The sequence below is a fragment of the Panicum virgatum genome, chromosome 9N (assembly GCF_016808335.1).
Source record: "Panicum virgatum strain AP13 chromosome 9N, P.virgatum_v5, whole genome shotgun sequence".
Lineage (NCBI taxonomy): Eukaryota > Viridiplantae > Streptophyta > Magnoliopsida > Poales > Poaceae > Panicum > Panicum virgatum.
The window spans coordinates 54,147,932-54,210,948 of NC_053153.1; the positions used below are offsets into that span (position 1 = coordinate 54,147,932).

The 63,017-nt window shown below is 47.1% G+C and overlaps 3 protein-coding genes and 1 long non-coding RNA gene across 5 annotated transcripts; 3 read left to right on the plus strand and 1 right to left on the minus strand.

Annotated features, from left to right (window-relative positions):
- Positions 1-36,841: 36,841 nt before the first annotated feature.
- On the plus strand, positions 36,842-39,666 carry LOC120691706 (AP2-like ethylene-responsive transcription factor AIL5). 2 transcript variants are annotated; one of them, XM_039974865.1, is made up of 3 exons: positions 36,842-37,509; positions 37,866-38,206; positions 38,427-38,628. In XM_039974865.1, the coding sequence occupies exons 2-3, from the start codon at positions 37,998-38,000 to the stop codon at positions 38,506-38,508; spliced, it is 291 nt and encodes a 96-aa protein (XP_039830799.1). In that variant the 5' UTR covers positions 36,842-37,509; positions 37,866-37,997; the 3' UTR covers positions 38,509-38,628. The 2 variants fall into 2 exon arrangements, 1 of the variants encoding a protein (XP_039830799.1); XR_005682359.1 differs by lacking the exon at positions 38,427-38,628 and adding an exon at positions 39,469-39,666 and having other exon boundaries at positions 36,842-38,206.
- A 1,777-nt stretch (positions 39,667-41,443) lies between these two features.
- Positions 41,444-44,132, plus strand: LOC120687330. The gene is made up of 2 exons (XR_005680697.1): positions 41,444-41,840; positions 43,590-44,132. It is a non-coding gene; the product is annotated as an uncharacterized LOC120687330 (long non-coding RNA).
- Positions 44,133-45,047: 915 nt separating this feature from the next.
- Positions 45,048-55,607, plus strand: LOC120689119 (pEARLI1-like lipid transfer protein 1). The gene is made up of 2 exons (XM_039971454.1): positions 45,048-45,198; positions 54,921-55,607. Exons 1-2 carry the CDS (start codon positions 45,048-45,050, stop codon positions 55,352-55,354), a joined length of 585 nt encoding a protein of 194 aa, XP_039827388.1. The 3' UTR covers positions 55,355-55,607.
- Positions 55,608-56,508: 901 nt separating this feature from the next.
- On the minus strand, positions 56,509-59,648 carry LOC120692090 (NADH dehydrogenase [ubiquinone] 1 beta subcomplex subunit 8, mitochondrial-like). Its single transcript, XM_039975304.1, has 4 exons — positions 59,441-59,648; positions 59,247-59,333; positions 59,034-59,129; positions 56,509-56,838 (listed from the first exon to the last, which is right to left on the minus strand). Exons 1-4 carry the CDS (start codon positions 59,570-59,572, stop codon positions 56,782-56,784), a joined length of 372 nt encoding a protein of 123 aa, XP_039831238.1. The 5' UTR covers positions 59,573-59,648; the 3' UTR covers positions 56,509-56,781.
- Between the last annotated feature and the right edge of the window lie 3,369 nt (positions 59,649-63,017).

A 63,017-nucleotide genomic window follows, 5' to 3' on the forward strand; every position in this document is an offset into this window, starting at 1 on the left:
CCTTTTGATTAGTGGGGTTGTCTCCTTCCGACGAGGGAGGTGCCTCTTGGGGTTACCTTGGTGGTTGTGGTTTGGTTCTCAGTAGCAACATAATTAATTCTGATTAATTACTATGTAACTGGGTTAATGATAATTCATCAACTCATAGTAAATAGCTTTAATAAAATTTTGCCAACACTTAAAAGGTAATGCAGTTGAGTCAGCCAACCTTAGAGCCTCACAGTTTGTGTTATACTTGTTGAGTACAAGTTGTGTACTCACCCTTGCCTCTTCCCTACTTTTTCCTCTTGGATACGCTACTACTGCTTAGTTCCTGCCGACGCGAGGGAGTTCGCTCAGCGCTACCAGGACTACGAGGACTTCTAGGCATTCGTCTCCCAGTCAACGTCCCTGTGGCGCCCTTCTCAGCTTCAGAGAGTTTTATCGTATTTGTACTTCGCTTTCGCTGTATCAGACTTTTGTCATTATTGTAATAAATAACATTCGTACTCGCTTTATTATATCTTTTTACATGATATGTGCTGTGATATACTGTTCATTCTATTGTATATATGTGTGACTTGATCCTGGCACGTATATGATTGCTCGGTTTATGTCCTTTTATAAACCGGGTGTTACAGAGTGGTATCAGAGCTGTATCGACTGTAGGACGAAGCCTAGATAGAACTGGTCGAGTTTTAGGACTTCTTCTCTCCAATCCTTGCCTGCTGAAACTATTTTACTATTATACCCCTTGAATCCTATGACTTTTACCTGTCTTGCCTTGATTCCTCTCTCTAAAGAATAGTTTTCGTAGATTTTGGACTGAATCAGTCATCTGACCACCATGAGTATTAGCTAGGTGACCCTTTTATAATAATACGATAGCACGCTCTGCGACGCGTTGTGTTAGTCGAGTCGTGTGTTAAACTCGGCTAAGTCGTGAAATGGCCTGCTTGTTATTATGCTACATGTTTGATTTGGATTTTTGAATGATTGCATAGCTTAGTAGTTTAAATTTGTTTAGAGAAAATCACTCTTATGTTAAAGTTAACTAATTAATAAAATGAGTTAGATCGTTGGGGGTAAAACAGTTCACTCTATCCTGTCTACTTTATCATGGCTGAGTCTTTTTCCGCAAAGAGTTATCATATCCATCTGAATTTATCCCTGCAATCTTTTGTCCAAAATCAGATGGTGAACACCAGGCGTGGTTCTGACCAGCAGGGGCAGAACAACCAGGGTTAGAACACCCAGGGGACCGGGATCCCGATGCCTCCGCCTTTGACTCCGGAGCAGTACTTCCAGCTCCAGATGCAGATGATGGCCACCCTGAACAATACTGTTCAGGCTCTTCAGCAGGCTCACACTCAGCCTCCGCCTCCTCCACCGCCGCAGCCTCGCGACAGGCGTGCTGAGTTCCTGAGGGGTCACCCGCCGACGTTCTCTCACACGTCCGACCCTCTTCAGGCTTACGACTGGCTCCGTGCAGTGGAGCGCCAGCTGGACATCGCCCAGTGCGATGATCGGGAGCGAGTCTTGTACGCAGCAGGATAGCTGCGAGGTGCAGCTTTGGACTGGTGGGAGTCCCACCCAGTTCAGGACCGTGAGGCTCTCACCTGGCTCCAGTTCCGGGAGCGGTTCCGCAGCCACAACGTCCCCGCGTGCGTTATGAAGATGAAGCAGAAGGAGTTTCTTGCGCTGAAGCAGGTAAGCTCAGATATAATCGTTCAGCGTTTCCTTTTGAGCTAATACCCCCTTGTTCTATCTTTCTGAACCATGAATTAATCCTTCGCTATATATATCTGTCTTTTTCACTTCAGGGGACTATGACGGTCACGGAGTATCGTGATCGTTTTCTGCAGCTCGCTCGCTACACACCTGCCGATGTTGCGGATGACCGCAAGAAGCAGGATCACTTCATGGAGGGTCTTGAGGACTACCTCCAGTACGTGCTGCTCAACCTCCACTTCGACGACTTCAACCATCTGGTTGACAGCGCACTAAACACAAAGCGCAAGCACTTGGAGATGGAGGACAAGAAGAGGAAGATTGTCCCCGTTGCTTCCGGCAGCAACACTCGTCCTCGCCTCCAGCAGCCCCAGCAGTACCAGCAGCAGCACCGGCCTCCCCAGCAGTACCAGCAGAGGCCGCAGCAGTACCCGCCTCGACAGCAGCAGGCAGGTCAGGGCCCGAGGTTACCGGCACCTCCGGCTCGTGCTCCACCAGCTCCGCCAGCACCTCAGGCTCCACGGCAGGCAGCTCCTCCTGCCGGACAGCAGGCTCCAGCGACTCCTCGCGTGTGCTATCACTGCGGCCATCCGGGGCACTACGCCAACTCTTGCCCCCGGAAGGCGCAGGCGGGACAGCAGGGGCGCCCAGCTCAGCCCAGGGCGCCAGCACAGGGTCAGGTGAACCACGTGACGGCCGAGTCAGCGGCCGAGGCTCCTAACGTGGTTATTGGTACGTTCATGGTCAACTCTCACCCCGCTACAGTGCTTTTCGATACCGGTGCTACTCATTCTTTCATTTCCAAGTCATTTGCCGAGAAGCATGGTATACCAATTTCTTGTATGAGGACAACTATGGTAGTTACCTCACCTGGGGGCCAGATACATACATGTTCTATATGCTCCAGAATTAATATTGTCATAAAGGGGGCAGAGTTCCGCACTGGTTTGATCGTCATTGATTCCTCGGGGATAGATGTGATTTTGGGCATGGAGACCCTTACCAGATGGGGAGTCCGTATTGATTGTGCTCAGCGGACAGTTCATTTGTCAGCATCTGATGGCCAGGAGGTGACAGTCAGTGCTTCAGAGCCTTCTGGATTTCTTCATCAGATGGAGGCTAGACCCACGGACGGTATTCGTGTGGTGTCTGAATTCCCGGATGTCTTTTCGGATGATTTGCCAGGTATGCCGCCTGAACGCGCCATTGAGTTTTGTATTGATCTCTTGCCTGGCACAGCTCCTATTGCAAAGCGGCCCTACCGTATGGCACCTATAGAGCATGAAGAAGTTAAGAAGACTATTGATGAGTTGCTAGCCAAGGGCTATATCCGTCACAGCTTCTCTCCTTGGGCTTTTCCATTATTGCTGGTAGATAAGAAGGATGGCTCGAAGAGGATGTGTGTGGATTATCGGGAGCTGAATGCAGTTACTATCAAGAACAAGCATCCACTGCCCCGTATTGAGGATCTCTTCGATCTGCTTCGAGGTGCTCGTATATTCTCGAAGATTGATCTTCGTTCGGGTTATTTTCAGCTGAGGATCCGTCCTGGGGATATTCCGAAGACGGCATTCACCTGCAAGTACGGGCTATATGAGTATACGGTCATGTCCTTCGGCTTGACTAATGCCCCGGCCTTCTTCATGCACTTGATGGACATGGTTTTCATGGATTATCTGGATGTCTTCGTGGTGATCTTCATTGATGATATTCTGATCTTCTCCAAGATAGAGGAAGAGCATGAAGAGCATCTGAGGCTCGTGTTGCAGAGATTGAGAGAGCATCAGCTGTATGCTAAGTTCAGCAAGTGTGAGTTCTGAATTGACGAGGTTCCATTCCTTGGTCATGTTATCTCTCAGGGAGGCATTGCTGTTGATCCGAGCAAGGTGAAGGATGTGCTCGAGTGGGAGACACCGCAGACAGTAAAAGAAGTCAGGTCATTCTTGGGCTTAGCTAGATATTATCGGAGGTTCATTGAGAATTTCTCGAAGATCGTGAAGCCTTTGACTTCTTTGCTGGAGAAAAATATAGCTTTCGTTTGGACTGATGAGCGTCAGAGGGCCTTTGATGAGCTGAAGAAAAGGTTGACTACGGTGCCAGTCCTGACTCTGCCAGACCAGACCAAGAGGTTCACGGTATATTGTGATGCTTCGAAGGATGGTCTTGGGTGTGTTCTGATGCAGGAAGGCAGAGTGATAGCTTATGCTTCACGGTAGCTACGCCGGCATGAGCTGAACTATCCTACTCATGATCTTGAGTTAGCCGCAGTTGTGCATGCTCTGAAGATTTGGAGGCATTACTTGTATGGGCAGCAGTGTGATATCTACACTGATCACAAGAGCCTCAAGTACATTTTCACGCAGAATGAGCTGAACATGCGGCAGAGAAGATGGCTAGAGTTAGTCAAGGACTATGACCTGGAGATTCACTATCATCCGGGCAAGGCCAATGTTGTAGCAGATGCTTTGAGCAGGAGAAGCTATGTCAACATGGCCGTGGCTTTCCAGATGCCTCCAGAGTTATGCGAGGAGTTCGAGCAGTTGAGTCTGGGCTTCTTGCATCATACCTCCAGTGCAGCATTTGAGGCAGTACTGACTCTAGAGTCAGAGATCAGGCAGCATCAGAAAGAAGATGAGAAGCTGCAGGAGATCCGTGAGTTGCTCAAGAAGGGCAAGGCTCCCCATTTCAGAGAGGATGATCATGGTACCTTGTGGTACAAGAACCGGATCTGTGTGCCAGATGTGAATGATCTCTGGAAGTTGATTCTGAGTGAGGCCCATGATACAGCTTACTCTATTCATCCGGGCAGCACGAAGATGTACTATGATCTTAAGGAACGTTTCTGGTGGTATGGTATGAAACGTTCAGTGGCAGAGTACGTGGCTATTCGTGACACTTGTCAGCGTGTCAAGGCTGAGCATCAGAGGCCAGCAGGTCTGTTACAGCCTTTGAAGATTCCAGAGTGGAAATGGGAAGAAATTACTATGGACTTCATTGTTGGATTGCCTCGTACTCAGAAAGGGTACAACTCCATATGGGTAGTAGTGGATCGTCTGACGAAGGTTGCTCACTTCATTCCAGTGAACACTACTTACTCCGGTGCTAGACTTGCAGAGTTGTATATCTCTCGGATTGTCTGCTTACATGGTGTGCCCAAGAAGATCATATCTGACAGAGGGTCTCAGTTCACTTCTCGATTCTGGTAGCAGCTCCATGATTCGCTGGATACGAAGCTGCGTTTCAGTACGGCTTATCACCCTCAGACAGATGGGCAGACAGAGAGAACCAACCAAGTGTTGGAGGATATGCTGAGAGCTTGTGCCATTCAGTACGGTACTAGTTGGGATAAGTGCCTGTCTTATGCTGAGTTCTCTTATAACAACAGCTATTAGGCCAGTCTGAAGAAGTCCCCCTTCGAGGCATTGTATGGCAGAAAGTGCAGGACCCCTCTCTATTGGGATCAGATTGGTGAGAAGCAGCTCTTTGGCCCTGAGATCATAAATGATGCAGAGCAGATGGTCCAGGCTGTGCGAGAAAATCTAAGGATTGCACAGAGCAGACAGAAGAGCTATGCTGATGGCAAACGGAGAGACCTGACTTTCAGTGTTGGTGATCATGTATACCTGAAGGTGTCTCCGATGAGAGGAATCCGCAGGTTTAATGTCAAGGGGAAGTTAGCACCTCGGTATGTTGGGCCATTCAAGGTGCTAGAGCGGAAAGGCGAAGTTGCTTATCGCCTGGAGTTACCTCTCAGCCTCTCAGGAGTTCACGATGTCTTCCATATATCTCAGCTGAAGAGGTGTTTGCGAGTACCCGAGGAGCAGGCACCCCTGGATGGAGTAGATGTCCAGGAAGATCTGACTTATACCGAGCATCCGGTGAAGATTTTGGAGACATCAGAGAGGGTTACTCGGAACAAGCGCATCAAGATGTGCAGAGTTCAGTGGAGTCACCACAGTGAAGCTGAGGCTACATGGGAGCGAGAAGACGAGCTGAAGAAGACATATCCAGATCTCTTTGCTAGCCAGCCCCGCTAAATCTCGGGGATGAGATTTCTTTAAGGGGGTAGGGTCTGTAACACCCTAATTTAAATTCCAGCATTTAATAATAAATTTAATTGGCTTTATTTAATTTTCTAAGGTTTATTGTGTTAGACTTGCATTTAATCTCAAATTTTGTTCCTTAAGTAATTAAAATTTTTATCATAGGTTTAAATTTTGGTGTTGCATTCATGCTGGTGCATAGTTTTAATTATTTGAGTGTGGTTTGAATTCAAATTTGTATTTGAATTCAAACTTTGTTTGAAATAGAAATAGAAGAGAGAGAGTAAATAGAAATAGAAAAGGAGAAAATCCAGCAAACCTCAAACCCAACAGCAACCAAACCCAGGCCTGGCCCAACCCGGCTTCCCTCTGCTCGGCCCTCTTACCCGCGCGGCCCAGCCTCCGGCCCAGCACCCCCGTGTGCGCCCCGCTCTTCCCCGCACACCCGCGCGGCCCAGCACTCACTCTCCTGGCAGCCGCGCGTCGCTCCTCGCTGCTCAGGCCCACCTGGCAGCCGCAGTAAGCCGCCCTCCCGCACAGCGCGCTGGCCTGCGCCCCGCTCTCCTCTCGCCGCGCCGCGTCACCGCAATCCCCGCCGGGATCACGACGGGCGCCCCCCCCAAGATCCCCGGTGCCTTCTTAAACGCCCAACCCGCACCCCCAGGAACCCTATCTCCACCTCTGCGGCCGCCCTTAAACCTAGCTGCCGCCGCACCGCCCCACTCCGCTGTGCCGCCGCTCTGCGCCGGAGCAGAACCACCATGCCGCCGAGATTCCATCGCTCCACCGCGTCGCAGCCTCACCGGAACCGCACAGAAGCTCCACCTCGAGCCCAAGAAGTTTCCCGAGCCGCCGTCCCCGACCCCGGACCTCAACCACACCGGGAATTTCTCCGGAGCGCCGCCGTAGGTGAGTCGGCCTCCACTCGATTCCTCGCCGCCGTGGCGTGCCTGATCCCGCTGACCCCTCTGCCTGCTTCACAGTGATGCCACGCATCGACCCGTGCCACCCAGAGCCCTGGAGGAGCCCCGCAGCACCCTCCTCCGCGAGCGCAGCCCGCGACCGCCACACGACCTCGTCGCCGGTTCTCTGCGCTGCGCAATCCGGCCGTCTCGACCCCCGGTGAGCCCCAAACCCACCTCCCCTCTCTGCTACGCGGGTTGTTTTAGCCGTAGTACACCCTAGCCACCCGAGCTCACGCACTCCGGCGAGAGACGCCGCCGCAGCGCCTCCCAGCCGCTTGCACGCCCTGCTACGACCATCGGAGGCCCGCGCGGATGCCCTAGGTGTTCTACCCGTTCCGCGCGCAGTCTCTAGAGCCTAGCCGCGCTCGTTTTCGTGCCCGGACGGCCAAGTTTGGCCGGTCCGGTGATCCCCAGCCGTGCGCCGCCGCGGGGACGCCGTCTCCGGCGAGCATCGCCGCCGCGCCGCGTGCCTTTTTCCCTTGGCCGTTCGATCTGAAATCGATGCACAAGATTAGATTTAGATCTCATCGAATCAGAGCCTTCAGATCTCGATCCAACGGCCCATAATCGCAGATAACGGTTCAGCCTGGGATTTTTGTTAAAGAGACCCTGAGGTTTTCTTTATTCAACCCGCGGTCCAGCTCTTTTCAAAATTAATTTCAGTTAGGTCCCTGGTTTAACACTTTAGCCCCTGAGCTTTGTAGATTTCGAACCCGCCATCCAGGCCGCTGATTTTGCACTCTAGCCCTTAGATTTAATGGTTATTTACGTTTAGACCCTCGGTTTTTGTAGAAAACCCCCTGGAACCCTAGTTTTCTTGCAGTTTATTCCCTGAACCTTGTTTTTAGCCTAGAATATGTGTTTTATCTCCGTTCTAGGCGTTCTTTATGTCCACGCGATTGTTGTAGCGCGTAGAATAGTTTTAGACTAGTTTAGTGTGCTGTTTTTATATATTGATGTACTGTTTCTTAGCTTTTGTTATTGTTTGCTTGTATGCTTATTGTTGTGCCTCGTTTTGGCCATGTGTTCGTGAATAGACGTTGAGCTACCGGAGGAGCCCCAGTACCAGTACCCGGAGCAGCCGTCTTCTGAGCACTTTGAGCAGCAGCAGGAGCAGTACGAGGAAGGCAAGTATAACATGAACAACCTATCACTTTTAAATACAATTTCATACTGCATTTTAATACTGTATGCCTATAAGGATTTCCTAGCCACTTTATATCCTTTATATATATCCTTTGGGTTGCATTTTGGTTAGTTGTGCTAGGTGCCGCGCTATAACACACTTGGTCCTTTTTAATTAATTTGATTAATGGTATATGCAACTTAATTCTGAGAGTGACCCTCTGTGTGGCTTGAGTGGCTCACTTCTCATTAAAATTGGTTTTGTTAGAAACATGGTTTAGGGGGCCAGCACGGTGCTTACTGCCTGGCTGACCACTCTCCATAAGGACCGGTTCATAGAGCGACAACCTGGGACAATAGCGCTACCACAAGACTGGAATGGGACAGTCTTGGCGTAATAATTAGGTCTTTTGGTTCAGAATAACTTACCTGCGGGGCAAGGGTGGTGAGCTTCTATGTCCCTCGTACTGAGTGGCCTCGTCTGTGGTATTCTTGACGCCCACTAGACCTGCTACATGGTCGCCGATCCAACCCTCGCGGTTATTCCTTACCAACGAGATTCTTTGTAAAGGCCTCGTAGTGAGTTTGCTAGTCATCTCACCTAAGGAAGTGTGATGAACAACTGGCGTAGCTCATGACTTGTGGGTAAAGATGTGCAACCTCTGCAGAGTGTAAAACTGGTATACTAGCCGTGCTCACGGTCATGAGCGGCCCAGATCCTCCTTTTGATTAGTGGGGTTGTCTCCTTCCGACGAGGGAGGTGCCTCTCGGGGTTACCTTGGTGGTTGTGGTTTGGTTCTCAGTAGCAACATAATTAATTCTGATTAATTACTATGTAACTGGGTTAATGGTAATTCATCAACTCGTAGTAAATAGCTTTAATAAAATTTTGCCAACACTGAAAAGCTAATGCAGTTGAGTCAGCCAACCTTAGAGCCTCACAGTTTGTGTTATACTTGTTGAGTACAAGTTGTGTACTCACTCTTGCCTCTTCTCTACTTTTTCCTCTTGGATACGCTACTGCTGCTCAGTTCCTGCCGACACGAGGGAGTTCGCTCAGTGCTACCAGGACTACGAGGACTTCTAGGCGTTCGTCTCCCAGTTGACGTCCCTGTGGCGCCCTTCTCAGCTTCAGAGAGTTTTATCGTATTTGTACTTCGCTTTCGCTGTATCAGACTTTTGTCATTATTGTAATAAATAACATTCGTACTCGCTTTATTATATCTTTTTACGTGATATGTGCTGTGATATACTGTTCATTCGGTTGTATATACGTGTGACTTGATCCTGGCACGTATATGATTTCTTGGTTTATGTCCTTTTATAAACCGGGTGTTACAGAACCCAGAACCGCTGGGGGCCCAAGGACCTGACGTGGTGGACAAGGGCGAGCCGGACCCGGTGGCCAGGGTCCGGACCATCCAGAAGCCAGTCTACTATGTCAGTGAAGTCCTCCATGAGGCAAATGCCAAGTATCTTGAGACGCATAAGCTTATCTAAGCCATACTAATTGCGTCCCGGAAACTGCACCACTATTTTCAGGCACACAGAGTTGTCGTAGTGATCTCTTATCTGCTGAGAGCGATTCTGCACAACTCCAACACCACCGGCAACGTCGCCAAGTGGGCAGCAGAGTTGGCTGAGTTCTAGCTGGACTTCCAGCCCCGCCATGCAGTCAAAAGCCAAATTCTGGCTGATTTCATAGAAGAATGGACCCCTTCCTAAGCAATTTTGGGGGTCCGGACCTCAACGCCGGACCCCGGAGCCGGAAGTCAGGACACCAGTCTTCACCAAGCCCCACTGGACACTCTTCTTCGACGGGTCCGTCCGCAAGCAATGGGCTGGAGCTGGTGTGGTCCTCATTGACCCAAACGGAGATCAGCTGAAGTAAATGGTGCACCTTGAGTTCAAGGCCACCAACAACATGGTATAGTACGAAGCTTTGATCTTTGGCCTTACACAAGCCCTGTCTCTGGGGGTTCGGTAGCTCCTGGTGAAGGGAGATTCTTAGCTGATCATCAAGCAGGTCCGGGGGGATTGCAGCTGCAACAATCCCCAGCTCGCGGCATACCTCATTCACGTGAGGAAGCTCGAGAAGGCCTTCGACGCTTTGGAACTACAACATGTTCCCTGCGAATTCAACTCAGTAGCAGATGATCTCTCCGCGAGAGCATATACCTGGGCACCCATGCCCGAGGGCGTCTTCGTAAGACGGTTGCTGAGACCTACCGCCCAGCCTGCCGAACTGGGTGAATGGGATCAAGCTAGCACCTCGAAGCTAGCAGTCCCGGCGGCATTCCATCCATGGTGCCCGCCCAGGGTTGTGTGCGCTGTTGAGGATCCTGGAGACCTCATAGAGCCACTCCCACCTGATCAGGGAGGTCCCGATGCATGGATCTCCGAGATCTAGGATTACCTGAAAGACAATATCCTTCCTGATGATGATGTGTCCGCTGAGCGCATAGTACGATTGGCTAAACGCTACGCGGTGGTAGAAGGGGATCTCTACCGCCGTGGCACCAATGGTATCCTCATGCGGTGCATTTCCCAGGAAGACAGCCGCGAGTTGCTCGCGAAGATCCATGGAGGCGACTGTGGAAGTCATTCCTCATCTCGCACGCTTGTTGGTAAGGCCTTTCAGCATGGCTTCTACTGGCCGACAACACTCCAAGATGCAGCTGAGCTGGTAAGGTCCTGCAAAGCATGCCAGTTCCATGCAAAGCAAATACACACACCGGCTCAAGCTCTGCAAATGATCCCGCCCTCATGGTCATTTGCCGTATGGGGCGTGGATATCCTGGGGCCGTTCCCCCGGGCCGTCGGCGGGTACCGGTTCCTCTACATCGCCATTGACAAATTCACAAAATGGCCGGAGGTTACCCCTGTGGTGAACATCACCAAAAAATCAGCACTCGCATTCCTCAAGTCCATTGTGTGCAGATTTGGCGTCCCAAACCGCATCATCGCGGACAACGGGACCCAATTCAAAAGCAGACTCTTCCAAGAGTACTGCGAGGACATCGGCATCCAGCTATGCTTTGCGTCCGTGGCACATCCCCACAGCAATGGACAGGTCGAGAGAGCGAATGCAGAGGTCCTTAGGGGACTCAAGACCCGCACCTATAACTGCTTGAAGAAGCATGGTGCAAAATGGGTTGTTGAGCTTCCGTGCGTGCTATGGGGCAACCGGACCACACCCAGCCGAGCCACCGGGGAGACCCCATTCTTCCTGGTCTACGGGGCTGAAGCATGCCTTCCCCTGGAAATTCACCTGGGCTCACCATGGGTCCAGGCTTTTAACGAATCCACGCAGGAACAACTGCGGCGTGATGATGTGGACTTCATTGACAAACGAAGGTGGCGAGCAGCAAACCGAAATGCACGCTACAACCAAGCGCTCAGGCGTTATCATCAATGGTTCGTGCACAGTAGGGAGCTCCGGGCTGGGGAGCTCGTCCTAATGCGGATCCTGAACCGAGCAGGGCTCAACAAACTCTCCCCCAGCTGGGAGGGTCCCTTCAAAGTTACAGAAGTATGCGGGCCCAGATGCGTTCGCCTTGCCACAGAAGAAGGGGTGCTGCTACCCAACCCATGGAACATAGAGCATCTGCGTAAGTTTTGCGCTTAGAAAGAACAGGAAATGAATTTTTCCTTTGTACTAAGATAGGATCAGCGTGCGGTCCAGAGCGGTGGGGTCCGTCCTCGTAAACCCGGCCTCTGGCATCCATCACACCATCGGCTAGCATTAACGCGCGGCCCAGAGCGGTAGAGGTCCGCCCTCATAAACCCGGCCTTTGGCATCCATCGCGCAAGCCATGTATATCAAGTTGCAATGGAAAGATTTGCTCCCAGTTCTTTCTTTGTGTCAAATTTTTATTTCGCATTTCGATTCTCGAGCTTTTCCCTTTCTAACCCCCGCACGGACTTCCACTCTTGTCGCTAAAGCTAAGATCTGTATTGAGTTGCCGGACTGCCGTACAGGTCCGAACTCCCTTTCTGCTGGGAGAGGGGTCTGGACCCCTAGGGACCTGCTCTGGAGAGGGGGTGTTTGTTTCCTGGGGTTGTCCGGAGTCCTGTGTAGTCGCTTAGCCGGTTTCGTACCCAAAGCCTACACGCTCCACCACCCTGTAACGAGTGCTCTAGTACCCGGAGCTGGGTAATTAGGGGCCCGGACCTCGTTCTAGCTCAAGGGTTGGCTTCCTAAGTCCTACACGGCAGGTCTAGCTCCATATCTCAAAGGATCGAGTACGACAGAATGGCCTCACCCACTGCTAGGGAGGGGTCCGGAACGGCGGAGCCAGGTCCGGTAAAGTCGTGATTGTTTCCTGGAGTGGTCTGGAGCCCTATGTAGCGGCTTAGCCTACTTCCGTACCCTAAGCCTACACACTCCACCACTCTGTAACAAGCATCATGCTGCCTGGACCTGCGTATCCGGAGCTCCAGGCCTCATACTAGCTTGGGGGGCAGTTCAGAATAGGTCTCGCGGGCCTGCTACTAAGCTTTGACTTTGAGTGGTATGCAGGTTAAGCCTTGACTAGTGGTAGCTAGCCTCAAACTATTGATCCTACCTACCAGGGGGCCCGGCATCCGCTTTAAGGCTTCATGCAGATTGAGGTCCAGTCTTGGTGGTAGACAGACTCAAACAACTGAACCTATCTCCCAGGGGGCCCGGAGCGTTCGCTTTGAGCCAGATACTAAGGATCGATTCTGCATGCGTCAAATAGCTAAATTGTAGTATCGTTACTACCATCCCAGCGAGTTTGATTTTCCTCTATGTAGTTTTTTCTGCTATTCAAGAAATGAGTTGCTCGTTTGACTTACAATCTGTGCTACACCTATGCCCAAGAACACTAGTTCAACCTCATAGGGGGGTCTAGAGCGTCTTCTCGGCTCGGATGGCAGATAGGTTCTAACAACTGAACCTATCTACCAGGGGGCCAGGGCGCCGTGGTGCTGCATACCGCAACCAGAGCAACTGACAAACAGCTAAGTTGAAATTTATTCTATTAGAATTTCAACAAGTACAATGTTTTTACATAACACAAAAAAACAAAAGTTCTACTACTGTGATGGTCCAGCTCAGGAATCTGCAAGCTCCCGCTTGAAATAAGCAGCTACAAAGTCGACGACCTCCCGCACGCTTTCCCGACTGGAGGCTTCCGTCTCCGCCACTGGACCATCGATGACGGGGGCCAGCGAGATGGCAGGGTCGTGGCTCCGGAGGCAGGTCAAAATGTACTCCGCCACCATCCGGCACAGCTCATGGCCCTCGGCTTCAAGGTGGCCAGTGAGGATCGGCTCCAGGCGCCGGAGTCTCTCTGAAGCAGAGTTCAGCACCGGGAGGGCGTCAGCAATTGAAGTTGGCCGCTCTGCCACTAGGATTGGTCTCATTCCAAGTGGCACCAGAGCTGAGCTTGCTTCGCCCGCCCAGTCGATGATTCGCTGGGCCCCCATACGCTGGTCCTCCTGCAGCTTCCGGGCTGCCTCCTGGACCGCCTCTTGCACCTGGGCATCCAGTGCCGCCTGAGCCGCCTCCAGCTGGTGGGTCTTCTCCTGGAGCGAGGCCTCCTTCCGCGCCGCTGACTCCTTCAGGGTGTTAAGACACTCGTGCTGGCGTGCAAGGGACTACTCCATGCTGGTGGTGAGGGTTTCCCGCCGTGCAAGGGACTTCCTCTCCTCCTCGAGCTCCATATCGGCAACAGTTTGCTAGCTGGCGGTCTCCTGCAGCTCCTGGCGCCATTGATGCAGGGACTCAGAGAGTTTATCGAGCTCCGGCTTGCGGACCTCGAGCCCCTGGCTGCGAGACTCGAGCTCGGATCCCTGGGCCGCAAGGCTGGCCTCCTTCTTGGCAATAGCCTCCTCCCGCAGCTCCAGGGCTTTCTCCCGTCCCGCCGCCGAGAGATCCCAGTCGAACACCTTCCGGAGCCCTTTCCTGTAGGACTCAAGGTCGGCCTCAAGCTCGGACGGGGCGGCGGCAGCACGGGAGGCCTCGGCACTGACGCTCGCTCTCTAGAGCTGCCCACTCCCGTCGGAATGCTGCCTCAGCGGTAGAGGTTGCCTCTTCTATCATCTGCCGGACCCGGACCAGCACCCGGGGGAGGGGAACCGCATCCTCCTCTGGGTGACCCTGCAAGAGCTGCCTACCAGAGACCACCTCCAGCTCTTCCTCTGCTGCAGGTTCAGAGCTGGGGGTGGGGACATCTGGCACAGACGTCTGGCCCTCGGGTACCGAGGTGCTCGCCGTTGCTGCGTCCGCTGCCGCTGTGCTCGCCATCGCCAAGCCCGGTGTCGGTGCGTCTGCCGCTGTAGTCGGGGCCTCAGAGGCCACCACGTCAGGCGTTGCTGCGCCTAGCACTGGCGTATCTGCCGCTGCTGCGGTGGGCGCCATTGGGTTAGCGGAGGTCGCCTTACCCGAGCTCCCCACATCCGCCGTCGCTTACGCCGTTGCCGCCGAGGCACCGGTCGCCTGGACCCCCGCTGACGAGCTAGCGGCGGCGGAAGAGCTGCCTGAGTGAGAGGCCCTGGCAAACGAAGAGGAGAAGCTCTTCAGCAAAAAGTGAAGCACCAGGAATAAGGGGAGTGAACGGAAGAACACTTACCCCGAAGCGCCGGGTCTCCAGTGTCCACGGAGGTTGGGCGACCGCTGATGCCGTGGCAGCGGCGGAGGCGCACCTCGTGGCAGCTGCTGCTGCCCTTGTGGTGGCGATGGTGGTGGAGGTTGTTGCTGCTGCTGCCGGGGAGAGGCACCTCCCGGCGGTGGTGGTGGCGGCGCAGCTACACCAGGGGTCCCGCGTGAGCCGGGGGCCCGGGAGCTACCCTGGACCGCATCCTTGGCGGCCCTCTGACGCTTTGCGGTGGGCTCCATAACTGGGGTCCCGTCGCTATGGTGCAACCTGCGCCGGCTCACCTCCTCCGGCGATGCGCTGGAGCTGCTTCGGGCTTGGCTGGGACCGCTCGCGACGGAGCTACCAGCCACGGCCTGCTTGCCCTTGGCAGAAGGGCCAGACCCTGCGGCGCTCGGCACGGCCTATTCCTCGGACGCACCGGGGATCCGGATCCCATAGTCCGGGTCGCCCCCAGTTTGGCGCGCTGCTAGCGCACTATCGTCGAGGGTCAGCAGAGTGGCCAGCACTGCAGCCCTCAGGCTCGAGTCCTCGCAGAGGGGAATGACGCCATGAGGGAGGATCAGGTGCTCCAGGACGAAGATCTCCCCTGTCACCGCCTGCACCATGACCTCCAGGCCTTCATGGGTCAGATCGCTGCCCTCCCCCGCAGTGGGTCCTGCTGCAGTCTTGGAGTCCGGTGAAGCTCCAGGCAGGACGCGGCCGCTGCTTCAGAGGGGCAATCCGACGCTTCAGGAAGTCCCCGAGCACGTGCAGCGAGGTGAGGCTGCTCTCCGCCAGCGTCCTGATCTTGCTCAGCATGGGGTCAAACTCCGACGGCAGGGACGGCTTGGCCTCCAGGACTGGCGGTCGGAGGCGGGTCCCTCGGTCGGCACGACGAGGCGCTTGTTGGCTTCGGTGGTGGCGATCACCCACTCCTTGCGCCAAACCTCCCACTTCCCACCAGTAAGCCCGGGGATGTAGAGCATCTGCAGATCGCTCCTTGTCTGAAAGTAGTATGCCCCCACTTCATCCTTACTCTTCCCGGACTTCACCAGCACGAAGAAGTGGCAGAAGAGAATGACGCAGGGCCGCACCCCCATGAACATCTCGCATAGGTGGACGAAGATCGACGTCAGAAGGATGGAGTGGGGTATGAGATGCTGGAGCTGGAGGCCGAAATCCTCCAGCAGCAGCTGGAAGAACGAAGAAATCAGCAGCCCCACGCCGGTGGAAATGTGCGAAATAAACAGCACAAATTCCCCGGCGCGTAGATCGCCTAGGGGAACCGAACATGCTCGAATTCCCCAGGCAGTCTCCTGTGGACTCCACCCAAGCAGGCGGCGCACCACGTTCAATTCCGCCTCGGTTTGGAAACGACGGGGACGAACGAGGGACACCATCGTGCTATGGAGGTGAGGAACAATCTGCGCAGAAGAGTAAGGGGCGAGGAGGCTCGAAGGCAAAGGGGCGCAAAGGTTTGGAAGGAAGAAGGTGAATGCGGAAAAGTAACCGCGGTATGCGGTTCGGCCTTTTATGAAGCCTGATCCATCCGGCGCGCCCTAGAACCGTCGCTGGAAGCAAAGCGACGCTCACGCCTGGTGTTAGCCGCCCGATCCATGACAAGGGGGCACAGGCCCGCCTGTCAGGAGAGGTCGGTAACAAACGAAGGTGTGAAAAGGCGGGATTCAAACTGTCGCGCACGCGGAGCGAGGCGGAAGCCGAACCGATGCACCTGTACGAGCGCTGACTAGGTCAGACCTTTCGGGAACCACGCTGGCAGAAAAGAATTCCTTTTACCCCGTCGGCAGTAGTACCGAGCGTCGTACGCGTGACTAGGCGCACCACTGTGCGTGGGGACCTTGAGTCAGTGAGCCGTTGCGACGTGATGGGCCAGTAAGGAACCCAGTGGATGGACAAAGCCGGACAAGACTCCTGCAGCACGCACAGTCTAACACTAGAGGCTTCAAGTTATGCAGAGCTAGGTCACAATAGTGGCCCCACCTGCGGGTTCGTCGCCTCTCCCGAGGTGGGTCCGGGGGCCACTGTCGGTACCCTGTAGCAGGGATACCCACTCCTACTGTAGTAAGGCAGGACTCGCGTAGTCTTCCATAACTACGCCCTAAGGGGCGGAGCAGCCGGGCCCCAGGGGTACGGCTCTTACCTCACCAGGCCAACGGCCCAGGACCAGTTCCCCGCTCTGGGAATGGGTCCGGTGACGCCACGTGTCCCTGAGAAAGGGAAGCTCCGCGCCAACAGCCGATGGCTCGGACCCCCCATATGGGTCCGGGACCTCCCCGCGTCCATCCGGACCTCCCACGCGCGTAGAACCAATATACCGCCGGGGCGGGGTCCGGGGGCACCACGTGTCCCGCAGGCGCAGGCGCGGGCGCGAGTCTTTCGCTGGAAGACTCGCCCACCCACCACATTCAATGCAGGTAGTTGAGGCGTGCTCTGCCGCCGCGGCGCGCAAGACAGCTTTTGTCAGGCCTCACTGTAGACCGCATTTTACCGAGTATAGCAAAAATGGCCTCTCATGCTATATTTCAATATAATGTTTTGGTGATTGATATAGACAACACAACACTTGGACTAATATGATTGTTAAGATGATCATTCTCAGGCTTTTAGGTTTAAGTAATGACAAAGAGAAGATAGGCGTAGCTAGGCCCGAAGGGCCGCCCCTACGGTGGTTCCGCTAACCGATTAGCGGACGGGGGTCGAGGGGGAGCCGCCCCTCGCGGGTCAAGCTTACACCCAACCAAGTCATCAATCAAATCATTGCCCATGAATATAGTATGGGGATGACAAAGAAGAAAGAGCAAGAGTCCACCTCTTCTTCAAGCAAAAAGAATCTCGCCGCCAAGCACTCATGCAACCACCAACCAAGGCGACAAGACTCATCAAGCTCAAGTGAACAAGAAGAAGAGGATGAGGAAGATAGTGATGATGAATCAAGTTCAAGTGATGAAGAATATCCAAGGGCCGTGCTATACCATCACCGCAAGATTGCCGAGCATGTACATGAGCTCTATGAGCTTGGGTACAAAACACTCATTAGAGGGAGTGCGGTTGGGATGGAGAAGATGGCGAAGAAAAAGAACAAGTCAAGATCCCAAGCTCTCTCCGCCATCTACAAGCCCAAGAAAAGTGGTGAAAGCTCAAGTACCAAGAAAAATTCCAAGAGCTCCACCACCCATCACCCTCGGAGGACATCACCACCACCCATGTGTCTTATGGCACTAGGTAATAATGATGTAAGTGATGACTCCCCCTCCAATGATGAATCCGATGTTGAAACTGATGAAATTAGTGAGATGGTGACACTCCTCCATAATCAACAAGAATATCTCACTAAACAAAATGAAGAAATCAAAACTCTCAAGGCTAAAGAAAAACTTCATGCTTTATTTGTCTCAAGATATGAGAACTTGCTAAACAAATATAATTTGTTAGACAATGAGCATGAAGAGCTTAAAATGAAATATGAGAGTCTTGAATCTAAAAGTGAATCATCATCGGATAAATCTTTTCCTTGCAATATTCCTTATGCTATTCCCATTGTCAAGGTAGATGCGTCTACCTCTTGTGATCTAACCCCTTGCAATGAGGATGTGATTGTCGAAACATGTGATGATCTCATTGCTAAGAAAAATGATGAGCTCAAACAAGAGGTAGAAAGGCTAATGGCGGACTTGAGGCGGATCAAAGGAAAGTACACTCAAGAGCAAGTCCAACCTTATCAAGATAACACCTCCGCGGGCGTGAAGAAGCTTGAGAAGGGAGAAACCGTGACTTGCTTCAAGTGTTGCAAAGAAGGCCACAAGTCCTACCAATGCAAGGAGAAAGAGGGCAAGGCAAAGGGCAAAGAAAATGGCAAGCCCAAGAACTTGAACAGGAGCAAGAAGGGACACAAGAAGGCAAAGGAGATCAAGAAAAACACATCTCCATACTTGAAGGCTTCGTACATGTACACCAAGCCCACCCACAAGAACAAGCAAAAGAGCAACCACTACATACTTGAAAAGAAGAAGAATGGCAAGGTGGTGGATCATGTCATGGGGTGGAGAACATATGGATGGAACCGGCCTATTTGGGTGCCCAAGGATATTATTCATACCATGGATGGCTCTCAAAAGGTTTGGGTCCCTAAGACTTAGGCACCAAACAAGGGCTTCGGGGAATTTGGAGGCTTGGCAAGGTTTGAGATGCATAAGTAGGGATACATCATGCAAAGTTGAATTAAAGCCAAGTTGTGGATTAAAGATTAGTGACCCAAATTCCCCTCCCCTACATATGAGGTAATGGGCAAGGTAAAAGAATGATCTCAATTCATTTGATATCCTTCATGCATCATTGTAGCTCAATGCCTCTTTAGGATTGCATGATCTTATATTTACTATTGGTCTTTCATTTGATATGCTTTCCTAGAAATTTCATATGGTAGGTTGCCTATGCTTTATCATATCTTGTTGCAACCTAAATGAGCTTAATTGTTTCTCTCACATGGCATATGTCGTCCATAGCATATCTTGCAATTTGATATCTCTCATATTCGTGGTAAAAATGCTTTTGATATCAATTGCTTGCTTATGGTGCCACGATTAGCAAGTTATAAAGTTAAATCCTCATTATGTGAATTACAAGTGCATACATTTGTTTAAAGTGATTCAAACACTAATGCACACTTTTAGGGGGAGCTAACTCTATAACTTATGTTTGTGTGACTAATATGCTTTACAAGTGCTATTTGTAGTAGTCACCTAGAGTTATCTCCATGAGTTCAATTTCCTTTGAACACTACCCCTACAAGTCACAATTGGCATCACAATTGGTGTCAAGATAAGAGGCGCCACAAGCTTTGAAAAAGGGGGAGCTTGTTCAAACAAAGGGAGATATGCCGATTTTAGTTGGTATAACACTCTATCACTAGTGAATTTCTTTTGCTACTAATGCTCCTTGTTGCTAGTGGTTATGAAGCTTTTAGGTGTTTGATGACAAAAGGGGAGAAATGTACCCTAAAAGCAAGCAAATAGTTTGGAGTAAATGATGCCATTAGAAAATGCCATTAGCAAGGGGGAGGAATGGAAAATGCAATGCAAAAGGATGCATGGTGATAGGGGGAGGTACTTAGTCAATGTGGGGGAGAAGTGCAATTTGATGATCCCATGGACTAAGGTACAAAATTTTCATTGCTCATATGGTTCAAATCACACAATTGTCTTACATTGGCCAAAAGCCATTGCTTCACAATTGCTATCAAGCCGGAAGCATCTCGTCCTATAGGCTAATCAAATGCCGGTGGCTTTTAAAATGAGCATTGAAATGTCATCCAGGCAAGCTAAATAGTTTCTAACTTTTCAAATTGGTATCAATTTCATATTCTTGCAATTCATCTTGCTTGCTTTGGTTGTATTGTCATCAATCACCAAAAAGGAGAAGATTGTAGCGAAAATGGCCTCTCATGCTATATTTCAATATAATGTTTTGGTGATTGATATAGACAACACAACACTTGGACTAATATGATTGTTAAGATGATCATTCTCAGGCTTTTAGGTTCAAGTGATGACAAAGAGAAGATAGGCGTAGCTGAGATACTTTAGTATCACCGGTTGAACCGACACTGAGAAAATCACATACGTCGGTGCATTGACTTGTAGCACACCAGGAAGTTTAGTATCACCGGTTGAACCGACGTCAGGAAAGTTGAGAATGTCGGTGCAATGGACCCAGAAGCTGAGGCAAGGTCTATACACCGGATGAACCGACGATTGGGTGTTGATGAACGTCGGTGCAGTTGTCCAGAGAGTTTGTTTTTCAGAGTTCACAGGACAACTACACTCGCCGGTTAAACCGACGCAGCATCGGTTGATTGCCTGTTCACGTAACGGCTAGTTTTTGAGGCGGGCAGTTTAGTATCACCGGTTGAACCGACGAAGGCTATTGAAGGTGCGTCGGATTAACCGGCGTTAAGTATTTTTCTGGCAGCTTTTCTCCAACGGCTATATTTGCTTGTGCTGCCTATATATACCCCCAAGGCTGGGTCATTTGAGGAGGCTGGAGTTGCTAAAGCCTACTACACTTGAAGAACACCTCCAACCACCATAGAGCTTCATTGTAAATCATATAGGCTTAAGCACACTTGTGAGAGTGCTTAGTGCTTGGTTAGGCTTAGCTCTTGAGAGAGTAAGCTTGAGTGAAAGCCTTGCTGCGGCAAGCATCTTGTGTACTCGTCGTGTGACCCTCCGACTTGGTGTGGAGAGGCAACGACACTTTGTGCGGGGAAGGAGACCCCTCTTGGTGAGAAGCTCCGATAGTGAAGACGGTGCCGTTGATGACGCTTCGAGAGAGACGGTGGCGGTGGCCTTGTCTTGGTGACTTGGGGTCACTTAGCCTTTGCTTGCCGGGAGCCTTGGTGGCGAACGCAAGACGGTGATCAAGCGAAGAGACTCGGCATCACACTTGTTCGTGTTGGACAAGTGGCCGTGGACGTAGGGAGGGACTTGGTGTCCTAACCGAACCACATTAAATCGTGTGTCTTGGTGTCTTCACAGGAGTTTGCATATTCTCTCCCTTACCTCTTTACTTACCGTATTACGTTTCCGCATTTACTCTATCTTGTGTGCCTTTACTTTCATAGTTAGTTTGATTAGGATTGGCTATAGGTTGCAAGTCTTTTAGGGGTAAGTAGAGAGTAGCATAGATAAACCTTAGTCATAACTAGCATGTGTAGGACGTGTTAGGTTTATCTTATGCAAATAGATTGAACCCTAGGATAGAAAGCGATTAGCGACCCTATTCACCCCCTCCCCGTCTAGGGTCGGACACCCCGGTGATCCCTACACCGAGGTACACAGTGCAGCCGCATACGGCGCATCCGCGCAGAGCCCGTCTGCCACATTAAATGGATACGACGGCACGGCACCCTTTCATCATACCGCCTACGCCGCAAGCTACACAACCCATTCAGCTACGCGGCAGGCTACGGCAAGCTACGCCCTGGCGCCGTTTCGACAAGACAGGGCATGGCTATGCCGGATGGAAGATTCCCACGGACAAGGCAAGGAAATCCCAGAATAAGATCTTTCCCAGGCGTAGCACCATAATAGCACTAGGCCATTCGTATTAAATACAACATCGTTGGGCCCATCTGTCGGGGACTCAACAGCCATGTATGCGCCTCCCTTGAGATATAAAAGAGAGACACTCGCTGCACACTCCAGACTCTCTCGACACTCTCTAAGGCCAAGTAAAGCCAGACACAACACAAGCTCGGATTCACTCCGAACAATCCCGTTCTCAACCTCTTGAGAGCACAAGCAATACAACACACAGTGGACGTAGAGTATTATGCTCCGGCAGCCCGAACCACTCTAAACATGTTGTGTTCATCGTGTTCTTGCATCTAGATTGGACTAATCCTAGCTACCCCCGAGTACTCACCCTCTGGGTTTAGGCAGGTGCACTACGCTACCCGGCTGTGGGTTTGCACACCACGACAAGTAGTGTCCATCAAAAATGAAACTTCAAAATTCAATCATCTACCCTAGTCCAACTCTTTGCATCAAGCCACAAGAAATTCTCATGATACAACCTTCAAGTGGTATTCATTGATCTTCACATGGCACAAATTTCATATAGTATCGGGCCTTTTATGATAATTAATGACAAAGGGGGAGAAATTTGGACAAAAATATAAAATGTTTGGACAAAAATATAAGGGAGATAAGAGTGCAAGCATGGACATGACATGGATCAAGAGAGAGAAATATTGAGGAGGATCAATATTCTTGGACAATGGACAAGAGGAGCACACAAGTAGGGGGAGCAAGCTCATGAACTTGGTTGTTTGCATTTGATATGTGCATATTCATGTGCTTACTTGCATTTGTATGTGTGCATATTCATGTGCTTGCTTGCATTTGTATGTGTTTTAAAATTTATATATGCAATGCTTGTGTGTGATGTATGTTAGTCAAAGAACTTGATTGATGATTTGATAACTAGCATGCATAGATTATAGCTAGACATTTTTTTTACAAGTTAATCAAGAGCCTTGCTAATAATGTTGATCTCATGAGGTATCTTGAGTTTTTCATGCATGTCTAGTTACTCATTGATGCTAAGGAATAAACTTCAAGGATGCAACTCCGATTGATATCACGCTTCAAAGGTTTATCCTATATACCTTAGCATCACTTAGTAGTGTTAATAATCCCACAAAGTTCACATTTATGCCTGTGTGTGAATTTAAAACCAAATCTCTTGAGCACACATGTAGGGGGAGTTACCACTACCAAGTCGGATTTTTATGGTGCTTACCCAATCTTTCACAAGTGGTCTTAATGGTGGATAAGTAACATAAATCCCAACCAAGTTAGCTATATACACGTGTGTGAAGTGCTAGCTTGGAATATGCTTAATTTCCATATTTTTATAGAGTTGTCATCAATTACCAAAAAGGGAGAGATTGAAATGCCCAAGTTTGGTTTTGGTAATTGAGTGACAACTTAGGTGGACTAATAAGTATTTATGTTGAGATACACAGGTGATTAGTCCACACAAAGACACTAGTATGAGCAACATGTGCCATGGAGGTGAAATGGCTAAGGGTTGATGCTATGCTCATATAGTGTGATGGAGAAACTCATTGCATATGAGACATGACATGTGTCATGTGACCAAAGTGGAGAAGATCAAGACAAAGCTTGGCTTGAGGGACCGGTTGCAATGGTGAAGGGCAAGTCAAGACTTTGAAGCGATGGACCGCGAGGCGGGGAAGCTTGGGTAAGACTTGGCACCGATGGACCGATGCAACGGTGAAGAGCAAGCAAAGTCAAGATCGATGGACCAAAGAGGTCATGTGATGATATGGAGTGGATCTTATCATTCAAGGAAGATCAAGCCAAGTGTTGACTCATGATGATCAAAAGGCTTGATGGAGTTTGGTGCTTGTGTGGCATCAACATTTGGGAAGATGAAATAGAATGTGCAAGGCAGAGGTATGACTTGTAGGGCATTTTATTTCACCGGTCAAAGGTTGTGTAGAGAAGTGCATGACCAGATTTAGGATAGATGGCCGTACTATCAAGAGGGGCAAACTTGTTTGCATATCGGTCATCTAGTGCCACTTGAGCGATCTAACATTGCGATGTTGCTAGGATCAAGTGGCATGGTGAGATTAAGTGAAAATCCTTTGAAAATGATTGTGAAAATGCTAACACACATGCACATGGTGTTGTTCACTTGCTGTTGTTGGCACATTAGCAAAGGAGAAGGTGTTGGAGTTGATGTTGATCAACTTGGGGAAGCAAGAAAGATTTTTCGGTGTTCACGGCAAAATAGGATGGATCTTGGAGTGGAATACTGCTTTTATCCATTATGTTTTGGATCAAATTTTCAGTTGGGTTGTGTAGTCCTCTGAATAAGCTTTCTATAGAGTCCAAGATCACCTAATTTGGACATCAGAGCTAAGAGTTATGACCGTTTTACCGAGATTTGTTTCTGCTGGAAAGACCTGTGGACGGTCCGCTTCTGGGGGCGGACGGTCCGCCATTGTCTCGTTTGAGCTCGAACAGAACTGATTTTGGCTCTAGATGGTGGTCCAAATTGAACTGCGGGCCGTCCGGTCCTTGGGGGCAGACGGTCCGCCTTTAAAACCTGAAACAGACACAAAAATTTGGTCTTTCTGTATGGGGTGTCCAAATGAACTGCGGACTGGCCGCCATTTGTGAGGCAGACCGTCCGCCCAGGCTGTAACGGTCGACTCCGAGAAGCATTTATTTAGAATATAGCCGTTGGATTTGAAATGGCGGACCGTCCGGGCCCTGTGAAGCGGACTGACCACGAAAACTCTGTTTTCACGGGATTTGAGTATAATAGCTAGTTTGGGAATTCCCTCTACTCTTCTCGGTGGTCTGAATTCTCCAAATCACAAGTCTTGTATTTACATTCATATATATCTTGTGCTTATGTAGTTGCTCTAGTGATTAGTTAGCTTGTGTAGCTTGCTAATCATCTTCTTGCTTATGTAGCATAGAAGTAAAGATCATAGTGTAGCTAATTATCTTGTGTAGTATAATTAGTTGTCATACTTAGTTTGTGTAGCTAAGTTAGTTTGAGCCTTTGGATTTGATTTGTGTAGCCTTGTCCATTGTGCATCTAGTGATCTTAGGTTGGCTTTGTGCTTTTGCTCATTAGAATTGTGTAGGAGCTCCTCCGGTGTGTGAAGTACTAGTTGCATAGGCTTGTGTGACCTTGCAAACTAGAATTGTGTAGGTGAGCTCTACCTAGCCTGGCACCTTAGTTGCTCAATTAGGATTCTTTTGGAATGTGCAAGTTTTAGATAGAGGGGTGTAGTCTTGGCTAGATCGATTAGTTTAATTCCGCACTTGTTTCGGTTAACTGGCAACATTTTAAGTTTTAGAAAGGAATATTCACCCCCCTCTAGTCCTCCATCTCGACCCTACAAAGGCACTCGTTACCGCACCCATCATACAACCCCCCGATTGGAGCCTTCCTTTCGAGATAATGTGTGATGCTAGTGACTATGCCGTTGGAGCAGTGCTCGGTCAGTGCAAGGATAAGCAACACAACGCTATATCCTATGCCAGTAAGACACTGACCGGCCCCCAACTCAACTATGCCACAGCAAAGAAGGAATTTTTTGTCGTGATTTTTGCCATGGACAAGTTTAGATCCTACTTGGTTGGTGCTAAAGTGATAGTGTACACGGATCACGTTGCACTAAAGTACCTACTCACCAAGAAGGACGCAAAGCCACGATTCATCCGTTGGATTCTGCTCCTTCAAGAGTTCGATTTTGAAATCAGAGATATGAAAGGAGCAGATAATTGTGTGGCTGATCATCTCTCCCGGATGCAAATCCAAGGATCAGATCTTCCGATCAATGATTATCTGAGAGATGATACTCTCCTGAAGGTCACTGCATCCAGTCCATGGTACGCTAACCTAGTGAACTTTATGGTGACCGGGTACATACCTCCAGGAGAAGACAAGAAGAGGCTAATTCACCTCAGTAGATTCCATCTTTGGGATGACCTCTATCTGTTTAACGTCTGTGCTGATGGTCTACTTCGTCGTTGCGTCCCACTTTGTGAGACCCGGAAAATTCTTGAGCATTGTCACTCCTCGCCTTATGGAGGACACTACGGAGCATTCCGTACCCATGCAAAAGTTTGGCAGAGTGGGTTCTTCTGGCCAAACCTATATGGAGACACCAAAGAATTTGTCCGGCGTTGCCCAAGATGTCAGAAGCATGGGAATATCAATTCCCGAGATGTTATGCCCTTGAAGAGCAATCCTCAAGTGGAAATCTTCGACGTATGGGGAGTTGACTTCATGGGTCCCTTCCCTATGTCAGAGCAGTGCGAATACATCTTGGTGGCTATGGACTACGTGTCCAAATGGGTAGAAGCACTTTCTTGTGTTGCGGCCGACTCAAGGAGCTCCAAAAGAATATTTCAGGAAATAATATTCCCGCGCTTTGGAGTTCCACGAGTCGTGATTAGCGATGGAGGCTCACACTTCATCGACAAAACTTTTAGGAAGTGCCTCAGCGAACTTGGGGTAGACCACCGGGTTGCTACTCCATACCATCCTCAAACAAGTGGTCAGGCAGAAACATATAACAAGCAAATCAAGAACATTCTGCAAAATACTGTAAATGCCATGGGGAAGGGATGGAAGAGCAAACTACCCAAGGCACTTTGGGCATATCGGATAGTTTATAAGACTCCGATAGGGATGACCCCCTACCAACTAGTTTACGGAAAGACCTCCCATCTTCTGGTTGAGCTAGAATTCAATTCCCATTGGGCAATCAAGAGGTGGAATATGGACCTCCAATCAGTTGGAATTGGATGAGTGGAGGGAAAAAGCGTACCATAGCTCCAAGCTATACAAGGAGCGTACAAAACGCTGGCATGATAAGCGAATCAAGATCAAGCAGTTTAAGGCGGGGGATAAGGTACTCCTCTTTATCTCCCGCAATCGGTTGTTTGGTCATGGTAAGCTTAGAAGTAAGTGGGAAGGCCCTTACTTAGTGCTTAACGCCACCGATCATGGCGCGGTTGCCCTCCAAGATGATGACGGGAACATCTTCAAGGTTAATGGCCAAAGACTAAAAGTGTTCCTAGAACAAGAAATGCTGGAACTCGAGGAAGTAGACGTCTTCGAGCTTTCCAAGGTATGAAAAATCTCATCTATAGTCTTCGCCAGACCCGAAACCAGCCTTATCATAGGGTAGAACCCTTCTCTATTCTATTCTTTTCTTCCCTTTCTACCCCTGGGAAAACCACCCCAAGAATTGAGGCCTACGCTTGATGAGAGAGCACCAGCCAGAAGACCGGGGCACATGTTTCAAAGTATGGGGCCGGCCGGCCTTGCCCAGTCCGCCCGGCCCTATCCAGGCCGCACGGCCTCCCCAGGACTCATTCCGGAGAGCCATTGCATGGCAACGCTCCTCATCGGGTGAACGTTCTACTTCTGGAGGAACTGCACCAATCAGAGTTGATATAAGCTGGGAGGCTTCTTCCTCCTTGCCATTCCACTCCCTTCCTGCAGTCCCGGATCTCGCCTACCAATACTTGAGCCTAGATCACGTCCATGGCATCACAATCCTCGCCCAGAACTCCACAATCTGCAGCCACGAACAGCTCCACCCCTTCTGCTCCATTCAAATCCATCAAGAGCCAAAGTTCAGACTACAACCTTTGGATCATCGAGCCAATCCCTATAGCCGACACCCTCGCGTCGCCGCCAGACCAGCGGGCCAATGCCCAGGCCGGCCGGCCTAGGGGAGGCCGCCCGGCCTCCCCCTCGCGCCGGTCGTCTCCAGCTCGTGCGTCGTCACCCTCCAGAAGCCCTGCATCAAGGGGCAATGGGAGGGTTGGTGCGCGCACTCCTGGACGGTCGATCATCGGGGTTCTTTCCCCGTGGAAGGCCATCAGGAAGCGTCTCGTGCCGTCATCTTCCGGCGGCCACGTGATGCAAGTCGCTACCCTCCATGCGGTGATGCCCAAGTCCCTGGGGTATTCTGCGGCCAGCCCAAGTCCGCCACGCACTCGTGTGGTTGGACGGAAGGTCGGCCACGGGAAGGAGCTGCGCCCGCCGTTGGATCGGGAGGAGAGGGAGTCGATTGACTCCAACCCAGGATTGGTGCGACGGTTCAGATCGCCGCCACCGATCCGGGGTCCTCCGGAGGTCCACGCCTACACGGACAGCGACGACGAGAAGGAGAAGGACGATATCGCCGCACTCCGTGAGCAGCTCGCTGCTCTCAAACTCTGGCTCAACAACATGGATGAGCGGGTGGTGGAGTTCGAGATCGACCGGATGGATCTTGACGACAAGGTGGATACGCTGCGCAAGGCCATTTGTTCGAAGATCAAACGCCTTGCAAAGGCTACCGAGAACGAGGAGCTCTACCGAGCCCCCGACCCGAGGGACTAGATCTAGACAGGGAAGATAGAATAAGTAGATTAGGTGTAGGTACTGTTTTGTTTCCATTATTTTGTTTCCCTTCTCCAGCAGCTTAGTTTGTTTTTAGAAATTTTTTTGAATTGAATAAAATAAAGCTTCCCCATGTCATGTTTGTGGTTGGGACACACATGTGTGCCAACCACACCCCTGTTCTCACATTCAGCAAAGTACCCATGAATCTACAGCAAACACAACGAATGGAGAGCACCAGAAAAAGTTGAGGGCATTTTGTTGCAGAAAAGACCGGGAGGCCAAATCTAGGCCGACCAGCGTACCAATTCTGCGATCTACTACAACACTCAACGGAATTGTGACACGCGCAGCACAACGAACACGATGCAACAGGCCGTTCGCAAAACGGTGGAAGGTTAGGCCGCCCGGCCCCACTGTCAGCGAAACGCTGAGATCTTTCTCGTGCTGTAGGTTTGCAACTCCTATAGCTTACATCTCTAAAAGATCAGTTCAAATTGTGCCTGGTTTATTATAAACTAAAATTTGAATAAGAACTTAGAGAAAGGTGAAATCATTTCATGAAAATCAACACGTGCCTGAGTTTTATTTCTAATGCAAGTATTTACATGCCTTTGGAACTTAACTATGTTAGGATCATCAGATCTTTTGCCTATTGACTCTTATGATACTTTGAACCAAAGTCATGCTTGCTATAATTCAAGGATTTGGAGGAATTTATTTTTAAAACAAAAATCATGGCAACTCTCCTATGCTCAATCACCATCAATGCGACATATATACATGAGAGTGTTTTCTATGATTCCACATAGCTATCTTGTACATTTTGAGCTCGTTCAAACTCATTGCCTCTCGAGTGTGCTATGCACATTTCTTACTCTGACCATACACATACACGACATCAATCACTGTCCGTCATGGTCAATCATACAAAATCTCATCATCCCCCTGAAACAAAAAGAAAACAAGTAAAATGAGTCATCCTACTCATGGATCCTAGTTCACTAAAAAAAGAGAGGAAGATGATAAGAGCAAAAGTATAGATGACGGAAAAGTGTTGCTGTTTACACATGCATATGGCCAAAGTATTTGAATAGCATTGCTACTCAGAGACACTTTGTTTGAGCTTGCAAAATAAATGGAAAAGATGAGCATATACCTTTGTTATCACACAAAAGAGAGAAGCCTTGTCTTGAGAGAATCATACACCATGAGCATCGTACAATTTGTCCTATTTCGAAAATATAAAAACCCTCCAAGCTCCGAGAAGAAAGACTTGCATTGATTCTTGGTGACAAGTTCTGAGGGTCAATAGACAGAAGTGAAGATGTTAGCCACCTGGAATCCAAGGTATGCAAAGAAAGTGAAGAAATAACTCTTAGGCATGGTTTGAGTTCATGAAATCAGTCTTCGCTCTTTTCTCGACCTAATTGCTCGGGGCGAGCAAAGTCTGGCTGTAGGGGTGTGTTGGCTGTCGATATCGATGGATTTCGCCGCCAACGCTCCGCCTGATTTCATGAAATATAGGCTCTAACCATGCCACAACTATTTGACTTCAGGAACAACATATCCAAATTTGACCCAAAACGGACGATGTTTGGACCGGAAGGCCCGAATCCGGCCGACCGGCATACTTTCAGTGGAATTTTGGCATGAAATTTTACCAAAGTCACATAGAGGGAGAATTCAAGCCATTTCAATGGGCTAAATCAAGAAATACACAACTTGGACCCTGAAGGCTTGGACCCATATCCAAAAGAGAAGCCAACTTGGGCCATGGTCAAGCATGCAACATCCACCCTATCCAGGATTGACCCATGGTCAGAGAGGAACATGTCGGTGCAATGGAGGTCCGAGAGGCCGCCAGAGGTAGGCCGCCCGGCCCCAAGAAGGCCGCCTGGCCCAAGAAGATGCCGGTTGAGCAAACCGCCAGACGTACTGTAACACCCTAATTTAAATTTCAGTATTTATTAATAAATTTAATTGGCTTTATTTAATTTTCTAAGGTTTATTGTGTTAGTCTTGCATTTAATCTAGTTTTTGTTTCACAAGTAATTAAAATCTATCATAGATCTACTTTTAATGTTGCATTCATGCTGGATGTTTTTATTTTTGCTTGTGTGCTTTAGGTTGTGGAATTCAAAATTTAATTTGAATTCATCTAGTTTGGTTTGAGTTAGAATTAGAAATAGAAAAGTAAGAGAAATAGAAAGGAGAACCCAACCCAACCCAGTCCGGCCCAATCACCCCTTTCCCTTTTTCCTGAGCCCAGCCCAAGGCAACCCAATCCTCTTCCGCGGCCCAAGTCCCCACTCGGCCAGCAGAACCCCGCCCAACCCGAGACGGCCCAGCCCGCTCCCCGGCCCGCCTCACGCTCCTCGCGCCAGCCCAGCTCCCGCGGCTTTCCCCTTCCCCGCACGCACTCCTCCTCCAGTCCCGCTCAGCCCGTCACCGCGCGATCCCGCAGCCCAGTAAGCCGCACGCTTCCCCGGCCTGGCTCACCGCGAGCGCGCCCCCTCCGGCTGACAAGCATGGCCCACCTGTCGGCGCCATCCCCTTCCTCCTTCCTCTCTCCGCGCGCGCGTAACGCCCCGCCGCGATCTCCGGCCGAGATCCCCGGCGAGCCCCGCGCCAGACCCGCACGCCGAGAGACCCGGGGTTCCTTTAATTGGCACCCGCGACCCTCTACGCCCGCCATCCCACCCCGCAGCGCAGCCCAAACCCCAGCCGCCGCCTCCAAGTTGCTCCGCCCGGAGCAGAGCCCCGCGCCACCACGGCCACGCCGCTCCGCCGCACCAGGACCCCGGCCAAGCCGCGCAGAAGCACCGCCTCGCCGCCTGGGGTCTCACCGAAGCATCCTCCCTCGACTCTAGCCCGCGTAACGCCGAAATCGGACCCGAGACCCGCCGCCGGTGAGCACCTCCGCCACCACGATTTCCTCACCACCGGTGCTATTCAGGTCACCCTAACCCCCTGCACGCCTCCACAGACCCCGCGCGGACCTTCTCTACGCACCAGCAGGCCGGGAGAACCTCTGCATCGACCTGAACACGGGCGCACAAACGAGCTACGCCGCCGGACGCGACGCCGTCGACCCCTGCGCGCCGTTTCGAACCGACCCGAGCCTCGGTGAGGACCTCCTCCGCCCATTCTCCCTTTTGGACCTACTAGCGTAGCCCGTAGCGCACCCCAGCCCCTGGAACACCGCACGTCGGCGGGTTCCGCCGCCATAGCGCCGCCTCGCCACCCGAAACCGCTGCTCCGGCCATGGATAGCCCGCGCAACCACTTCCAGTGGGTTACGCATGCGGCGGGCTACCCCCCAGGCCAAAGCCCCGCCCGAATCGAGCCCCGGAGCGGCCGATTAGCCAACTCCGGTGAAGCGCCGCTGCGGGAGCTCCTGCTCCGGCGAGCCGCGCCGCCACCCCACGCGCCCTTTCCCTCTGAGCCATCCGATCCAGAGTGAACGAGTGAGATTAGATCGAGTCTCCCTCAGATCTGAGACGCTAGATCTAGATCCAACGGCCAGAAACCGCGCGTACCGGTTCGGCCCGCTCTTTTTGCATAAGAGCCCCCCAACTTCCTCGAAATGAACCCGCGCTCCGCACCAGTAGAAAAATATTTCCAAACCCGCCCCTGCTTTTACGTTTAAGACCCTGGGTTTCTTTAAAATACAACCCGCCGTCCAGCCTGGTAGTTTTTGCGAGTTAGACCCTGGAGTTAACGATTAATTACGTTTTAGCCCTCGGTTTTAGCAGAAGCCCCTGAAACTTCAGTTTTCTTACAAATAAGCCCCTAGGACTTGTTTTTAGCCTAGAAAATGCGTTTTAGCTCCGTTTTTAGCGTTCTTTATATCCACGCGATCGTTGTAACGCGTAGAATAGTTCTAGAGTAGTTTTGTGCGCTGTTTTTATGTATTGATGTACTGTTCTTTAGCTTTTGTTAGAGTTTGCTTGTCTGCTTATTATCATGCTTTGTTTTGGCCATGTGTTCGTGAGTAGACGCTGAGCTACCTGAGGAGCCCCAGTACCAGTACCCGGAGCAGCCTTCTTCGGATCAGTTTGAGCAGCAGCAGGAGCAGTACGAGGAAGGCAAGTATAACATGAACAACCTATCACTTTTAATTACAATTTCATACTGCATTTTAATACTGTATGCCTTTAAGGACTTTCCAAGCCACTTTATATCCTTTATATATACCTTTGGGTTTGCATTTTGGTTAGTTGTGCTAGGTTGCTGCGCTATAACACACTCTGGTCCTTTTTAATTAATTTGATTAATGGTTTACTTGAACTTAATTCTGAGAGTGGCACTCTGTGTGGCTTGAGTGGCTCACGTCTCGTTAAAAGTTGTTTTTGTAGAAACATGGTTTAGGGGGCCAGCACGGTGCTTAGTGCCTGGTTGGCCACTCTCCATAAGGACCGGTTCATAGAGCGACAACCTGGGACAACAGCGCTACCACAAGGCTAGAATGGGATAGACTTGGCGTAATAATTAGATCTTTTTGGTTTGGAGTAACTTACCTGCGGGGCAAGAGTAGTAAGCTTCAATGGTCCCTGCTCCTCCGGCTGGTCTGTGCTTGGTTTGCGTACCTGTGCTTGTACCCCCGTGAGGTGGGCCCCATCGTCGCCGACCTTACTCTCGCGGTTACGCCTTACCAACGAGATTCTTTTTAAAGGCCTCGTAGTGAGTCGCTGGCCATCTCACCTAAGGAAGTGTGATGAACAACTGGCGTAGCTCACGACTTGTGGGTAAAGATGTGCAACCTCTGCAGAGTGTAAAACTGGTATACTAGCCGTGCTCACGGTTATGAGCGGCCCAGATCCTCATTTTGATTAGTGAAGTTATCTCCTTCCGACGAGGGAGGTGCTTCTCGGGGTTTACCTTGGTGGCTTGGTTTCGGTTTGGTTCTCAGTAGTAACATGTTTAAACTTGATTAATTACTATGTAACTGGGTTAATGGTAATTCATCAACTCGTAGTAAATAGCTTTAATAAAACTTTGCCAACACTTAAAAGCTAATGCAGTTGAGTCAGCCAGCCTAGAGCCTCATAGTTTGTGTTATACTTGTTGAGTACAAGTTGTGTACTCACCCTTGCCTCTTCTCTACTTTTTCCTCTTGGCTTCGCTACTGCTGCTCAGTTCCTGCCGACACGAGGGAGTTCGTCCAGCGCTACCAGGACTACGAGGACTTCTAGGTGCTTCGTCTCCCAGTCGACGTCCCTGTGGCGCCCTGCTTCAGCTTCGGAGAGCTTTATCGTATTTTGTACCTCGCTTCCGCTGTATCAGACATTTCTGTCATTATTGTAATAAATAACATTCGTATACGCTTTATTATGTCTTTTTACATGATATGTGCTATGATATACTGTTCATTCTGTTGTATATACGTGTGACTTGATCCTGGCACGTATATGATTGCTCGGTTTATGTTCTTTTATAAACCGGGTGTTACACGTACGGACCTCCTGGAGTGATCAGAGCCGTCCACGCGAAGTCGGTGGATAGGTGGCACCGTCCCCAGGCCGACCGGCCTAGGGGAGGCCGCCCGGCCCCACTTCTCAGCCTCTGACGACGCCCTTTCACGTGGAGTTGAAGCCAAGGAAGAGGTAGCGTAGGCTTGCAGCGGTTAACCGTTCCACCGACCTTGGCGGCTATAAATAGGACCCCCTCACCTCACTAGTAACACACACTTTGGGAGCTTGAGTGCCTCACAATTTCAGTTTCATCCTTAGTAGAATAGGGAGAGTGTGAGGTGAGAGCTTTGGCGAAAGCCGGACTAAAGGGGCGGAGTCGAGTTCTCTCGACCTTACCCATTTTGTACCCACCTCAGGGGAATCCTATAATCGAGTAAGTTTTCCTCGCTTATCTTTAGTTTCTCGCTAGTTTACTTTTTACTTAAGTTACTTGCTTAGTTGCTCTCTTTGATATGTGGGATCTCTTGTCTGCGTGGATAGCAAGTTCTATCCATTTGGGATTTCTTCTTGCCTTAGCGCGTGGCGGAAGTCAGTGACTCAATAGTTTAGGCGTGGTGCTTAGGCTTGGTAGTTACCTCGGGTTGTGTTCCACCCCACGGTACCGCAGTGGTAGGCGGCAAGTGGTGACAGCCTTGTCCATCCCTAGTAGTCCACCACGTTCGGGTGTTTTCATAGCAGTAAGTTGCCAAAAGTATGTTGGGCCCCCTCTCATCCCTTTCTGAGCCCTTCGCTTAGGCCTCCGAAGCAGATCAAGTTAGTAGCTTTTCAAGTTATCTTAGTAATTAAAATTCTATATGGAGATAACTCCTCTACCCTCGCACCTCTGCTCCTTTGCGGGTCCGGTTGAAACGCTCCAGACCTCTAGTCGACGCTTATCGTTCCATGGATTCGATATCCCAGGCTTACTCACCTGGTGAAAGCTACAATCGGTCTTTGTGCGCTTGCAGAGTAATTCGTTAGGCTAAGGAGTGCTAACAATCATAAGATAGATTTCTTTAGATTGCTCCCATAAGATATTAATAGACAAGAAATTTATTAGATTTCTTATCAATTTCTTAATTAGCAAGACTTCTCTAATAGGAGCGTATTGCGTTTGTTCACGCAATCATAATTAATGACCTCACGAACAATATATTCTTATGTACTTAGTCTATTTCTTATTAAGGGTACTTAAAACAGCCAATAAAATTATGGCTAAATTCAAAATATCAATAGGGATACTTTAAATGACAATTTTTGATCTTGCATCACCTTTGGGCAAAAACAAAGTAGAGCTTAATATAAGAATAATTATTAATTATTTTTCATCTTATTATTATAGTCATAAAAGTTCTTATGCAAATATTAATGCTCAGGGAATGTTACATCAATATAATCGACTTTGATCATGCTTGAGACTTGAAAACTTAATTGATCTGGGAATTAAATAATGACACATGGCTATAAACAGCTTTGGTCATAATATAGTCATAAGTCACATATATAATCATAAAACTTATCAAATCTCAAGAACATTTTAATCAGAGGAACTTAGTAAAGGAAGCGTAAATATTTGTTGCTAATATTCACTTATGGTTACTCAAACCTTTTGCCTTTAGCATAATTTTCTAATAATATATCAATTATTCTTGTGGCCTTATATAAGAAAATATTCATAAGGCACTCATGCATTAAGATTTTCCCATATCATTAACTTCTTTTATTAATCCAATCCACATTAGCTTTGGCCAGAAGTAGATAGGAACAATAAAATTTTGTGAACGAGTATTCATTAATCAGCTTTGCCCAAAATAACAAATATATGTCACACTTTATTTGACTTTCATCTTTTTTTTACTGATCAAGCTCATATCAGCTTTGGCCAGAAATGAACAAGAGCAGCAAAATTTTATGATCAAATATTCATCAATCAGCTTTGGCCAGAATGACAAATATAAGCCACACTTAATTAAAATCACGTCTCTATGTATTTCTTTTATTGAACTGGTCCACGTCAGCTTTGGCCACAAATGGAAAAAACAATAAAATTTTGTGAATAAGTATTTATCAATTAGCTTTGGCCAGAATGACAAATACAAACCACCCGCATTTAATATGAGACATGTTGAATAAGGGCCATGTACAACGGAGAGACGACCTCGTCGACTTCCCTCGTACGTGATGAAATACGACGACCGAAACCTCATTAATCAAGGAGAGAGCAAAGCCGTCGCTTCTTCCGTCGACGGCAAAAGCCTGTGCTCCGATGCAAAGCGACGGCTCCAAGCACCTGTTGTACGAGTTGCTGCGGTATGCATCGGCGATGAGGATCCCGTGTGCAAAGAATCCCCTTCTGGTCCTCGGCCCTCCCCTCCCCCGCGGCATGAGGTGGCGACTCAGTCGGACAGCAGGAGAAGAAGATAGCAGAGTCATCTTGAGGAAGAAGAACAGTGCCAGGCCGTTAGTTGGGTCGTGAGATGATCTATGGGCTGTGTTTTAGTGTCTTGACTGGTGACCAGCTTGGCCCAGCCGAAGGTGTCGAATGGGAATGGCCAAAGGCCCAAAGCACCACACAATGATCTTCACCAAGCTATAAAATGAAATAATAAAGTATATTACAATCCTCAAGCATTTTATACGTTCTCTTGGATAAATAAAATGCATTCTCACATATAAGCATCAAAACAGCAACAAAGATCAAATTATATAGTAGATCACCATAATTTTTGTGTCAAAAAAATGAATTAAATATATTAGAGACAGCTAAACAGACGACTCACTATATAAACTGTCTATTTAGCTGTTTGTATATAATAAATAGATAATAGCTGCCTAAAACTGTTGTACATATCCTAAAAATTCTATGCGATGCGGTGCTGCGGCACAGCTTATCCTAACCGTGCATGACCAGGACATCGAGATGCAAGATTTAAAAATCCGGCACAATACCTGAGGTGGGTCTGCGGGCGAGAAAGTGGGGAGCGAATAGGGTTTCGGGACGCACAGTACATATTAGAAAAAAAAGAATGTAGTAAATTCTGGACCACACGTTCAAAAGAGGAGGGTCCATTTCTCCGTTTGGATACGGTCCCACATGAGATAAATTAATATAGACTTGCAGAGCCTCTTCTTGCTTTGCGGCTTGCTCCAATCATTCCTCCCTTCCAACTCCTCATATATGTATTTTCTACTATATTTTACTATCTTTCTCCAAAAAATTCATCTCCCTATAACTTCTTCTCTCCAACCATTCTCTCATATTTATTCCCCCTATATACTATTACTCATTAACTAACTATTTATTTAACATTTTTAAATTTAAAAAAATCATACAGTATTTATACTGTCATAATACATATTATCATTATGTTACGGAGCTCAAACAAAATTAATATCGCGAAGAAACGGTGTGATTAAAAATATAAGGGGAGTTTCAACTCCGGGAGCTTTGTAACCCCGACCTCCCCCTACGTGGCGTGGGGGGGGACCTATACGGGGCTTCGTTGGAGCTCGCCATCTTCTTCCTCGAGCTGTCAAGCAGCCACACTCCATTTCCCTTTCGTCCATCTCATCTCCTGTGTCACCAATGCCCCCCCTCGTCGCTGGTTTATCTCATCTGGAAGAACACGCACAAGCAATGGTGCCAGAGCTGGGGATGGAGGCAGCTAGGAGGAGCATTTTTCTTTTTTGCTATTTTTGGATGATTTTTTATTCGTCGCATTTGGCAGAGATTTGAGCTGGATTTCTTGAGGGATTTTGTTACGAGGATCTTTATGAGCAATATCGGTTCAATCCCCCCATTAAATCTCACGCGAATCGGCTTGGATTTGGAGTTTTCTCATAAATCGTGTTCTTGAGAGGGATTTCGGTTTTTGCCTCGATTCGTGATGGTTACTTGATCTTTTCAAGATCTTGTTCTTGGATCTATTAGATCCTATGACCACCCATCTTTGGCTAAAATTTCATCTCGATTCGTTATGTTTTGGGGAAGTAGTTTGAGTTCCAAGATTTGTGCGTTTGCTTGTCCCTCAACTTCTCCCTCGCTCACCACTGTCAGTATCCGCTCGCATCTCTCCTGCTGTTTTTCTTGAATCCACATCTTCAATCCCGGTGCTCCTGCAGTCCTGTTCCGTGTAGGTTTCCGTGTTTGTGTGTTTCGGGTGTGTTTAGTTCCCACCAAATTTCCAAATTTTCCATCACATCCATCACATTTTCTATCACATCGAAATATTAAATATAGCAAATAATTTATGCATGGAGTACTAAATGTAGTTAAATAAAAAAACTAATTGCATAGTTTTGATGTATGTTGCGAGACGAATCTTTTGATCATAGTTAGGTCATGATAGGACAATATTTACCACAAACAAATGAAAAGTGTTACAGTGTGCTACAGTGACTGATGTGACTTTTTTCCCTTTTCACCTCATCTAAACACAGCCTTCGTCTGTTTACGAGATGTTCTGCATGTCTCTGCGCGCGCGAGCAGGTGATCTCGAGGAGGAGGAGTGGGGCGCCGCGGCCGAGCTCACCGCCGAAGCTGGAGGATTTCCTCGGCGGAGGCATCAACGGAGCCGGTAGCGGCGGACCGGTGTCCGTAGCCGAGACGCCGGCCGCGGAGATGTACGACTCGGACCTCAAGTTCATAGCCGCCGGCTTCATGCAGAGCGGCGCGGTTGGGGCGGCGGCGCCGTCGCCGGTGTCCTCCTGTTCCCTCGACCAGGCCGACCCGAAGCTGGGCTTGCCTGCCGCGGCGGTTCCGGCGCCAGAGCAGTGGAAGGCCGTGGACTCCTTCGGCCAGCGGACGTCCATCTACCGCGGTGTCGCACGGTAAGCTGGCGCAGATCGATCCGTCTAGTATGCCAAGAATCCTAGAAAGGCGTTTCTTTGGATTTGTGTACGTGCTGCTGAAGTGCTGATCATGGATTGCTACTACCATGATGCTGTCTGTGCATGCAAAGTTGCACCTGGTCTCTCACTTGGTTGGTGTCTTGGTGACTAGTTTGTGCCTATTGATCTTCACTTTTGCTTCTGTTTCTTGCGTCTCCAGCAACATTGAGCGTGGGCCTAATAGCAGCAGCGGCGGGGTAGAGCAGCTGCAGCTGCATTTGCGACCGCAAGGCATAGGATGATGTAGCTATCACAAGTTTAATGCAAAACATATGTGCATTTATCAAAGAATTTGAGTTTTTTGCTCTGTAAAATTGCATGCATCATTTAGAATTTGCACCAAAATATGTGCATATTATCTATCAACCATTTTTATATTTTTGTTATATGCAAAATGATATGTGTATATTCATGTTACAATAATATAGTTGCATCAAGTCATGTGCACAAAGAAAGCACTGGACCTCTAACAATCCATGCTTCCTATTATGCACAAAAATATGTGCATCTTGGTTTTAGGAATTTCTCAATCATGACTTGAGCACCCTTATTTATTTAATAATTCACCAAATTTCTACATATAAAAAATTATTCAACAAGCACATGGTATGATGCATGGATATTCATTCATACCCACTCTAGCAAAACAATATGGCAATACACACACTTGTGTGCATCTGTCATGCAAATATTTTCACACACACACACACACACACATATATATATATATATATATATATATATATATATATATATATATATATATATATATATATATATATTTGCGTACATGCAAGGTTAGTATTTATCTGGTAATATTAATGATCCGTGCTGATAGTATGATGCACAAAGATGCATGTTACTTGCACAATAAAATTATATAATGCATCATGTGTATTTATTCTCATATACATAAATGAATAAAATTATTTCACATGGATAGAATGAGTACTTGTGCAAGCAGTAGTTAAATTTGTGCACGTTATTTTTTATGTGTGCATTTGATTGATTCAAAAAATACATGCATATCCGGTTATCACTTCTAATTTTCCCTTAAAAATAGATTAGTTTGATTTTGTTGTGTGTGGTACGGTGAACAATAGAAACAAGTGCACCATGAAATATTATTATTGTATAGCTATCTTTTTTGAATGCAAAAATGTTGTAGCTATCTCTTCACCAATATTTGTGCATATGTGTAGTTGCAGCGGATTGGGGAAAAAATCTAGGTACTGTGCATCCGATGGTACAGATATACACTGCCCTGTTTATTCCCACCCATAAACCCTGTAAATACAAATGAAAACATCACATCGAATGTTTTGAGACATGTATGGAGTACTAAATGGTGTACTAAATGAAGTTTATTTATAAAATTTTTTGTATGGCTGTGTTGTAAATCGCGAGACGAATCTAATGAGCCTACTTAATCTATGATTTGTAATAGTGGTGCTACAGTAGCAATTCGCTAATTATGCATTGATTATGGATTAATTAGCATTATTAAATTCGTCTTTTACAATGCATCCGTGCAAAAAATTAGCAAGATTCTTTCGCAAAATAATTTTACGTTTAAACAGGGCCACTATCACGTTTGTCCAGTACAGAGGCCTTGTTTGGCTGTGCTAGGAAACTAGCACGCACTCAATCCGAAAAAAGAATTTCGTATGCATGAAGTACCAAATGAAGTCTATTTACAAAATCAGTTTACAAAACCAATTTCAGAACCCCTGCGCTAGTGACCCTGAAGAATCTAACGAGCCTTTAACCGTGCGTTTAGAGGATGGTAATTAATCGATGATTTGCTATAACCATTCTCTAAACGCGCGGTTAAAGGCTCGTTAGATTCTTCGGGGTCACTAGCGCAGGGGTTCTGAAGTTGGTTTTATAAACTGATTTTATTTGACATCAAAGTTTACTATTCCTAGCACCTGAACCGAACCAAACAAGGCCAGAGACTGAGTAGCACTATTGTAGATTCCTTCTCTGAAAAAGCTCCCGTGCATGTTCTTCTCGTAAGTTGCGCCATCCGTTACTCAAGAGCTGGCACCGGCGGAACATTTAAAAATCACACCAACTGCGCCAAATAAAATAACGCCCCAACAGTAAACTCTGCACACATCTCCACGCCAAACCAACGGCCCAGATAGAAAGTGCTGGAGCTCGACGGAGTAAAACCGATTTACCGCATGTGTAATGAAAACAACATAATTAAAAATGCTTGGCTCAAGGACATGAATCCATTATTTATGGGCAATAAATGATATTCCATAATTATACACAACTTTTGGTTGGAATACAACCATGAAAAGTTGACATTAGGTGTATTATTGCCCAAAACATAATTATAATTCAAATCATAATTTGAAACTATCTTAATAGTAAGATGTGACTTATTTTCTTAGCAATAAATCAATCATTACCATTATATTTAGAGAACTCATTTATCATAAAAGGCATTATTTAAATAATACAACATTTTGGGTAACTTATAATAAACAAAAGGAACATTATTATTCATTATTCAAAAGTCGTTAAAAACATTGTTTAGTCCAAAACTTAATTTAGTTCTCCAAATGAGGAATATTCGTGCTATAAACATGAATTTTGGGCAAGACATAACAATTTCTCTATTTCCATCAGTACTAACTATTGACTTAAGACAAAAAAAACATAATTATTTATTAGAAGAAAATATAAGTAGCTTGAATTTCAAGCTCAGAACATAAAACTTATTAGTTCTCAACATAATGTTCTTTGATGGAAAAAGCTCATAACTTCATATTCTTAATAATATCCTGATATTACTTATTAAAATAGAAATAGATTTAGAACTTCATCAGAGTCACAACTAAAGTTTATAGAATAATTATCATATTATTACTGGGCTTAACTCGTAATATATGTGCCTAATAATTAAGTACATTAGAAAATATCATAAGAGTGAATAAAGTATTAAGAAAAAACTCATAAAACTTAAACTTATTTTAGTTCTGCCCAGAAAGCTCTTTATGCTCATTACTATGCAGCCCATGAGTGAAAACAACCCATTATAGTTAGCCCAAAAACTATGTAGCCCAACACTTTATTGTTTAAAGAAAGGGTGAAATAACTTATTTATTTGTTGGGCCAAAACAGCCTTCCGAGCCCGGCCTGGCCCAATTAAACACGCCGCCTTCCCGAAACCCTACCTCATTTTTTCTCCTCCCCTTTCTCTGTCTCCTCCCGAAGGCGACAATGGCAGCGAGCGGAGTGGCCGGCGCGGCGGCGCACATGGGCGGGGCGAGCGGACGCGTGCGCAGGGCGGAGTGGGCAAAGCTCGGGCGAAGAGAGCTGGCGGCGCCGGCCAGCTTTGCTTGCCGGAGGTGCGCACGGCCATGGCCGGTGCGCAGCTCCTTCGAGCATGGCTCGTCGGTGCCCTAAGAGCCCAGTGGGGCGCGGGATCCACGGCAGCCGAGGGAGCCGAGCCCGGTGGCGGCACAGGGGACCGCTCGAGACAAGCCGCAGAGCAAGTCCGGCATTAGGGGTTGCAGCCATGGTTGCCGTGGAGAATGACGGCCATGGCGGCCATAAGGTATGTCCGCCACCTCACATTAACTCAAGTTTGGGTTTCAGTTCTTGGGGATTTTAGTGTCCTGATTGAGGATTTTAGTGTGGCTAGGGTTTCAGTTCTTGGGGAATTGGCTTAGAGTTAGCTTAATTCATCCAATTCACCACTTATTCTTGCTCAATTCAAAACCCTAAAACCATCTTAACTCATGTTTATGGTCAAACAGCATGATTAGGGCATGAACTTATATGATGTTGGACTGAACAGGGGCTAAATTGGGCTCAAAGTTCAACATAAACACATAATTTTCATGTATATGTCTGTAAACAGAAGCATGTAGTCATGAATTTTAGCTTAAACATGAGCAACATGAACATATGCACGAAATTGGTGATATTAACATGAAACTCATGATAATCTGCTTGCACAGCACATGTATTCAGGCAGGAGCATGAACTTGATTAAATGAACATGAGGAAGAACATGAACATGAGCTTCTTGACATGAAAATTCAACACTTAAAGAGGGTTCAATCTTGAGACTAGATGGCTCTGGTGCCATTGTTAGGTCCTTTGGATCATCAAGACCAAGATTAAACCACTCAATTGAAATGGGATGTTGAACATACCTTATTACTTTAGCCTCTCATCTTTCTTCGTTGTTGTTCTTGCTTCTAATGCTGGAATTAAGTAGAGAAAGCAGTCCTCCTATGATTTCTGTGATCAGCTAGATTGGGCAGCTAGGTTTTTAGGGGAGAGGCTGAAACTTAGAGCCCTATGTCCATAAGGACTCTCTCCTATTTATATTCACAGCATCACAGGTGGGACAACACCTTTCAAGGGTCTTCTAGTGCCCTCCAATCAAGAGCTCAAGTCCAATTTGGACTTGTACATTAAAAGCTTTAGTCAGCAGATTTTTATCTTAATGATGATGTTACTACCGACATGAACAATCAAACAATTTGTACAAATAAATTTGTTCTAACTTTTTGCGTTTCTATATTTTGTATATATTTTTGTATTTAAATAAATTATATAACTTTTGATTTAGCTTAAGCAATTGTGATTTGGACTTCACATGATACTTATTAATAAATTTATGAATCTGAATGTGCATTTTGAAAGTCTGGTAATCTCGATGACACCCTGAGCTAAGTTTAAGATCCGATGGTATATTTTACTCATTCTACATCAGTTTGTTATAGCACAAGAGTCGCTTGATGCATCATCAGTTGCCAGCACGTTGAGTGAATTTTGACATGATTTCTGAACTTGCTTCTGTATCTCAACATGCTAAAGTGTTGTCCTATCTCTCCTCCACAATTGTCACATCCTAGTCTGTGCGTCCCCCATGATGGGCGAATTAGGCGGACTCCAGCCTCGCACCAAGTCCCCCGCCGTCGGCGCCGCCTCCTCTTGCCCCTGTTTCTCCTCGTCTCCGACCTCCTAGCCAGTGGCAAGGAGTATAGCGATGTCTAACCCTCTAGTAGATCTGCGACTTTGTTAGTTTTTTCAATAATTTTTTTTCCTCAACGATAATTAGGTTAGTGTTAGGATGGTTGTTTTGATGTTTTCAATCTGTTTTTTTATCTTGTACTGGATCTCCTCCAGAGGATGCATCGTTTTCCCCGGCAGCAACATGTTCTTCATAGAGGATCGAGATACGTTGTCTAGTCCTCTTTGAGGAGGGATTGGATCTAGTTCCCACTGTTGAGCACCGAATTCTGTGTGTTTTGAACGTATATTGTTATAATTGACGCTATTTGTTTTGAAGGTGTCCTTGCCGGCTTGGGTTCATGGGTGTTTCAGCTGCTAAAGGTCTCCAAAGACAGGCTCTCCTAGTGGTTCAGTTTGTCATGCAGCAGCTACAACTGACTCTGAAGAGGTAGATCTGCAACCTTTTGTTAATTGTTATAGGACACCAAGTCATTCCCTTGCATTTGACTTCATCACTAATTATGAAGCTGATCAACAAGTAATGGTTTCACTAAAGATCCCTTGAAATTGAGGACAACAGGTATTGTACTCTGCGGTTACTGAGGCACAAGAAGCAGCAACGACGCTATTGTGCTGTGCTATTAGATTTTCTTTTTCCTAGGTAGCCCCATTTCAGTCAATGATCACCGGGAAAATGCCTTCCACCAAGAATAGAGGATATGTTTTCCAGAACAGAGGAGTTTCACAACTTTGTTGGTTCATGATGGTGGTATGCTGATATGTAGGTTCTGTTGATTAGCTTGGGACAATGCATGACAAGGTCTTGCACACCTGTGACTGGGTTTTTAATTCCTGTAGAAAAAAAATCGAACCTCATCGAAATATCAGGATTTTTTATTTTTATTTTTATTTTTTATTTTTAATTAATTTTTAGCGAAAAAAAATCAATTTCGACCGGTAAAAAAAATCGGACCGCACCGATAAAACTGAAATATCAGATATGTCACGAAATTTCGAGCGATATTGTGTATGTTTGCATTGAGACATCAGAGGTCAAATGAGATGCTATGATGCTTCCGGTTCTCTTTTCAGTTTCAGTTATATCTCCTCCTGAATTGATGGCGTTGTATAGCTCATTTTATCAAACTTTCGCTTCCGGGTCGACCCAATGGCTAGAAGTATCGATGACATTTGACATGCCTTCCTATCTATGCGGTCATTGCGTGCAGTGCCACATCCCGTTCTGATCCTTATCGATGACATTTGACATGCCTTCCTATCTATGCGGTCATTGCGTGCAGTGCCACATCCCGTTCTGATCCTTGTCAAGCCTTTCGATGTTCATGCCGTCAAGTGCCATCTACTAAAGAGTGCCGTGCCAGGGGCCAGGGCCTAGGGTCCTGCTGCATCTGTTCAGCATAAACAGACGTGACTACTCCAATGTCTTGTTGATGGCTGATGTCGGTGGCGGCGACGTAGTAGCCATGGTGTCTACGAAGGGGTTCCAGCACGGACTGGATGACAATGAACGACTGAACTTCAGGAGATGGGGACATGGAGAGCGGTGCCTACGTACGTTATTGCATTGCCTATCGTTCAGATCAAAGATGAGATATTCATCGTAACGGACGGCAACATCATGAAACTCTCGATTCATATTCGAATAAATATCCGTGCACGTGTTGGATCATTGCAGCAACCAGAATGAACTTGTGTTGAAGAGATACCTAGCTGCTAGGTTTCGAAGAAACCCGACACGTGACTCGCCAGTCACAACGCCGCGCACCACATGGCCATGGCGCCGTTTCTGCCGGACGATCACGTCGGCGAGATCCACCTGCGCCTCCCGCCGCAGCCATCTTGCCTGCTCCGCGCCTCCCTCATCTGTGATCGCTGGCTTCCTCCGCCGCGACTACTAGAAAACAGGCCAAAAATCCTTACCAAAGGTACCAGCTGCTATTGCAGCCGGTACTAATGTCATGCATCAGTACCGGCTGCAACAACAACTGGTACCTTTGGCCAGCGGCGTTTAAAGGGAGGACTTTTGGTACCGGGTTAAAGCACCACCCGGTACCAAAACTCGCGATATGCACCGGGTGGTGCCACCAACCGGTACCAAAAGCCCAAGGAGGAATAGGCACTGGATGGTGGCACCAATCGGTGCCTAATGTGCTAACAATGGCACCAGATCTTGCAATGACCCGGTGCCACCCAGGTGCCCAGGGCAAAGGCATCGGTTGGTAACTTCAATCGGTGACGATGCCTAATATTTGGCACCAGTTGTTCAACATCAATCGGTGCTTTTGTGCTGCCACTATAAATACCCCGCTCCCTTCCACCCTCCAAGCTATCGTGACTCACTGTTCATGGCGGCCGAGTGAGGGGAGGGGAGGCGAATTTTTTCAATTTTTTAAAAAAAATTAGTGATATTTTTTCCAATGCTTTAGCAAATTAATTTTGTAGATGTAGTTAGCACTTGATTTAGTTTATACACATGATAAATATTTATAGATCTAGTTTGGACCCGATTTAGCTTATGGTTTTATCTTATTGTTATATAAATTATTAGGCATAAGATAACTATTTAATTAGATGTATTTAGAAATTGGGTTATTTTATTATTATATTATGCATAATATAACTATTTATTGTATATAATTTTGAGGACACTCCAATTTGTTTCGTAATCAATCATTGATTTTATTTAATTTATTACTTTTACTTCCAATATTGTTTAGAAAGTGGCTTCACCAATGATGAGTCGACAATGGATGTACATGACGGACCGGCGTTCAATAGAGTTCATTGATGGCGTGCATGAATTCATAAAAGTTGCTGAGAAACACAAGTACGGTGGTTTCGTTCACTGTCCATGCAAAAACTGCAAGAATGAGAAGGATTACTCATCATCAAGAACCATCCACAGTCACTTGTTCAGTAGTGGTTTCATGCCGAACTACTATATTTGGACCAAGCATGGAGAAAAAGGAATTATGCTGAATAATAATAAAGAAGAAGAGGATATGATTCCTGACTTTGCAGGCAATTACGGTGCCTCTTTTGATGACACTGCAATGGGTGAGCTTGAAGAAGATGTTGAAGGACACGTTGTAGAAGATGATCTGGGTCAGATGCTGCACGAAACTGAGGAAGTTTGCGAAACAGAAAAGGAATCGAGAGATCTGAAGCATATGTTGGAGGACTACAGAACATCGTTGTACCCAGATTGTAAACAAAGCCAAAAGAAGTTGGGTACCACATTGGAATTATTGCAATGGAAGGCATCAAATGTTTGTCTGACAAGAGATTCGTGGAGTTGCTGAAACTAATAAAAAAACTTACTCCCTGAGGGTAACACCTTACCGGAGACAACATACGAGGCAAAAAAAAGTTGTTTGTCCTTTAGGATTAGAAGCACAGAAGATACATGCTTGTTCTAATGACTACATCCTATATCGAGGTGAGTATGAAGATTTGGATTCATGTCTTGTATGCAACGCATGCTGGTATAAGATCCCTCGAGATGATCCCGACGACGTTGAGGGGATGCGTGTCAAGAAGAGGGTGTCTGCCAAGGTGATGTGGTATTTCCCTCGAATACCATGTCTGAAATGTTTGGTCATGAACAAAACCAATGCTAAATTGATGTGATGGCACAAAGAAGAATGTAAGCAAGACAATATGTTGAGACACCCCGCTGATGGGTCGCAGTAGAGAAAGGTGGACAGAATATTACCAACATTTGCAAATGATGTGAGGAATATAAGGTTCGGCTTAAGTACGGATGGCATGAATACTTTCGGTGAGCAGAGCAGTGGCCATATTACCTGGCCTGTGACACTGTATATATAACCTTCATCCTTGGTTGTGTATGAAGCGGAAATTCATTATGATGCCAATGCTTATCCCCGGCCCGAAGCAACCTGATAATGATATAGATGTGTATCTTAAATCACTGATTGATGATCTTCAATTATTGTGGAAAGATGAGGGTGTTCGTATGTGGGATGCGCACGCAGAGAAATATTTTAACCTACGTGCATTGCTTTTTGTAACCACCAACAATTGGCCCACACTAAGCAACCTGTCCGAACATTCTAATAAGGGTTATAGGGCATGCACCTATTATTTAGAAGAAACGGACAGCACGTATCTCAAACACTGTAGGAAGATCATGTATATGGGTCATCGTCGATTTGTTCTGATCAAGCACCCATTAAGGAGGAGGCATGCTCACTACGGTGGAAAGGCAGATCATCGTACCAAACTTAGGCACCATTGTGGGAAAATGGTGTTTGAAATGGTCAAAGATATAAAAGTAGTATTCAGAAAAGCACCTGGCAGTAGAAGTGTGCAGAGTGATGACGGACGAGCACGTATGTGGAAGAAGAAGAGTATTTTTTGGAATTTACCTTATTGGGAAGTTTTAGAGGTCCTCCACGCAATTGATGTGATGCACCTAACAAAGAATCTTTGTGTGAACCTTCTAGGCTTCCTTGGTGTCTACGGTAAGCCAAAGGATACACTGGAAGCACGGCAAGATCTTCAACGTGTGAAACAACGGGCCGCCCTACATCCAGAAAAAATAGATAAAAGACGTCATTAACTAGGTCTTGCGTGCTACACTCTTAGCAAGGAAGAGAACTAAAGTATGTTCGACTATTTGAACAGTATCAAGATCACATCAGGCTACTCTTCGAACATAAAGAGGTTGCGTGATAAAATTATTTATATGGGTCAAATTACTTATTTTATTAAATGGTGAATCTTTTTATATAGATTAACTATTAAGTATTTAAATATTTATTGAATATTTATTTACTTTGTTTTATTTATTTAGAAATAAAAGCTATACAAATATAAGTATGTTATTTTCTATTAGCTATCTTCTACACCCTCTCTTTCAAATTGTAAGCCATTCCAACTTTCTTCGAGAGTCAAACTATTATTATGTTTGATCAAAATTATAGAAAAAAATTGTAAAGATTTATAGTATCAAATAGATATAATATTAAAGTATATTTAATGAAAAATCTAATTTATCTTTGATCAAAATTTTAGAAAATTATAAAGATTTAGAGTATTAAATAGATATACTATTAAAGTATACCTAATGAAGAATCTAATGATACTATTTGGTATCATAAGTGTTAGTATTTTATCACAAATGACTTACAATTTGAAATAGAGGGAATAATCCTTTACTCTCTACTTGTAAATTGATCCTCCGATGACGCTATATTTCGAATCGACGAGCTATCCGGATCCGATTCCGAATCCAAATTTTAACTATCTGTTTTGTATCTTATTTGATAAGATCCCTATACGCATTAGTATTCGGATAAAAATATGATAAAAGGTGGAGGGATTCGGATCCAGGTGGGTATGACCCTGGCGGGTGAAAGAAATAATTGGTTTTGGCTAGAAATATTCCCTAGCTCATGATTTCTATAGTTCTGCTCTTCCACCTACCTCCCTCGATCCCGAAAGATGGGTCCAGTATGAGCGGTACGGTGGATTGACATGGATAAAAAATATTTTTGAAAGTTTTCATTCTTTGTATAGTATATAGTATAGATATGGCTCAGCTGCATGGCTTAAGGTTAATCTATAGATAAACCTAGACAAATATATAACCGAGGCATGAATGATCCAATGAGCATGAAAGTTTTATTATAGTTGAAGTATGTAATGATTAGCCCACCATACAAATTTCATCATAATTAGACCCCGAAAACTGCAGATATATGAATTAACTATTGAAAAATATATATTCACTGCCTGGATGACTGATGTAGAGTCCAACAAAATTGGATTTTTTTTATTTTTTATTTTTTATTTTTATGATTTACTATGATTTTTAAAGATTTAGACCGAATAAATATAAAAGAAAAAGAGAAAACCCACCAAGGGAAAATAGTCAGGAGGCCATGTGTCTGGTTTGAAGAGATAAGGGAGCAACTATGTCCGGTTTTGTAGTTGAGGGAGGAAAAGAGGATTTTTTTTCTTTTTTTAATAAGATTAGACAACTATTTGGATTCTTGAACTCTACTCCTGGACACAACCCACGTACTTTGTCCCCTTGACAAAAAGGTCTGCCACCAGAAACATTCATACATATTTAGATATGTATGGAATAACGGAAATATGGGGAAAATACACAGTAAGATCGTCCAAGAGACTGGGCTGGTCGGGTGATAATTGTTTGAAAATCTATAAATAAGGCATTAAACGGAGACATGCCCAGGTAAGAGGGAACTCAAACACTGTAGTCTGGACATCCAACTGCTGACTTGCAGAGTTCGGAATAGAAGGTTCACAGGGTATAGAAGGTTCACAGTGCTGCACAGGCTTTGTTCATCCAATAGATCAATTTCTGGTGGCCCTCGTCGGGTGCGTATAGGGATGGCAACGGGTACTCGAAACCCGAAATCCAATGGGTTTTTATTCCATTAGGGTGTGGGCATAGACTAAATTATATACCCGCGGGTTTCTTAATAGGATAAACTTCATACCCGTCGGGTTTGCGGGTGCGAGTTTGTTCTCCAAGTACCCAAACCCGCAAACCCATGGGTACAATAAACCCGACTATATATAACCTAAAATACCAATGTCACAAGGCCTTGTATCAAAATAAGGTCCAATTACATGCTATGCTAAGATAAACTTAGACTCATGTACTTCCATTCCCATCGATAATTACCTACTCATAGACTCATTTTCCTATAATGCATTGTGTATTTGTTTATGCTTTTTATTAAATTTTGTTGCTACTTCTATCAGGTACGGGAAACCCGCGGGTAAAAAACCCTTACGGGTACGGGTACGGGCATGAAATCATACCCGCGACGGGTATGGGTTTTTTAACGGGTACGATTTTATCCTGTCGGGTGCGAGTTTGGGTTAGTGATACCCGACGGGTTTCTACCCGTTGCCATCCCTAGGTGCGTGTCCAGCAGGTTGAGCATCTTTTGAACCAAATGATTATGATTATTGTACTCACACCACGAGCCCACTACCTGGTATCTTTTACATTTAACTACTCTATTTCGTTGAGAAAATTGTACTTTATTTGTTTGTTAGGAAACAGCAGAGAGCTGCAAAATTAAATATCAATAAGAAGGAATTAAGCGGATTTGCCTGCGTTGTTTCTGTTTACACTGATGGCAAAACGTTGACCAATCTCTACCAACAAGGGGTGTATACATGACAGCCTAGCATACGATCGAACGGATCTAATTATACATGCATTAATTGATTTCATAATATATTCAATGTGTGTCATCTATCAAGCCGTTGCATACATGTTGGTTAAGTGTGTTTTACATTTAGAATATGTCGCACAATAAGTTTCCATGTGGGTCATCTATCAATTTAAGTATGAAATTTGTACTTGTAATACTATCTATGATTATTTGATCAAGACCGAAATAAAGCTTATTATCAACAATGTATTCATCTTGGTTTTTTTTCAGATTAGAGCCCCTTTGATAAGATCTAAAAATGATTATTGCTTCGTTTATATATGATGTTTCTAACAGATTTGGAGAAATTAAAGAATTGGTACATTTTTCTATTTTTCCCTCGTGCTCCTTTCAATTCGTCGTCACCAATGTTCACACATCCACTTTGATGTGATCTACACTTAGTCAGCGATTCGCATGTGCAAGTAGCCATTGATCCCTTATGTTGCAGAACGTTCTGACCCCTCATTGTGGTATCTCCGAGAGGTGATCCGAGGTCTACACCACCTCTACCGGCGAGCTCCTTTCCACCACACCCTAAACACAGCCTTCACACACCCTGGCTAGCGACAAAGGCGGTATCAGTGGTGGCCCCTAGCGACAGTCGTTGACGCTCCCTCCCCCTCATATCTCCCTTCCATGACAATTCTCCTTATTTTGCTCCCTCCTCCTTATATCAAATTGGCATCATTGGTTGCCAGATTCATCTGTTGTCTTTTTCATTATTTATAATAGCATATAAGTGGAGAAATTTGGAGACATTTATAGTGATAGTTTATATTATTTTTATAATGGTAAAGATGTGTAGTTTAGATACATATTTAGATGTTATATTAGGTTAGTTTCATTTCAATTGCGGCACATGTGAGTAATTTTGATGGAGATTTTGGAAGAATACTTCACATTATTTCATAGCGATGCGGTGTAATTTGGATGCAGATTGTACTGAAGAGGTCCATTAGGTTTTTTTTTCCTACTTATGTGGCTATTTCCAAAACATATGAAACTATGACAGATATTCACATGCATGCTTACATACACATCCCATGAATGCACACATGCACCTCGTATATCCCTTCCCTGATTAGTGAAGAACTAGAGATGATGTGGTAGTAAAGTAGTTTATGTGTGTATAATGGGTAATGAAGAGCCATTGCCCACTAATACTCGTGAAGAACAATGGGGTTGGAGGTAGGAGATGTTACCAGTACATCGGTGTTTTATCGGCAAGCCTACCTAGGAATACCCTAATATAGTTGATTGTACACAGGGAGTCGTCGAGATCAAGAACTCGATGGTGTAAGCAACATAAGGTTTAGACAGATTTTGGCCGCAAACTGGATAACACCCTACATCATGTTTGGTGGTTTGTATTGCCCAAGGGATTGTTTGGGGGGTCCATATTCGCCCTTATATAGCCTGAGGGGATAGGGTTACATGAAACTCTAGATCAGTATTAGCCTAAGAATCCTTTGCGAGTACTACCCGAGTAGTTTTCTTCTATACCTACTAATCCTACTCAAAAAGGATGGTGGTCGCGCCATCATGGAAGAAGAGCTAGCTTGAGAGGCTTGCTTCTTCCGTTTCTTGAAGAGTGGAGGATGGTGTAGACGGGTAGGAGTTGTTGCTGGAAGTGCACTGACCCGTGGTGCTAGCCTGAGATGGGGGAGGTGCGTCACTGCATTGAGCCAAAGCAATGAGAGCCAAGGCAGCCTGCAGATCGGCCAACTTGGCGAGACGATGCTCTTCCATCTGGAGCATGGATCATGCCTTGTGGAAGGAAGGCAAATGCCAGCGTAGCATCAGGTGTGGAATGTAGTGGTGTAGCCAAGGGGTTGAGACCACGGATGATGTTCTAGACAAGGTTGGCGACTCTGATGGGGTAACTGAGGTCGTTGAGACGATCTGTCATTGCCTTCATGCTAGTGCAGGAGGTGAGAATAGATAGATCACCTTAGAGGAACGTGCAGAACTCGGCGTTGAGGTAGATGGCACGGGTGAACCTGTTGGTGCGAAAAAGGTCACGGACGCCGCACCACAGAGAAAAGGTTGTGTCATCATTGGTGGTGGAGACAACATTGAGGAGATGAGACGCTATGCGGATGTACAACCAAGAGATGTTTCCACAGTCATTCTACAATCTACACCGAATCATAATCACCTTGAGGAGCAACATTGCCATCAAAATAGAGGGCTAGGTATCCTACACCATGGCAAATTTGCGAGAGGTCTCCGGCTTAGGTGGCTTTGGTGAGACTAGATTTCTGAGGGCAAGCCTTGGGTCGGCAGCGAGCTCCCTTTAATGAAACAGACCAGCTTCTATTCGCGGCAGTAACTACCATCACACAATTGGGTATGGAAGGAAAATAACATTCTGGAACAGTGCATGGATGAATGGCATCCTTCCGAGAGACCTAGCCCTATCTGTCTACATAATCTCCAAAAAGAATAATAGAATGCTACAAGAACCACTTGTTGGAAATTCATGGGTGAAGGATTTGAACCTCCTACACCCCTCTTTCTCACACAGCACTTTGTGGAATTTGTGCAACTTTGGATGGCTGTCGAACGGGTGAACCTAAGGCAGCACATCCATGATGAAATCCATTGGAAACACAAGTCTGGACAGCACTCGGCAAGTCCAGCGTACGGTGCACAGTTCGTATGGGCAATCGAAACCAATCTCAATGAGATCATCTGGTCAGCATGGGCATCTCCAAAGTGCAAATTCTTCGGTTGTTGGCTTGTTGTTCAAGATAGAATTTGGAGCCAATGTTGCAACCAACAAATTGGGAAGACACAACCTCGGTCAGCGATGGCCAGAAGGCAAGGAGTCTCGCGCAAAGGACTAAAATCTCTAATCATTCTAGTGTGCTGAGAGGTTTGGAATGAGCGTAGTGCCCGCATTTTCAATCATAGAGAAACACCTTCATTTGTGGTGTTTACCAAGATCAAGGATGAGTCTTCGGCTTGGATTTTGGCTGGAGCGAAACACCTGGTGGGCCTTCTTGGTAGAGTGTGAGTTTTGACCATTCTTGTAAAAGTTACAAAATTTTCTATACAGTACTTTAGCCTCTAGACTTTCTCTCTTCTTATTAATACAACGGGCAACTCTCCTGCCGGTTCCGTTTCAAAAAAAAAACATTGCCATCAAAGTGGTTGCCGAGGCCACACTGAGTGCATGAGTTACTGACTGAACACGGCGGTGAAGGCAAGCACCCAGGAGGTGCAGTTCACCTCATTGAGGTCAAGAACGATGGGCATCGGTGACTGAATGTGGATGCCGCGAATAACCGCGGGCGCTACAGGGGTGGTGGCGGCACGAAGAGTGTTGGGGAGAGGAGAGCCATCGTAAAAGTCGGAGGAGAAGGACATGGCGGCGGTGGTGGAGGGATGAGGAAGCAGCGGGGAAAACGAAAGTGATTGCGACAACAACGTTTGTATTGATGATCTCTGAGTATATATACACCAATACATGCCGAAGAAGTCAGCAACTAATCTAACGACAAACAAGGGGAGCCACAGGCTTAAGGCTTTCCTCATCAGAAAGAGTAGATAGCCCTGTGCAGGAACGTGATCTTGATCTGAATACATTGGTCGTTAAGAGGCTGCAGAAGACTATGCATGATTCCAAAAGGATCGTCCTTCAGATCGATAGAGGCATCGGAACATCAGCAGTGTGGCCCTTTCAGCCATGCACCATTGCAAAGTCACGGATAAGATTAAGACGAGAGCACCGAAGCTACAGCCTTCAGCGGGAGTACGAGGACACCGATCGGCGTACGGCATATTAAAGCTGCAGCGCCCGCACCGATCAGCAAGCCGGACAGGTGGCAGCGGCGCCGAGCTGCTGCTTAGCTGAAGCTGTGGGTTGTGCCTGACCAATTACTATACTTGCCCTCGCTAAGCCGCTACCGGATCGATCATCCATGCCACCCGTTAGGAGCCACCGCACAATTTAAGGCTTAGGCCGAGAGTGGCAGCCCAGTACACGACCTTTCCAGCCGTGAATCACCGCAGCACCGCTAGAGAATTACAAGACTCCAAAGGACCAAAACCACCTCTCCCCTGTGACCCTTGTCCCCACTGGATTCCAAAAGATCAGAGCCTTTTCCATCATCAGCCCTGCTGATGACATCGTACTGTACATAGCAAGATCAGACAAACTGGTTGTTGCTTGCATCGATCAGACGGTACCCTCGCCAAATGACGGATCAGTCCCCCTCCCTACCCTATAAATACCACCAGTGTACTAGCTCTCGGCCTGTGGCGTCGAACACACACACAGAGACAGGTGCAAAAACCGCTGGAAACTTTGGCCATGGCGGTGGCGGGACGCAGGAACGGCCGTGGCGCGACGGCACCAGCCGCCGTTCTGGCGCTGAGCCAGCTCCTCCTCCTCGCCACCCACTCGGCCGCGTGAGGCGGGTACTCGCCGTGCCCCAAGCCACCGCCCGTGCCGGCGCCGTGCCCGCCGACCCCGAGGACGCCCACGCCCGGCGGCGGCGCTGGCAGCAGCAGGTGCCCGGTGAACGCGCTGAAGCTGGGCGCGTGCGCGAGCGTGCTGGGCGGGCTGCTGAGCCTGGAGCTGGGCCAGCAACAGCAGGGCTCGTCGTCGCCGTCCGGCTCCACTTCCACAACGCAGCCATGCTGCCAGCTCCTGGGCGGGCTGGCCGACCTGGACGCGGCCGTGTGCCTGTGCACGGCGCTGCGCGCCAACGTGCTGGGCGTCGTCCAGCTCGGCCTCCCCGTCGAGCTCAGCGTCCTCGTCAACTCCTGCGGCAAGAAGCGGGGGCTCTATGCATCTCGTGGAAGGTGGATAAACTATTCATTTTTAAAGTCTATTTGGCCCAATTAGCTTTCGTAAACTGTTCAATATTTATTTTAAATACGTTCAATATTTTTTAAACACGTTCAACATTTGACGTCCGAAATGTTGAAACTCTATAGATAAAATGTTGAAATTCTAGATCTCAAATGTTCAAATGGTAAATTTAAAATGTTGAACCATTCTTCTCCGGCGACCAAATGGCGGCGCTAGGCACGGCGGCGCGCGCGGCCTAGTCAGGGCACGGCGGTAGCCCGACGGCGGCGCGGAGCGGCGCCCATGGTGTGGAGACGGCCGGGGGCGGCGTCGCGCGGTGGCCACGGCGCGGCCGCGGCGGCAGTGCGCGGCGGCGGCCGGGGGCGGCGTGGGCGGCGGTGGCGGCGGCCGAGGGCGGCCATGGCGCGGCGGCGCGGCCCAGTAGGGGCGCCGGCGGCGGGCACGGTGAAGGATGGAGAAGGCAGGATTAGGTTTGAGTGTGTAGATCTAATGGTTGGTAATAGTTACACAAATCTCAAATACTGGAAGTTATGTTGGGAAAAAAACTTTCAGAAGATGCATAGTTTTTCGAGTTAATTTCCTGAATGCCATTGAAATTTTCGCCAACCCCTTGAATGGCATTGAAGGGATTTTTTTGTATCTATGACATGTGGGGTCAATGGCAATCAAGGAATTTGCTAAAATTTTAATGGCATTGAATGAATTGGCTCTAGTTTTTCCGGCAAGAAGCTCCCGCAGGGCTTCCAGTGCTCGACCTGATTTGGGCCGCTGCCATCCTGCGGATGCAGAGTAACTGGTCCTCAATTTGCTAGTAGGTGAACACTGTTAATTTGGGCCTGTTCGGTGGCCCGCTGTTGTGTGTAGTTGTGTTGTCACATCCTGTGCTACTTTGGTGTTGTCACGTTCGCTCTGGGCTATCGGTAGTAGGAAATCGTGTTTACTGTGCTAATCTGTTGTAAGATTGTGATCATTAATTAGGTTTATGCAACTCGTTTATGTATTCTAAGCTCCACCGAATTATTCTATGGTGACATCCAGTGAACTATTCTGTACTGGTGACAACACACAGCATATTGCTCACCCCATCACAATGCACGGCGATTTACACATACGGAACGTCGGCTGACAGATGAATGATGCAAACAAGATTCAGAGCGCTGTATAAAGTTACAAGGGACTTCCACATGTGAACAAGGAAAATCAGAAATTAAATCGATGAAGTTTATCCCTTAGCCCGTCAAATAGTTGCTCGAAAACACTGGTTGCATTATTGTTGGGTGAAGCCATGCTTGCCAAGATTCAGCAGATGAGCAAATCACATGGTGGCAGTTTACAACATCAACATGATAATCATAATAACAAAAACAAACATGATAAACAAGTCCCCCTGCTTTTATAAGATGAAAGGAGACGTCGGGCTCGTTTCATCACAGTGCTTGTTCGAACAGGCGACTAGTCTTTTATGGTCTGTCACCAAGTTCCACTCTCAAATTGTCATACGGGTAGACCTTGGGAGTCTGCAGAAAAAATGTGTGAAGCTTCTGTTAGCTCGTTCAGCAAAACACATCCATCTCATGCATCCTTATTTGCCAATTCACAAGGCACGAACAAAACTTGGTTTGGCCTATATTCACAAATCTAAAGAACCATTTTGCCGAGATCTATCACAAATTGTTCAACAGACATGCCATTGTACTGAAATTTACTTTAATGGCATGTCAAATAATACTGTAATCATTCAGCAGTTAAGTAAGATAATTATCCATTTCTATGGTTTTGCACCAAAAGGATATTTGTGATTTTTCAGTGCCGTTATAGAATGGAACACTAAAACAGTACACAGGTAACTTTCTGTTGTCACTGTCTGAATGTCTGATGGCAGATTGAAGAGCTAGTTGATTAGTCAGTTCTAAGAGGGACTTCATGGAAAAGAGGCTGTTTAACATAAACTTAAAAACATCTCTGTGCAAGTGTGCAGCATCAAACATATTCCACAAGTGGATAGCATGTCAATAAGGTCTTTATAGTATGTTTCAAATATCATAACAGATTACTCTATCAAGTCATGACATTCCTGCAGAACAGTCAGAATCATATTTCAATATTGGCATTGCTCAGGAGACATTATAGGTCAGGGATCAAAGGTTTCAAAAAGAACAAATGTATGGACTAACTTCAAAAGCTACCAAAATAAACAGATCAAAGCGTACAGGGGAAACAATTGAAGTCAAGGTGAAGGCGAGCTAACAGAACAATGGTGTCTTTGCCGGCTGGGATTGGATGATTTTGTTAACTGGCAGTTATTCTTCTGATCTAGAACTGTGTTTTGGTTTGTCTTTGCTTTTGTTAAGTTCGCAGTATTTGTTAACAGTTGCTGGGAAAAAAACAGTTTCTTACAAGACCTGCTGATGGGTAGAGTTAGTATTTGCTATAGGTTGTATCAGGCATTACATTCACCTGTTGCATGGTCAATTGAAACTGGAAACCCCAGCCAACTTTGTTTTGCCTGATGCTTTACATAAAAAAAAAAAGCAAGGCCATGCCTTTTTGTCTACTAAGAATAACTGTTAGTCATTGAGTACCAGAATTCAACAAGCAACAATAACAACAACATAGCCTTTTTTCCCAAGCAAGTTGGGGTAGGCTAGAGATGAAATCCGGAAAAAATAAGTTCAAGGTTCAGGCACATTGATAGCTAGTCTCCAAGCGCTCCTATCCAAAGCTATCTCTTTAGAGATATTTCAATCCTTAAGGTCTCTCTTAACCGACTCATCCCACGTCAGTTTAGGTCTACCTCTACCCCTCTTTACATTATCGACCCGCTCAAGAACCCCATTACGCACCGGCGCCTCAGGAGGCCTTCGTTGAACATGTCCAAACCATCTCAGCCGATGCTGGGTAAGTTTCTCCTCAATTGGTGCCACCCCGACCCTATCCCGAATAACTTCGTTCCGGACTCTATCCCTCCTTGTGTGCAACAGAATTCAACAAGCACATTAAAAAAAATATAGGTCAATTTGTGCTGGATTCATAATACACTCAACAAATATCCAGGGCCTCATCTAGTTGAACAGTTCACAATATCCATAGAGTTGAACACTAACTAATATTTTTAACTGTAGTTTGCTACCATGGGCAATATCCTCCCATTCATGAACATCTGAAGCTGAATTTAAGAATACCTAAAATAAGTTGCTAAACGTAAGCTAAGACTAAACCTTAAGAGCTACAAGTATTTAATATTGGATCAAAGATTGAATCCATTTACGTCCAAAATATCAGCAAAAAGAAAACAAATGTCATCACTGGTCTTACTGAAATAAGAATGCACAATTCATATATAAAACAAGATCCTCCACGATGGCTATTAGTCAGACAAGTGTCCAACTCAAACAACACTTATCTCAATGCATTCACATGTTTCCCTGTTGTAGCATTTACTTTTGGTTCTACAAACTGATAAACAAGCATAATACAAATTACAAAACCCTGGACAACTCCTGCATTGATGATATTTGCAGAGGTTATCAATGGTTTTGCAACCTGTCATCTACCTGGGCTATTCAACTAGCTAGTATCTTTACAACAATACAGAATGTCAAGTTTCCGTATCACAGTTCAAACAACACTTGGGTACCATGATTGGTCTCTGCACCGCATCCAAACACTGGAAATGGCATTACACAAAGGAAAGTTTGCATTGATCACTTACATATGGGATCTTGGAGGCCTTGTCATTCACAGCGGCGGCCACACCGAGAGCAGCGAAGAACCCGAGTCCTCCGCACAGCCACGCCAGCGCCTCATACTATCCACCACCAAACATACAACCAATCAACCAACCAAATCAAGTCAAATCAAATCCATCGAATCCAGAAGCCTGTGATGTGGCGCGGCGCGACGTATTGGATCAGGCCCGTACTACCTTGCCGATGTGCGGGGCGAGGCGGTCGATGCAGGGCTCCGGGAAGGGCGTGCCGTTGTCCCACACCAGCTCGTCGTTCGTAGGGAGCTGCGACCGAGAAAATCCGCCAGATAGAGTCGATTAGAGCCGAAATGTCCACAAGCGGGGAGGAGAAGAGCATTAGCTAGGGTTAGATTTGGGGGCGAGGGACTTACGGGCTTGTCGGGGACGATGTGGCGGCCTACGGGGAGACCCATGCCGGCGCGTTGCCGGAGCGCTGCGGCCGCGGCGCGTGCGCCGCCGCCGCCCAGGATGCGGGACCCCGCTGCGGTTAGCCTCCCAGCCATCTCTATCCTGTCTCTGTCCGATCTGTGCGAGTGCCGAGTCGTCGTGTGGTGTGCTTGCGCGGCGGAGGAAGAGACAACAGAGAAGGAAGTTGAGTGGGCTTTGTTCGGGCTTCGTGTTCTTGGCCCAGTGCAGAAGACTAGAAATGGATTTCCATTTAGGCCTTGTCGATATACTCTATTACTCAAATTTTATTTTTTTTAATTACACGGTACAACTCAAACACTCATACAACGCACGTATGTTCACTCCTATAGATACACGTAAGCAATTCCTATCTCTATGAGCATCTTCAAAGGCTGGACTGGCAAATCCTCAAGATTGATGAAGTCATCGCAGACGTCTCGCTGTCGACGGAGCATCGCCTATCACTGGAAGCAGAACGTTATTCAATTCTAGAATATTCATTTCTATTGGGAGTCGAACCCAGAATGTGAGGTGGTACCGAGGCTCTTGTAACCACTAGGTTGCATGCCCTTTCGCTATTACTCAAATTTTATATACAGCCCGCGAATCACAGTGAACAGTAAGCCTCCTAGAAACATCTCCAGCAGATTATTTATCTCTTATACCCCATATATTTTATCTCTCCATCACTAATAATATATTTTATATTTTTTATAGCTAGTGTTGTAGCATATTACTCAAAGGATAGGGTGGAGGTAGGAATCCTCTACATTTGAGCAAGAGGGAGGTGTGTTTTTGCGATCATCAAAAATAGTTTGGTACTAGAAACCTGGCGCGACTTTGCCGCGCCCTCTGGTGAGGTGAGCCAGTGTTATGCGGTGGCAAAAACAATAAGCATCACAATACCATTTCACTTTTTGGATGTGAATTCAGATTATTTTTGAACAAAGCTATACACATTTGAGATATTTGTGGTAGTATTATATTTATGTGATTCATGGATTCTGAGTGTATGCAAATAGTACATGATACCTTGATAAAGTTACATATTTAATATAAAGTTGTGGATCATATAAATTGAACCTTCAAAGGTTATCATTTGTGCTCATAAAAGAGGAAGGAAAGCATATCAAAGCTAGTAAGCAAGATGCCAGCGAAATCCCGTGACCAGTCGTTGGCCATGTTCAGTTACAGATGTTGGTTGCAGATCATAACCGTAGCTGTAAACTGTTGAACAAAGAGTTGGTATTTATTTCCTGTAGAAGTGCAGATCCCTTGTGTTGCTGTAGGTTTGAGCTATCCACCATGATCCATAGTTATCTTTAAATTGTGAATTGCAATTGCTCCCAGAGAAACATAATAACAATAAAGGAGGTTAAATGATTTAGATGCACTGTTCAATTCACAATTGCTTTGAAGAAACTTAAATGAGTAATATAGGGTATTCCATAAATATCAGTTTATCAGTGTAATGTACTGCTCCAATGATACTAATATACTTGGTCTCACTCAATTTGCATATCAGGGCAGCATCTGGTACATCAACATTCATGTTTTTTCAGAACAATATAGCAGTTGATCTTTTCTTAATTAAAAAGGCTATCGTTGTAGTTAGAATCTATTGTAGTAAATATAGTTTTCATGAAAATTGGAATTCAAGCAAAGTCTGCTAAAGAAAATGCAAGTCAGATACTTTTCGCTATTTCATCAAACAGCTAATATGCATGAAACTACTCATAACAAAAAGGAAAACTGAAATCGATTTGAGTATATGCAGATCACGTGCCTAAGGTCAGGTGGTACACGTGCACCTTCATCACACATTCGATGTGATCGGCAAGAGAAAGATGGAATTTGGTAATAGAGCTTCAATCATACGATGGCCTAAGCCAAACAGAAAACAGCAAGCACAGGCTCGGGCAATAGTACTGCTCAATCTCCTCACCGCTACGGCGCTACCGCATGTGCACGCCGTGGTGGTCGAGGCGCTTCACCGCCGGCTGGCCGCATGTCGGCATGCTCCTTGCCGCTGCCTCGCTTGCGTGGCGCCATTAATTGCAAGGCCTTCTGTTGCCGCCGACCACCATGAACGCGATGGACTCGCGGCTGGACAGCGTCTGTGCCCCATGCTGTGCTGTGCCCGCGGTCGGAGGCGCTGGATTCGTTGGGCGAGGGGCGACGGGCGAGCACGACGAAGCGGCGAGCGCCTGTTAGCCGGTCAAAGTGGGGTGCATCTTGGCGCGTGCAAGCCCAATGAACAGGACGCCGGTGAGCTCGGCCGCGGGGGAGCTCCGGAGCGCGCGCCGAAACTTCAGTGCCGGCCGCACCCTTGATCCCCGTGACGGCCGCGCTCTTCCCCCTCGTCCGCAGAGCTCCGCCATCTAGCGCGCCCCCCCACTTCAACGGCCCCTTCCTCTGTCCCCGGGCGACGGCGAGCACCGCCTGGGCCACGACGGCAACCCAAGTAGTGGCGCGGCGGGCGCGGCTTCTCCCTCGATTCGATGCGGCAGCCTGGCTGGAGCTCGAGTTCCGCAGCGGCGGCGGGCCGGCCTCCTTCCCCCCACGGCTTCCTCCGCGCGGGGCCACGACGGCGGCGGCCTCCTCCGCGGGGCCTGCGGCGGCGACGCCCGTGGAGGCCTGCAGCGCACGCGTAGGCGGACGGGATCCCCTGCCACCTCCCTTCGGCGGCGAGGCGGAGGCTCCATGGCCGGAGCTCCAGATCGGTCCTCCCCGGCGGATCCTGGCGGCGCGGCGAGGTGGGCCGCGGAGGCGGAGGCGGAGGCGCGGCGGCGTCGGGACCCGGCGATGGCGCGCGCAAGTCAGGGGCCGTCTTCACGCCGGGGCCTCTGCTCGAGTGCGCCACCGAGATCCCGCGGCGGCCGCGGCAGGTGCGCGGGAAGAGGGGCGGAGCTTTAGCCGCCGGGGGGTGGCCTTGGCCAGCGGCCGCGAGGAGCGGGCCGCGGGGAGGATGGGCTCGGCCAGCCGCGGCCGGCCGCCGACCATTGGTTGCTGGATCGACTGCCACGATTTTTCTTGATGACGTGGCACGATGTTGTGCCCTCTTTTGATCCATGAATCGTATATAGAGATAGTTTGGTATTAGCAATGGAATTGGTAATTTGCTGGAGCACCTTCCATAACCAAAAGAACAATTTTTTTATTGGTGAGGGGATGAGTAATCTGCTAGAGATGTTCTTAATACCGTTGTCAAACTTGTCACGCTGTGTCATCTCGGTCTTCAAACTCATAAAATGCAGATTTGGCTCCCTAAACTTTGTTTCAGGGTGTCATCTCGGTCCCGAACTCGCAAATTGCATATTTGGCCCCTAAACTTAGCTTCGAGTGTTATCCCGGTCCCTATATAAAAAAATTAAATATATGCCCCTCTAAATTTACCTTTGAATGCATATCATCTAGGTGTGTGATTTAATTTAACCATGAGTATTTAAAAATTAACAATACAAGTTAAATTTATTAGATTTCCCATGAGAAAAACTTTCACAAAAAATCCCTTCAAACAAATTATTTGTCAAACTATCA

Coding starts and splice junctions, on each gene's coding strand:
- LOC120689119 (XM_039971454.1), top strand. CDS start 45,048: ATGGCGCCGTTTCTGCCGGACGATCACGTCGGCGAGATCCACCTGCGC. Junction 45,199..54,920: donor GCCAAAAATCCTTACCAAAG/GTACCAGCTGCT, acceptor CGGCCGCGTGAG/GCGGGTACTCGCCGTGCCCC.
- LOC120692090 (XM_039975304.1), bottom strand. CDS start 59,572: ATGGCTGGGAGGCTAACCGCAGCGGGGTCCCGCATCCTGGGCGGCGGC. Junction 59,334..59,440: donor ACATCGTCCCCGACAAGCCC/GTAAGTCCCTCG, acceptor TCTCGGTCGCAG/CTCCCTACGAACGACGAGCT. Junction 59,130..59,246: donor TCGCCCCGCACATCGGCAAG/GTAGTACGGGCC, acceptor GGTGGTGGATAG/TATGAGGCGCTGGCGTGGCT.
- LOC120691706 (XM_039974865.1), top strand. CDS start 37,998: ATGTACGACTCGGACCTCAAGTTCATAGCCGCCGGCTTCATGCAGAGC. Junction 38,207..38,426: donor ATCTACCGCGGTGTCGCACG/GTAAGCTGGCGC, acceptor TTGCGTCTCCAG/CAACATTGAGCGTGGGCCTA.